The sequence below is a fragment of the Nicotiana sylvestris genome, chromosome 9, assembly GCF_000393655.2.
Source record: "Nicotiana sylvestris chromosome 9, ASM39365v2, whole genome shotgun sequence".
In the NCBI taxonomy this organism is placed as follows: Eukaryota; Viridiplantae; Streptophyta; class Magnoliopsida; order Solanales; family Solanaceae; genus Nicotiana; species Nicotiana sylvestris.
The window spans coordinates 87,398,635-87,470,723 of record NC_091065.1 but is presented as its reverse complement, the minus strand read 5'-3'; the positions used below and the strand labels follow the sequence as shown (position 1 = coordinate 87,470,723).

The 72,089-nt window shown below is 35.4% G+C and overlaps 3 protein-coding genes across 4 annotated transcripts; 2 read left to right on the top strand and 1 right to left on the bottom strand.

Annotated features, from left to right (window-relative positions):
- Nucleotides 1–19,244: 19,244 nt before the first annotated feature.
- LOC104248901 (lysine-specific demethylase JMJ31) lies at nt 19,245–46,257 on the top strand. 2 transcript variants are annotated; one of them, XM_070155803.1, is made up of 15 exons: nt 19,245–19,400; nt 19,502–19,579; nt 24,409–24,492; nt 24,600–24,767; nt 24,856–24,924; nt 25,019–25,145; nt 28,308–28,380; nt 28,503–28,619; nt 29,531–29,650; nt 29,781–29,799; nt 32,552–32,633; nt 32,779–33,092; nt 45,025–45,140; nt 45,222–45,315; nt 45,923–46,257. In XM_070155803.1, the coding sequence occupies exons 1-15, from the start codon at nt 19,254–19,256 to the stop codon at nt 45,989–45,991; spliced, it is 1,677 nt and encodes a 558-aa protein (XP_070011904.1). In that variant the 5' UTR covers nt 19,245–19,253; the 3' UTR covers nt 45,992–46,257. The 2 variants fall into 2 exon arrangements, with proteins under 2 accessions (XP_070011904.1, XP_070011905.1); XM_070155804.1 differs by lacking the exons at nt 45,025–45,140; nt 45,222–45,315; nt 45,923–46,257 and adding an exon at nt 44,906–45,012.
- Nucleotides 46,258–55,973: 9,716 nt separating this feature from the next.
- Nucleotides 55,974–57,281, top strand: LOC104234350 (uncharacterized). Its single transcript, XM_009787902.2, has one exon. It carries the CDS (start codon nt 55,974–55,976, stop codon nt 57,279–57,281), a length of 1,308 nt encoding a protein of 435 aa, XP_009786204.2.
- An 8,119-nt stretch (nt 57,282–65,400) lies between these two features.
- Nucleotides 65,401–70,348, bottom strand: LOC104234349 (protein indeterminate-domain 12-like). The gene is made up of 3 exons (XM_009787901.2): nt 69,664–70,348; nt 68,984–69,380; nt 65,401–66,582 (listed from the first exon to the last, which is right to left on the bottom strand). Exons 1-3 carry the CDS (start codon nt 69,881–69,883, stop codon nt 65,694–65,696), a joined length of 1,506 nt encoding a protein of 501 aa, XP_009786203.1. The 5' UTR covers nt 69,884–70,348; the 3' UTR covers nt 65,401–65,693.
- Nucleotides 70,349–72,089: the final 1,741 nt, after the last annotated feature.

Below are 72,089 nucleotides of genomic sequence, written 5' to 3'. Positions count from 1 at the left end.
AACAGTAGAGAGAAGGCTACTATTTATACTTAACACGATTTGCCAAAGGTTCAAGAGACGAGTGCGGTAACACAATTTCATGTGCAGTACGCACTCTGTTACCTGATGTACATTTTCCTTTTGAAGATCTGCGGTCCGCACATTTTTTAGTGCGGTCGCAAATTTTGGTGCGAACTGCACATTTCCTTGTGCGGCCCGGCCGCACTTTGGCCATTTCTCTGACAGGAAAACTTCAGAGAGTGTGCAATTCTTGACTTCCAATTGTGCGGTCCGCAAAAGAATTGTGCGGTCCGCAAAAGAATTGTGCGGCCGTAGATCCTCTTCTACTGTGGCATTCCAAATTGTGCGGTCCGCACTTTTTTCATACTTAACCAATTTTTTTTAGCACAGTCCCTACAAAGCATACACATTCCTGCAACACACTTCAAAACCAGTTAGCACAAAACAAGACCTATTTAAAGAAGAAGAAAAATACACATGGGTTGTCGTCCAAGAACCGCCTGATTTAACATTGCGGCGCGACGCATATTACCATCACTTGAAATGAAGAACCGTCACGATGTGGCCATCATTAACTTTTCCCAGATAATGCATCACCCGGTGACCATTGACTCTAAACACCTTATCATTTTTATTCTTCAATTCTAATGCACCAAATGGTATCACACTCACAACCTCAAATGGGCCATTCCATTTAGACTTCAACTTTCCCGGAAACATCCATAACCGAGAATTGAACAACAACACAAGATCACCTTCTTTAAACTCCTTGTTCTGAATGTACTTGTCATGTAGGTACTTCATCTTCTCCTTGTATAAGGACGAGCTTGTGTATGCATGGTACCGGAACTCATCTAGCTCATTCAATTGTGCCACCCTTAAGTTGGTGGCGACATCTCATTCAAGATTCAACTTCTTTAAAACCCACATATCTTTGTGCTCAAGTTCCATCAGAAGATGACAAGCTTTCCGAACACCAACCGATATGGAGACATTCCAATCGGTGTTTTGTAAGCCGTCCTATAAGCCCATAAAGCATCATCGAGTTTCTTTGACCAATCCGTCCGGTTAACATTCACTGTTTTTGACAAAATACTCTTTATCTCACAGTTAGAGATTTCCACTTGACCACTTGCTTGAGGATGATAGGGGGTCATGACTTTATGAGTGACACCATACTTGGTGAGTAAGGTATCGAAAGCTTTGTTGCAGAAATGTGATCCCCCATCACTTATGATAGCCTTTGGAGTACCAAATCTTGTAAAAATGTTCTTCTTAAAAAATGCCACCACACTTCTCGCTTCATTGTTGGGCAAAGAAACGACCTCAAACCATTTGGACACATAATCAACCGCGACCAAGATGTAGGTGTTTTCACAAGAACTTACAAACGGACCCTTGAAGTCAATACCCAACACATCGAAAATATCAATCTTCAATATGGTGGTGAGGGGCATTTCATTTTTCTTTGAGATTCCACCGGCCCTTTGACATTCATCACAATGCTTGACAAGATCACTAGCATCCTTGTAGAGAGTGGGCTAATAGAAACCACAACTTAACACTTTGGCCACCATTCTTGCTCCACCATGGTGACCATCATAAGGCAAAAAATGACAAGCCTCAAGAATTTTAACTTGTTCCTCCTCCGGTACACATCTTCTAATCACTCTACCCGTACAAATCCGAAAAAGGTACGGTTCATCCCAATAGTAGTCTTGACAATCTCGTTTGAGCTTCTTCCTTTGGTTTGAAGTGAACTCAACCGGAATGATACACTCACAAGATAATTTGCTAGATCCGCGAACCAAGGCACCTCTTTCAAAGAAATAGCCAAAATTTGCTCATAGAGGAAGGAGTCATTGTTTTCAAGGCCATCATGTGGCATCCCCTCCTCCTCCAAACGAGACAAGTGGTTCGCCACTTGGTTTTCACTCCCTTTTTGATATTGGATGTCTATATCAAACTCTTGCAACAAAAGTAACCATCTCATCAAACGGGATTTGGAATCTTTCTTGCTCATGAGATAATGGAGTGCCGCATTTTTTTATGAACAATCACTTTTGCACCTATCAAGTACGGGCGAAAATTCTCAATAGCAAACACAATGGCAAGAAGCTCTTTCTCCGTAACGGTGTAGTTGAATTGGGCACTATTCATGGTCTTTCTTGCATAATAGACCGGATGAAAGATTTTGTTGATGTGTTGCCCCAAAATAGCCCCTACCACTATATCACTTGCATCACACATGAGATCAAAAGGAACACTCCAATTTGGAGCGGTGATTGTGGGAGTAGTAGTCAACTTGAGCTTTAGCAACTCAAAGGATCTCATGCACTCATCATTGAAATGAAACTTTGCATCTTTCTCCAAAAGCTTGCACAACGGGTTCACCACTTTAGAGAAATCCTTGATGAAACGCCGGTAAAATCCCGTGTGGCCTAAGAAACGCTGCATGCCTTTTACTGAAATTGGAGGTGGAAGTTTAAAAATCACCTCAATATTTGCCTTGTCAACTTCAATGCCATTCTTTGAGATCTTGTGGCCAAGGACAATGCCCTCCTCAACCATGAAATGACACTTCTCCCAATTGAGCACCAAGTTTGTTTCCCCACATCTTGCCAACACTTTGTCCAAGTTTGCTAAACAATCATCAAAAGAATTCTCGACCGCCGAAAAGTCATCCATTAAGACTTCAAGGAAATCCTCCACCATGTCCGTGAAGATAGCCATCATACATCTTTGAAAAGTCGTCGGTGCATTGCATAACCCAAATAGCATCCGCGAGAATGCGAAAGTACCATAAGGACATGTGAAAGTAGTTTTCTCTTGATCCTCCGGAGCAATAAAATTTTTATTGTAGTCGGAATACCAATCAAGGAAACAATAGAAAGCACAACCCTCCAATCGCTTGAGGGTTGTGACTTTGTTGAGCTTGCGATAGTCCATACACACTCTCCACCCGGTCACCGTTCTTGTAGGAATCAACTCATTCTTATCATTGGTGACCACCATCGTGCCCCCTTTCTTTGGGACACATTGAACCAGAGAAGTCCACAAACTATCAGAAATGGGGTAAACAACCCCAGCATCTAACCACTTGATGATCTCCTTCTTGACAACCTCTTGCATGGCTTCATTGAGTCTCCTTTGATTTTCAATGGATGGTTTGGCACCTTCCTTCAAATAAATCTTCTGCATGAAAAATGCCGGGCTTATCCCCCGAATATCCGCCAAAGTCCATCCAATAAATTTCTTCCTCTTTTTCAGCACCACCAATGTAGAATCTACCTGCATGTTATTCAACCAAGAGGAAAGAATAACCGGTAAATTAGAAGAAGGTCCAATAAATTCATACCGAAGATGTGGAGGCAATGGCTTCAACTCCAAGACGGGAGGCTCCTCAATTGAATGCTTTGTTGGAGGACTGGTTCTATTCTCAATATCCAAGTACAATTTGTGGGGCTCATAAGTGTACGACCCCATCCCTTGCAAAGAGTTCACACATTCCATGTAACCCTCCATTTCGTCATCATCACAATTGAACAAGATGGCCTCCAATGTATCATCAACATTCATCATGGCACTTGCCTCATCCACAATCACATCGGTCACCAAATCCACGAAAGAACTCATCCATAATCACATCGGTCACCAAATCCATGAAAGAACATACCTCATTGCTATTGGGTTGCCTCATAGACTTACACACATGAAAAACCACTTTTTCATCACCAACCCGGAAGGTAAGTTCTCCGGATTCAACATCGATTAAAGTCTTCCCCGTAGTAAGGAAAGGTCTCCCAAGAATGATCGACACCTCATAATCAACCTCACAATCAAGAATAACAAAATACGCCGGGAGAATAAATTTATCAACACGAACCAACACATCATCAATTATACCCAACGGTCTCTTCATGGTACGATCCGCCATTTATAATCTCATAGATGTGGGTCTTGGTTGCCCAATTCCCAAAGTCTTGAAAACCGAATAAGGAATAAAGTTGATACTTGAAAAGAGCTTTAGCAAAGTCGTCACTTCTAATGGTATAAGGGATTGTGAAAGTGTCGGGATCTTCCAATTTAGGAGCCATTGAATGCACAATTGCACTCACTTGATGAGTCATCTTTATAGTTTCACAATTCATCGACCTCTTCTTTGTCATCAAGTCCTTCATGAACTTTGCATGACCGGGCATTTGCTTCAAAGCCTCAACCAATGGCACATTAATAGATAGACTCTTCATCATGTCAATGAACTTTTTGAATTGATTCTCGCCATTTGCTTGGCAAGTCTTTGAGGATATGGAGGAGGAGGCCTAGGCATTGGTGCCTTAGCCTTTGGTACTATCGGTTCTGATATATCAACAATGTGCTCCCTAGAAGGGTTCACTTCCTCTTGAGTCTCCTCCACATTGTCATCAATATCAATCCTTACTTCTTCATTTGATTGCACCTCATTGTTCGAGATCTCATCTTCTTGTACCACTTGCTCATCATCCATAAGTTTCCTTTGACTTGAGGTGGTTGCATCCCCACACTTTTCACTCCTTGTAGTAATGGCCATGGCATGTCCCACGTTATTCCCACCCTTTGGGTTCACCACCGTGTTACTTGGTAGTGCCCCCTTAGGATGAGTGTTTAAAGCTTGAGAGATTTGCCCCAATTGAACTTCCAAATTGCGAAATGAAGTGTTGTGAGAGGCTGGTGTGCGTCGTAGTTGGCATTATTCTCCATCATTTGTTTGAACATATTCTCAATTCGTCCCATCTCTTTGTTGGAAGAGCGTGGACCATGGGAAGGATAAGGAGGCGGGTTGCTCAGTTGTTGATACAACGGGGGCCTTTGAAAGACTGACCCCCGATTTCCTTGGTTATTATTCCATCCCCCTTGGTTGTTGCCTCCCCAATATCCTTGACTATTGCCACTCCAATTGCCTTGGTTATTTTGACCATTACAATTCCCTTGATTATTGTGATTGTTCCAATTCCCTTGGTTATTACCACCATTCCAATTACCTTGGTTGCTAGAATTCCAATTTCCTTGATTACCTTGAGGTTGTCATTGTTGTTGATTAGGGCCTTGAGAATAGTTTCTTTGCCCTTGGAAGTTGTTCACATATTGTACTTCATCCTCTTGTTCATTGTAAGATTCATCTTGATCAAACCCACTATCTTGCACATAATTTTTCACACAGTTTTGCACTTGTTGATCCTTTTGCCTTCTCTTGTTTACCATCATACTAACTCCCTCCATTGTGTTGACTTACTTATGACCTTGCACTTGTTGAAGTTGAGCCTTGGCTAATTGATTCATTATGGTGGTCAACTCGGCAATTGCTTTCCCATGATCATGCAATTCTTTATATAGGTGAATCACGTTTAAATCACCTTGAGGACCATTTGCTCTACTTTGCCATGCCGATGAGGTATCCGCCATTTCATCTAAGATCTCACAAGCTTCCGTATATGGCGTTGTCATGAAATTTCCACCAGGAAGTTGGTTGACCATGTATTGATCCCTTCTATAGAAAGTTTGTTGAATCATAGCCTCTGTCATGTTATTGTTTGGTCACTCTTTCACCATAGTTCGGTACCTCTCCCATATCTCATGCAAAGGCTCATTGGGTTCTTATTTGAATGTTAGAATCTCGTCTCTAAGAGTAGCCATATGCCCGGGAGAAAAGAACTTGGAGATAAATTTCTCCACCAATTCATCCCATGTATGGATAGAATAGTTTGGCAATCTCTCTAACCAATCCAAGGCTTTCCCTCGTATAGAGAAGGGAATAGCCTCAACCTTAAAGCATCCTCAGAGAAGTTTGTCTGTTTACTCCCCAATAAGTGTCCACAAACCCCTTCAAGTGTTTGTATGTATTTTGATTCGGAGCACCGGTGAAGAATCCTTGTTGCTCTAGCAATATGAGCATAACATTTGTGATTTGAAAGTTTCCCGCCCTAATACGGGGTGGGACTATAGTACTTGCATACCCTTTATTCGGCAACACTTGCTGTGGAGCCGCTCTTGCTGGAGGTGGGGGTGGAATGGGAATGTTGTCTTGAGGCAGTCGACCTCGTTTATTTGCTTGAGGTTCAAGAGGAACCTCTTCAACTTGGTCATCTTCCACATTCACATCCCCCATCGGCATGTTTCCACAATGTTGAGATCCATTGTTTCATCTACAACTATTTCACAAAAAAGATTAGTAACACGGAAGAAAAAGAAGACAATTCACACAAAAAACCAAATATATAGCTAAATTCATTTTAGCTCCCCGACAACGGCACCAAAAATTGATCTCGTCCAAGTCACACCTCTATTTGAGGTTATGAGACGGTCGATTGCAATAATAATACCCAACAAGGAGTCGGGATCGAACCCATAAGGAGATGAGATGGGAAGTAGTATATATTTGGATTGAGCACGTGAAGTATCTGGATTGCACTTCCACAAATATGGTTTTGTTTTTACTTCTAAAATTATGCTAAGGATAGCAATTCTAAAGATATAAAACTAGAGAATATTGTTTTTTTGATGTTTTTTAAAGATATAAAAGGCCTATAGCTATGACCTTTACCTAAGTGTTAGCCTAACGGGTTGTAAACTTTAAAAATTATTTTATTGGTCAGGGTGTATTATAGCTATCAATACTCAAGTACCCACTCAATACCTCTCGGTAAGAAAGTGATTTTGCCCAATTTAGCTTTCTAAAGTCCAAATAGGTAATGAGCAAAACAGTTGATAAAATGCTCAAGTCGAATTTTACTATCTCTAGGTTCAACCCTTTAATTGAGACTGTCAATCTCTTGATTTTATCCCAAATTCATGTTAGCCAAGTTTTCCTAAACTAAATCTCTCTTTCTCAAGTAGAGACCAAGTCAAATAAGCGTGAACTAATGTTTGCAACCATTAATTCTATAATTAAAAGCAAGAACAAGGCTAAATAATAAATACCTAACCATAAACAAGCCATAAATCAAACACCCATTACGCAACCCTAGTAAAAAAATCTAGCTACTCATAATGGGTATAGAAGAAAATAAGGAAGAAAAGGTGATAAAACTCATATTGCAAGATTAAAAGTTAAAAATCCAATGTTAAATTACCAAAGTAAGCTAAAGTTGCCTAAAGAAGCAAGGAAAAACGGCTACAAAACTTTCAATATCCAAAACTTTACCTAACTTCGTGAAACTATTCTATTTATACAAAGTTAAAAATTTCGGACAAAAATGCCCTTTCAGAGGTTCTACGACCGTACAATTCCATGTGCGGTCCGCACTTTTCTTCAGTCTTGACATGAGTTGGATCTGCGGCTGCACAAATCTGGAATGTGGCCGCATCTCTAATAATTTGTGGTCCGCACAATTCTTGGTGCGGCCGCACAGGGATCTTCTGCGGACCGCACATTTCTGAGTACGGCCGCGTAGCTGACTTCTGCGGCCGCACAATAATTGTGTGGTCCGCATTTCCTTTAAGTCTGAAAAGATGACTCTCTGAACTTTAGATCTTGCATAGCTTCTGCGGCCGCACATTTCATGTGTGGACCGCACTTTACACTTGGACTTTGATGGACTTCCTTTCATATTCTACGGCCGCAGATGGAAATCTGCGGTCTGCACTTTAAGCCTTTGTGCCTGATTTTTGTCCTTGAGTTCAGATCACTCCTTTTTGAGTTGGATTTCATCTTTGTGGCTCAGTTTCCAATACTCCTGCAATTGAGCATATTTCATCAGTTTTCGAGAATACAATTAAATATTTTCAGACTAAAATGAAAGCTAAAAAATACTAATTAGTCAAAATCCCCACTTATTAATGTATCGTCATGAACTTATTGGCCATTTCTTTGAATGTTTATATGGAACAGGGTGGTAGCTGTAAATACCATGTTCATGCCTCTCTAGTGAAGGTTTCGCCGAATTTCTTCAGCAAAATAGAGGACACATGTTCCTTGGTGAGGTCGTTGCCCTTCACTGTTGTGACGTAATGAGTCACGTGATCTTCAGGGTCGGTTGTCCCATCGTATATCCTGAGATATGATGGCATTTTGAAGGTCTTTGGTATGGCATGTGGGGCCACTTCCTCGCTATACGGCTGCTCTACGAACCTGCTGGCGTCCTTTTTCGACAGTAGCTTAGGGGCACCCGGTATCTTGTCCACTCGTTCTTGGTGTTCTTTCATTTGGTCTCTGAGCTTTTTATTCTTATTCTCCATTTCTTTCATTCTCTTCAAAACAGCGGCGAGGATGCTGTCACCTGCACTATCAGTAACATTATGAGTTATATCTGGCGTTGGAAGGTCTCGTTGATCGCCCTGTTCGTCTCCTTGTTGTACCGTGTGGGCTCTCGTGGTTTCAATTGTTGTGCATGGAGCTTGTTTGTTGAGCATGTTTACTAATGTATCGGTCAACCATGCTCTGAGCTTTTTTATGGCAGATGGCGTCCCTTCTTCGGTGCATAAAGTATCCCGCATTCACATAGTGTTCGGAAAAGTGCAACACCCTAAAATGTGTGATATAGACAACATACCGTAATACAAGCACTGGTGACTGTTTTCCCAGCTCAAAACCATGACATGCATAATTAATCTATTTTTATTATAAAAGTACGAATAACTTATGCTAAATATTGAGTGATTTTATGCTTCTTAATATTAAATATTTCTCCAAAAGAAATTATTCCATATTGGATAGTATTATAATAACTAAAATTTATATGTGATGCATACTGGAATTCATATTCTTCTATGAAGTTATATGGGATACACACTAGGATTCATCTATATTATTATAAAAGCATGAATACAATGTCGGTTTACAAAAATAACCTTATAATGTTAAGCAGAATAAAAGGACATAATCGGAATTCTAGATATTAGCCTTATAATTCAATTAGTTTTAGGACATAATACTACACGTTAAGAATCCTACATGATTACCTTTTGGAATCCTATTAGTATAATTACTTTCCATTTGTCTAATTCATATAAAATTATACAAGTAAATATCTTTAATCATGTAATAGCCTTAAAAATATTATTAATTTTTGGATAAAATTGTAATCTTTAAAGTTTTGATAATAATAGGACTTGAAATAAACTAAAATTCTCTACATTTTGTAACCGGATATGGTGCCCACGTAATATTAAGAATTAACTTCTATGAACTTTCAATCCTACCAGGACTAAATATGTTATCCGTTTATTTTATTCACCCAAAAAGAATTGGGCTAAAGAATTATATGAAACCTAATATCGTTCTTATCAAAATATTCTTATATAACCCAAGGAAAAAACTTTTCTATCTTCACAAATCAAAAAATTCAAATTTCTTACTATTTGGTTATTGTAAGTATTTCTATTTAGAGTCGACTACTTAAGATTCTTGCTTTTATGGGACGTCATGTCAAGCCCGCCTAATAATTTGGATTTTTAATCAACTAAAATTTACATAATACACGTTTGGAATCCTATATGATTACCGTTAGGAATCTTATTAGTATAATCCTAATACTTTTAGCCATGTAATCCTATTACTTTTAGAATATACTTATTAAAAAGTTCCTACTACAAATTTAATTTAAAAACATATTATATTGTCCTATTATTAATTTAATTTGACAATATATATTGTCCAAATTCATTTAGAAAAAGATATACATTTACTTTTAGTATATATTTCTTAAAAATTTCTGTTACTAATTTAATTTTAAGACGTATTATAATGTCCTATTACTAATTTAATTTGAAAATGTATTATATTGTCCAAATTCATTTAAAAAAAGAGAGCATATATTATTATAAAAATATAAACACAATATTAATATACCAAAATAGCCCTAAATATTAAACGGAAGAACTCATAGGGAAAGGGCATAACTGCAATAACTTATTTTTTGGACTATAATACTTTTTATACTAATTTTAATATTTAAGATTTTAAAATTAACAAAATTTGTCTATTAAATTCTTATTAAAAATGTGTAGGAAGGTTTAATAAAATCAATTTCATTAGAATGCTCCGCATTGGCAATACATTACCACTCCATAATGTCCAATAGCAAAAAAAAAGTAGTAATATTAAATGGATTGCATAAAGAGTTGAAATTGAGAAGAAAAAAAATACATCCCACAATAATATATTTTTATATTATATTTGAATTATTTTCCTACTCAAATAATATTTTTTATCAATTTTTCGTATAATATTAAAAACTACCCAATTATTAAACAACAACTAAAAAATATTTAAGAATATAAATGTGCGAGAAAGAAAAAAAAATGGTAGGTAAGAGTCAATACCACTAATAATTCTACAGACATAAAGATCTAAAAGTGAAATGTCATATCAATCTTTTACTTTTTGAAAATAAAATTTATGGTGGATAAATTTATAATTAAGATTAAATATTCAAAATAAGAGATGAACTAATATTAAGATCTGAATCAACATAGAATAAATCATTTTTATGTTAAAATCAAATAATTAAATCTTTTAATTAATTATTTAGCAAAAGAATCTCATTCAATTATATTTTAAATTCATCATATGAGTAAAATTCTTATTCAAGTTAAAAAAAAATCTTAGGGTACATAAATGTATTCCATAAAAAAGTGTTTGAACACAAAGTAAAAAGGTTAATATATTATTAAAATCAAAATGCTATACAAGTGTCTGAGGAAGCACAATCAAAGTTAAATCCTCAACAAGAATAAGCTTTCAAGACTATATTATAAAGAGTCAAATCTGCTATAACGGGATTATTCTTTGTAGATGCCTCTGGCGGAATCGAAATAATATTTCTATGTCACGCATTACTTGCAAATATCATATCAAGAGACATGACATTGTTAGAAATAATAGCAAGTGGTGTACCAACAACGATTTTATTGTGAGATCATCAACTTTAGATTTGATATACCTCTTCAAATAACTTAAATAGCCATCACAAATATATCAAAGTAGAGCAGTGGTGCTAAATTTATAAGAAAAGTAAAATTAATAACATGGGATGAAGCACTTATGGCTAAGTGTCAAACAGAGTTCTAGAGATATATTGGACATTAATGAATCGCTTAGTAAAAAATTAATGATTTGGGAGGTAAATTATATCGAGTACTACCAGTAATTTCAAAATCGACAAAAGCAGAGACTATAAAATCTAGCTTGCCAAAGTTATACTTCGGGCCTTAAATGAAAAAGATTCAACTGACAAGAAATATAAAGTAAGAACAAATCCAGTATTCAAGTAAGAACATATCAGTATTCAGTGTTTTCTTGCTTTGTGTCGAAAATGAATAAGAGCATCCAATAAAAGATGATTTGGTTATTCCTGAACACTTGGTTATCAATCTCAATGACAATAGTAGTGCATTTAATAAGAGAAATATTTCTATAATTAGATTAAAAAATAATTTGTGCAAACGCATGATGGAATTAAAAAGATATCTTAGCTAGAAGAAATAAATATGTTGATCAACTAAATAAAAGGTTGATTGCAAAATTTTATAGTAAAAATAAAATATTTTTCTGTTTTTGGCTTAGCAGAAAATGATACAAATAATTACTACCAAGAAGAATACTTAAATACTTTAATACCAAACAACCTTCTACCATACATGTTTGTTGTCAAGTTTATTATTTCTTACGTACGTTAATGTCACTGTATATATAATAGACTAAGTTGATCTTCCATTGTATATAGGTTGATTTCGAAGAAAAATATGCCCGTCATGCTAATGAAAAACTTAAATACGCCGAATAACTTATGTAATAGCACACAAATAGTATATAGAAGTTTTGATAATAACGTCACACATGCAAAAATTATGATACTTGTCAATGTGCTTCTAAGTATATTTTTATCCCTGAATTCAACTTTTGTCTCCTGAAACTAAGGAATATCCTTTTAAATTTGTGTGAAAATAATTTTAGTATGTTTATGTTTTGCAAATATAATAAATAAAGTACAAGGACAAACATCCTAAATATTGGACTATATTTACCGCAATATGTTTTCTTGCACGAACAACTATATGTTACACTTTTAAGAGGGATATCAAGATCGACAACAAGAGTTCTGGTTAAGGCAGAGCAACCAAAGCATTAGGAGGAAACATACACAAAAAAATATTATCCACAAAGAAGTGTTCTTTAAGATACCATCACATTAAATACTTTTAAATTATAATACACAATTATCTAACTAACACGACAAAGTTGATCATTTGTGTAAGTTTTGATGATGTCCTTTTATTTTAAATTCATGTATTATGCTAATGTAATAATATTTTTTGGCATTTAGATGATTGTTGTCTTATTATACATAAAATTTCTCTTATTAATTAAATTTTATTGTTCCTTCATATAAATAAACGTTTAAATCATCATGTGCCGTTACTAACGTGCAACACACGTTCATAGATACTAGTATTCTCCTGTGCAGTTATTTTCATATGCTTCACGCCAAGCAAACGGCCCGCTTCTAATCCTATTGATTCACGCCATTAATGGCCATATCCAGTTGGAGTTAAATTTTTTATATTTTCTTCTTGCTTTTTTAATTATTGATATTTTCTTACCACCTAAATGTTAATGCTAATTTTAATTTCTTGGTTACCCTGTTCAAGCTTACGGTGGCAACAACCAGCTTCAAGTTTGAGAGCGGCCATACAGTGTCATTTTTTCAATATTTATTTTGTTATAAATTGGATTAGACTCAACAAAATGGTAAAAGTGGATTGGAATAATTCCATGATTTCCTTATGTATAAGCCATAAAATTGCTAATATACGTATTTAATAAAATTTTAATGAGTTAAAATGTATAAAACGATCATTTTATTTGCATTAATTTATAAGATAAAGATATAATAAATCAATTTGGAAATACTTTGTTGCTTTAATTCATTTTTCCTCAATACAACATAGTGCTTGTAAAGATTAAAGTCCAAAAACACAATGAGTAGCTTAGTTTTTGCTCGATCCCTCAAGAAAGTAGAAGGATGACTCATTGGTCTTATAGATCTATATTATATGTTATGGCATAGCATAAATAAGATAAACCTTTGCATTTATTATAAAACATAAATAAAAAGACATAGGTAAGCAAATCACATTATGTAACTCTAGCGCCAATTGTTGAAGCTGTTCCCTGTGTGTGTTAGAATAAAAATATTATTTGAGTCTAATTTAAAAGGATTAGTCACTACTTTGCTAATATATTTGAAAAACGGGTGAAGTTCAAAAATAGCCAGATTTATAACTGGTCGTTCAAAAATAGTCCAGTTTCAAAAGTAATCGAAATTTAGCTATTTTCATGTAAAGATAAATCTGAGCGAAAAGTTCCAACATAAGTATGTTGAACCAGTGGCGGAGGCATGATCTCCACGAAGGAGGTTCAATTTTTTTTTTTGTAGCTAGTGGGAATTGAACCCATGACCTTATGTAGATTTTGAACCCCCTTAACTACTAAACTATACTTTTGGATTGTGTTAAGGGTGTTCAAAACTTAATATATAGAGATAAAAAACAAATTTTGCCTTATATATATAGTGTAATTTTTCGGCGAAGGGTGTTCACCTGAATACCCTTGCGCCCCCTAAATCCGCCCCTGGCTTGAACTCCAGCATAGTATACTGGGAGTTCCAGCAAGTATAATTGTCCAGTATAATATACTGGAGTTTAGAGTATCGATGCTCTAGTCTCCAGTATATTATACTGGAGTCAGCAAAGTATACCGATCCAGCATAATATGCTGGAGTTCATAAGGTGTACCGAACTCCAGTATATTATGTTGGACCGGTCTCTGTTGCAACAAAATAGTGGCTATTTTTTATTGACTTCGTAAACGCTGGCTATTTTTGAATGACCAATCCGAAAACTGGATATACCATGTTATTTTTACTTGAAAAACTGACTAAACTTTAATAGTCGGCCCAGTAAGTGCTAACCCACCTAATTTTGGGACAAGTGCAAAGATAGTCATTCGTAGGGATTCTATATTATAGATTAGTCACTGCTTATTTTGTCCTGAGATTTTATACTAAATTTCAGGGCAATTTAGGATACTTTTGTCCTGAAAAATTAAACTGAAAACTTAAAAATTAGGATGCACTGACTAATTCATAAATAGTAACCCTTTAAAGTGGTTACCTGTGTCATTTCTACCCAAATTTTTACCGAAATTTATGTGTGTTGGGCTTCATAAGAATGACACAGTTACCCACAAGAACAAAACTATTTACCGTTACCTGCCCATTTATTTTTTTACCATCACACTAATTACATTTCCTACCAATAGTAGTTTTTGTGGGGAATTTTCTCTTTTTTCTCAATTCTTTTTTATTTCTATGCTTCTTTTCTTTTTTCCTTTTTTTCTTTCTTTTCTCCTTTTCTTTTTTCTCGTTTTCTTCTTATTTTTTTCTTTTTCTATTCATTTATTTTTGCCCAAATCGTATTATTGTTATTTTTACCCTAACATATTTCACACTCAATTTTGACACCTTCTTTATTTATTTTTTCTTTGTTTCTTGTTCCTTTTATAATTCCATTTAACTCCTCTTTTCTTTTATTTTCTTTATTTCTTGTTCCTTTTCTAATTTCATTTAACTTCTTTTTTATATTCTTTTTCTCTTCATAATCTAATTTCATTTATTGCTTTCACTATTTTTTATTTTTTATACAAAAAAATTGATATAGTAAATATTTGTTCACCTTTTAAAAAAAAATATAACTAGTATAATATACCTTTTGTCTTTTTTCTCATTTTCTTAATTCAATTATTAAACTTAAATAGTATTAGTTGTCACTTGATCTAATCTATTGAATATTACACTGACTATTGTTGAATACCATAAATTACATAATTATATTCTAAGAATCAACACGTGATTGTCATGCAAGCCTTGATCTCCTTCCCTGCAAATATAAGTACACACTCTACCATTAGCAGTAACACAACCAGTTATGGAGCAAGAAAATATAATCTATGGCCACGAAATCTCCATATATATGAGTTAGAATAGAAATGATAATAAAATATTAAAAAATGCAATAAAAGTATAAGTAGCAAAAAAGAATTCTAGTACCATATGATACCAATATGGTATACATATATACGAACAGAGTATATAATTGTTCTAGAATATTGCTACAACAATGTGCAACCATACTATTCTACCAAAACATTAAATGCTGCAATAAAAGTATGAGAAAATTATATGCTCGTATTGCAAGCTAAATATTCGCAAAGCAACTTGCTCATTCCGTATACGAACAAGGTATATAGTTGTATGAGGTCGTTCCAACAATTGCCTATAACTATAAAAACTATTACATAATACACATAATCTATGTCCGTCGGCACAAAAAAAATTCCAACACTGCAAATCATGTTCATATAAATAATTTTAGAATAAAATCACTTAAAAATACAGCTAAAACAACCAAAAAAATATTCAAACTATCATATGATACCAATATGGCATATAACTATACCAACATGGTATACAGTTTTATTGGTTAATTCCCGACAACTATATCACTATACTACTATTACATAACATACATGCATAAAGAGAAAAATAAAAAAATAGTGTATCACATATTAATATAATAAAGTATGTCAAGATATTATACTGTATTACTATTATTAAAAGAAAATCAAATAGTGTACCAATTAAATGCAGCATATGGTACCAATATAGTATATAGTTATACTAATAGAGAATATAGTTGTACGAGGCCATTCCAACAACTGCATATAACTATAAAAACTATTACATAATATACAAAATTTATCTCCATAGGTACAAGAAAAATCTAACACAGCAAAACATGATCATATAAATCATTTCAGAATAGAATTTACTCAAAAATATAGCTAAAACAACCAAAAAAATATTTCAACTACCATATGATACCAATATGACATATACTTATACCAATAGGCTATACAATTCTACTAATTAATTCTAGGCAACTATTTATAACTATACTACTATTACATAATACACACGCATAAAAAGAAAAAAATAGCGTACCACGTATTAATATAATAACGTATTTCAAGATATTGTACTATAGCAATATTATATAAAACAAACGCATAAAGAAAAAATCAAAATGATTACATAATACACATGCATAAAGGAAAATTAAAAAAATTCAAGATACTGTACTATTCTGCTATTACTAAAGAAAAATCAAATAGTGTACCAATTAAATTTAGCTAATACAATCAAAAAAATGTTCCAACTAACATATGATACTAGCATAGCATATAACTATACCAACAAGGTATAAAGTAGTAAGCAAAGAGTTTAATTTTTTTTAATTCAATTATTAAACTGAATTAATATCAGTTGTCAATAAAAATTTCAAAAAATTCTATAAGGACCTAATTGTAAGAGTATATCGTTACATTATACAGTATGCTATAATAGTATATCATTGGAAAAACTGTATACCAAAATGGTATATAGTATATTATGTCAGTGACCTAGCACGACAAAGCACTCTCCGAGGGCATGGAATGTCTAATTTTTTGGTCAGAATATCCACAGTAATGTCTCTGTTAGATTCTCCGGTCGAAATAAGGGAAAGGTCAATTCTATTCTCGATGGAAACGGAATTTTGCGAATTCTCCCCCGAACTGGAAGATCATTTCGAGATCTTCGAACATATTCGAGGGTTCAATGTTACTATTGTAACTTCGGCCAACACACAAGATGAGACTTTACCACCGTGGAGCGGCTTTTTGCAAAAAGATGAGGGGGAAACTCAGTAAGATGTCGGAGAAGCGAAATATACGAGATCACAAACGTAGATTGCTCGCGGCTAAATATGAATTGAGACGAAAGCTTTATAAAGCCCTTTGTAAAGATCCCGATCTTCCTAGTGATATGCGGGACAAACATCGTTATAAGTTGTCCAAGTTTCACCCTTTCATGTATTAGCAACACTAGAATCATAGTTGATTCATTATTGAAGTTTAAGAGATTTTTTATTTTTTGATTTAAGTTATATACATTAGCAATAACATAAAAATATTTTAATCTATTAACATACTATTTGTTTGTTATATAACTTATTTTTATTGTAATTTCATTAGGTTACTAATGATATTTACCATAAAAAAATTATTTGCTTAAATAATTTATAAGTGTCGTGATTTTACATATTATAGAAAAAAACTCTTTTAATTTTAAAAGATAAAGATAAAATAAAATAGGTATACTAAACTTCCTTTTTACATGCAAATGATTGCATAACGAAAGAGTATAATTTTATACGAAGAGCATTGCAATGAGGAAAGAGGAATGGGTAGGCGCGCAATAAATTTAGAACCTATAGGTAAAAATATTAAAGGGATTTTTTATTCATATACACTATTTGAAATCTTATTACGAAAAATGTTCTTGTTTTGATATTTACCCGGCCTAAATACATTTTAGTTACAAAATATATACAATCCACCTTAAAAGGCTCACAAATCCATTATTTGTGTCTTAAATCAAGGGATTTAATTACTCGTTTTTTTCTCCTCTTCTCTTTTCTTATTTTTCTTCCGCGTTAATATACAGTAATCATGAAAGCTATTTTTCTCCACCCTATCATTTTTGTACAGTTCTCCCAAATAGCAATTCCCCACTTAAAAGATACAAAAATCACATCAGGAAGGAAGAAACCCAGTGCAATAATCACTGAGATCTGTAAACTCAACGAGAATACTTTAGGCATTGATTTGGAATGATATGAGGCTTCATAGCTGTCCGATTAACCACTTATTTGACGTTTCTATTGGCTAACACCACTACATCATTTTTACTTTTTCTTTACTTGTAAATATAGAAAGTCATTTCTACTTTTACTTACCTAGAACTTGTAGTCGGTGAATTCCGTATCACATGATTAGTAGGATAAGATTTGATTTATTCTACTAAATCTTTAGACGGTTTGACAAATGTGGTGTACATTTTACTTTGTGTAGTTTAATTTGGATAATGTCAAGGAATAATTGGGACAATTAGTTGCCTTCCTTTTCCATGTATTTTCAAAAAAATTTAACCTTATTAGAATCACCCTGTTAAGACAAGTAGAACAAAAATCAACAGAACACCTTGTCTCACCAAGCAAATATTCAAATAAATACTTTGCCAATTTTGTTTTATTGCTCATTGCAGAATCCATGATACAACATTATTTTTATAATTTATCTACAACTTTCATATATTATTTCTACCCAGTTATATACAACTACAATATCATACCACTTAAATATATGTTTATACAAATTTTATACAATATGTTTTTTGTATATTTTGTATCTGATTTATACATAGTAAAAACAAATTTCATACAACTAATTAAATATTATACAATTTATCTATAACTTTCACACATTATTTCGACTCAGTTAAATACAACTACAATAACATACAACTTAAATACAAATTTTATACAAATTTTATACAATATGTCTTTTGGGGGTAGTGGGAGTGATTGTAGGAATTGATTAATTATCCTTAAATCCTAAAAATGTACATAATTGATAATTTTGTATATAGAAGGTAATTAAAGTAAAACTTGAGTAGGGAGGGTAATACAATTTCATATAGTGTATAGGAATATAAAAATTCCAATAATAAATAGTTCAAAGATGGGCAAAAGTGGGTAAATATTTTGTTTTTTGTGGGCTAGTTTCCCATTTTTTTTTGGGAGAAATTCAAAAATAGCTAGATTTATAACTGATAGTTCAAAAATAGCCCAGTTTTAAAAGTAATCGAAATTTAGCCACTTTTTATGTAAAGATAATTTTGAGCGAAAACACTGTTCAAAACCCGAAAAATACGTCAGTATATTATACTGGAGTTACAAGATAAGTATGCTGGATACGATGGAGTTCAGCATAAGTACATTAGAACTCCAATATATTTTTCCAGCATAATATACTGGAGTTCCAGCAAGTATAATTGTCTAGTATAATATACTGGAGTTTGGAGCACGAGTGCTCTAGTCTTTAGTATATTATACTGGAGTCAGCAAAGTATACCGGTCCAGCATATTATGCTGGAGTTCGTACACAGGGGCACCGAATTTTAGTATATTATGTTTGATCGGTCTCTGTTGCAGCAAATCTGTTGCAGCAAAGTGTTTATTTTTTATTAAATTCGTAAATGCTGACTATTTTTGAATGACCAATGCGAAAACGGGCTATATGGTGCTATTTTTACCTTCCCCCAAAGTTGACGTTTATGTCTGGCCCAGTCTCAGCAAGGATCGGGTTTCGGAGCACTACCAGTGTAACAATGGTGGAGGAAAATTTGCCAATACACACGTTCACCGAAATTCCGTCGCCGGAGATATTCTCTTCTCAGATTGAACCCAAAAACATCCCAGCGGTGACTTCTCTAATTGAGAAAATATACGCGTAGTAGTATACAAACACATACTACATGTGTGCGGATGTGCTCAGCAATTTTTTCTTTTTGTTTGGGTTTAGGTCTTCAAGGGATGCATAAAGCATTGGAAAGCTTTCTCAAAATGGAACCCGTCGGACGGTGGCCTAATATACTTGCAGGTTTCCTTTTCCGTTTCGTTGCTTTAAAATTATACTATTAAGTGACGCCTGATTCTGTATCATTAAGCTAAATAAATAAAGGATAGTTAAAATAAAATTAAATTTAGGAGGACTACTGGAAACACCAACTGTTTAGTGATGCCGCCTATGCACTGTAGGGCTGCCGGGTGTTGAGGTCTAGAATTTTCATATGATTGCTAATCACCGAAACTAAATTTGTGTGCCTTTGCAATTAGGTTTTGAAGTCTTAATATGAATTGCAAAAATACTTTCCACAATTTACTAGCAAAACTTTTGCTGCAAAACTATACTGCTGCAGTGTCACGACCCAAAATCACACTTAAGTGTCGTGATGGAACCTAGAGACTAGGTAAGTCTATCACACAACACATCAGATAAAATATAACAACTAATGTTAAATAAAACTGAGAAAATACCCAAAACATAGCCACTATGGTAATACAACCTAGGTTACTCAGACTCTTCAAAAATATTGTTGGGTGCATGTCAGATCCTTCAATTTTAGTGCATTTTTGGAGGATCCGACACGGGTGCGGCATCACTTTTGGAGAGTCCGAGCAACATAGAATACAACAATTACATCCCAAGACCCGATAATACACAATCATAAGCTCTATAAGAGGTACATAATAAGTCTCAAAATACAGTACTGTTTGGGATACAATAAACAACAGTAAGGAAACAATAGAAGGTGACTTCGAGGCCTGCGAGCGGAACAACAGGTATACCTTGAAGTCTTCACAACTCAGCTCAAACTCTAGCGAGCAGCACAATCCGAGGTACCTGGATCTGCACAAAGAATGTGCAGAAGCGTAGTATGAGTATACCATAGTCGGTACCCAGTAAGTATCAAGACTAACCTCGGTGGAGTAGTGTCGAGATTCAAGTCAAGACACTCACTAGTCAAATAACCTGTGCAAAAGAAATATCAAAGACTAGCAACGAGAAGAATAACAGGAGGCAATAACTGTAATTTTATCGGAACAAGTAATAGCAATTCAATACAGATAAGACTCAGTTTCAACAACAAGTCATCCAATAGAATCATACACATACGGCACCTCGTGCCCACATTATCAATCACCCTCGCATGACAAATACCTCGTGCCACATCATAAGTCATACCGCACGGCAAAGGCCTCGTGCCACAATATGAATCCAACTCCGTATTAGTTACCTATAACACGTTCCAGAGAACCATCAAGAATCAAATAAAGTAATGCATGGTAATAACTTTCTTTTTATTTCCAATCCATTACGCTACCAATAGAATATGAGATGACTCCACGTAAGTGAATCTATCTTGATAACCAAAACATCAAGTAATAAAAGAGGCATAGATTGACATGTTAGAAATCACACAACAAATCATGTATAAATGCATGACACACACAAAGAAGTCATAAGCACAAACAAGAATGCCCCTTTTTACCACCACACAAACATCATCAATAAATGCCCTCAGGCCATCACATATCATCCTCACATAGCCACCTTTATCTCACTGTTTGCGCAATAATAAAGTAAATGCCCGCCTTGTCTCGCCACACGCATTTTAAAAATCATCCCACCTTGTCTCGCCGCATGTGCAACCCCGATATAACCGACCTTATCTCGCCACATGTGCAATATCAACAATAACAATAGCACGACAGAAACCTCGTGCGAACACCCGAACAATCCGCCCGACAAGTCCACATGTGCCACAATTATAGCAACACAACATGCCAACAATTGTCATCAAGACATAAACTCACAATTTACCAACGCAGTGCACAAGGACAAATCAATAAGCAAACGTGGATGGGTGTACAACATATAATATGAATTCAGTTAACCCAATAGCGACAATCTCACCAATGCCCAACTTGGCTAATTAAGGAGATAGAATCCTAAAACATGATCTCTAGCATGGAACATAAACTCAAATAAACAACCAAAGTGAAAACACGTAATGCAAAGATCTCCCAAGCAATGCAAGGCAATAAGAGCAACCCTGGGTCAAATCCGGTCATAAATCACACATACGACTGTGTACGCACTCGTCACCTCGTGTACACGTCGTTTTCACATAACAAAAATAAGCAATTAACCCAAATCCTAAGGGATAATTCCCCTACACAAAGTTAGGCAGGATAGTTACCTCAATTAGGCCAGATCCTAAGGGATAATTCAATACTCTAAAAATGCTTTTCCTTTAAAATTCACCTCCACTCGGCTCAAATCTAACAAAAAATGATTTAATACTATTACAATGGAAGAGAAACCAATTTCGATTAATAAAGTTAAGATCTTTACACAATTTCCCAAAAGTCAACCCCAGGCTAGCCTGGTCAAAACTCTAGTCGAAGGGTAGATCTTGACTATCCATAACCCCACAAGTCCATATATATGTTTAGTTTTCAAATCCGATTCCAATTCGATTCTCAAATCTCGAATTTTTATTTTTTCAAAACATAGACAAAATTTCCCAAAATTTATCTTCAAATCTCTTGATTTAGATGTTGAAATTCATAAATAATCATGTTATATAATTAAAATTGAGTCAAAATCACTTACCCAATAGCTTTGTATGAAAATACAACAACAACAACAACCACCTAGTATAATCCCACTTAGTGGGGTATGGGGAGGGTAGTGTGTACGCAAACCTTACCCCTACCCTGGAGTAGAGAGGTTGTTTCCAAATAGACCCCCGACATCCTTTCCTCCAATAACTTCCCACCTTGCTCTTGGGGAGACTCGAACTCACAACCTCTTGGTTGGAAGTGGATGTTGCTTACCATCAGAGCAACCCCTCTTGTCTAGCTTTGTATGAAAATCTCCATCTAAAATCGTCTCCCACTGAGTATAGGGCTCAAAATGTGATAAAATGAGACCAAGTCCCGAAATTCCTCTATTTTGTTCAGTTGCAGAAGTCGCAAATGCATTTGTGAACCTTCACAAATGCGACCAAAGGATTGCAATTGCGCTGCCTGACAAGCCAAGGGAATGTCGCAAATGCGACTCAGACATCGCATTTGCGAAGTCTGCCCAGGTCGTAAAAGCGACCAGAATGTCGCAAAAGCGACCGGCCTAGACAATGATCCACCTTTGCAATTGCGATCAAGGCATCGCATTTGCGACACCTGACACCCCCGCCCTCTTCGCAATTGTGAACTGGTGTTCGCAATTGTGATAACCGCAGCACCATCACACCAACAGTTCTCAACCATGTCCAAACCAATCCGAAACTCGCCCGAGCCCCCGGGGCTCTATACCAAACATTCGCACAAGTCTAAAAATATCATATGAACTCGCTCGCGAGTTCGAAACACCAAAATAACATCCGAAACCACGAATCAGACACCAAAACACATAGAATTCACAATGAAACTCAAGAATCGCTAAAATCACAGCCAAGCGTCTGATTCCTACCAAACCAACTCGGAATGATACCAAATTTTGCACACATGTTCCAAATGACAAAACAGACCTATTATAAGTATCGAAACCAAAATCCGAACCCGGTAGCCATAAAGTCAACTTATGGTCAAACTTGGGAAATTTCTAAACCTTCAAATTGCTAGCTTTCGGCAAAAAGAGCCAATTCAACCTAGGAACCTCCGAATCCACTTTCGGACATACGCCTAAGTCCAAAATCACCATACAAACCTATTGGAACCATCAGAACACCGTTCCGGGGACGTTCTCATAAAAGTCAAACCTCGGTCAACTCTTCCAACTTAAAGCTTCCAAATTGAGAGTTTCTCTTCCAAATAAACCTCGAACCTCACGAACACCGAAACCAACCATACACACAAGTCGTGGTACATCATATGAAGCTACTCAAGACCTCAAACCACCGAATGGAACACTAAAGCTTAGAACGACCGGTCGGTTCGTTACATACAGGAGGTGGATATCTCCTCGCTTGCCTCTTTACGCATGAAAGACAGCTAACTTATATTCACCTTCCTTTCCATCAGGTTCTTGCAATTAGGAACCTTAGATGTTTAAATTAATCCATTGTTTTTGTTATGCAAGAATTGTTGTAGCAAGCTTGAATAAGAACAATATTAAATTGAGGAAGTGATTACAAGAAGCATAGAGACAGACTTCAAAGGCATTTTTGAACAATTATTGCTGGAAGAGCGAGATAAATGAAATAGAAATAAATATTTCATTTGCATTTTAGAAGACTTTTTCTGTGCTATTTGTTATCAGATTTCTAGTCTAGGTTTTGCTTCTTTGTCTAAGAGATTCTTACTTAGGAGTCCTCACTGCTTCGTTTCTCTATCGGCTATTAGGATGATGGGGACGATAGAGAGTCCTCTAGGCAGGTCCGATCCTTGCGTCCTTGTATTTTGATTGTTCTTACCGAGCTAGTGAATCTAGGATCTTTCATTTTCTTTTGCAATATTCTTTTTTGGACATGCTAGATGCCTCGTATGTACAATAAGTCAGTAGAAAGAATGTTCTTAGTCACACTCTGTTTATCCTGAAAGGTAATCACCTGAATTTCCACATTATCAAAAAAGAGGGTAATAACTTGAAATAGTCATTCTTCCTTGTAGATTCATGAAGTAGATGCTGGTGATGCTTACAATTACTCTGACAGGGTTTAAAACTTTTACATACACATTTTATATGACTTTAACTGGATTACATGCTAACACAGTTTTGGTACAAGACAGTAAAATTATAATCATGTGAATGAAAAGTAGTACTTGACTATTTGTGAAATTCATATACTCCATATTCATTTTAAAGACAATAGTAACGATGTGTTCTCTCTGGAACTTTCATTTACTTATACTTGACTGTAGGAACGCGTAGGTTCAGTAGTCGTGGAAGCTATGCGGTCCAGATCTGCACCCGTCTTTTATGGTGATATTAGAGGCCATGAAAGGGTAACTTGTTCGTTTTTGAGATATTTGAAGAGCATGAAATGCAAACTCTGTACTCTTGAATGATTTGGTTCAGCTGACCCTTTAACTTATATCACCCTCCATTTCAGGTCCCATTGCAATTCTCTACCTTTATCGAATATTGCTTGTGCCTATTGGAAAATAGGGATGGAAGGCGAGATGCTTTTCTGGAATCTCAGAAGCATAGTCTTGCAGTATCTGACACTGATCAAGCTTTACTTTTTGGAGAAGCTCCTCAGCAATTTTATTTAGCACAGGTGGCAATTTCATTGGCGATAGGAGTGGTCTCATTGCTTTCTTTCTAGTGGAATGCGACTAATACTGGATAAATCTTTTCTTGTTCAGGTACCAATTTTGAATTTTGAGAACAAGGAACACAAGCAACTGGAGTGCCTTGGAGAAGATATTCAAACGGTGTGAGAATGACTGCATTCCCTCTGCCTGATTACCCCTTGCTTTCTGGGCGCAGAATTTCGACTTGATTGACATTTAAACCTCTGCCTTGCAGCCTGTACCTTTGGAGACCAAAAGCCTGGCTTCTGTTAATTTGTGGATGAACAACATGAAGTCTAGATCTAGCACACACTACGATCCGCACCACAACCTCTTATGCATAGTATCTGGGTGCAAGGAAGGTTAGACATATCTGTATTTTAATGGAAAAAACTTCCTTCTCATGCTATGGAACTCTCTTGTGGGTGGTTGCTGGAAGCAATTCCAACATTGTACATTTAGAGGGACCAGAACAACAGTGGACAAAGAAAATTGTATATCGTTCTGAGTATTCTGTTCCTTTTGTCTGTTTGTCTCTCTCTCTTGAACGTTGATGCTTGGGAAGGAAACAGATTAGCTACGTCAGTTTAGTTCTTGGTGGCATAATTTTGTGCCACCTTTAAAGGGCAACCCGGTACACGAAGCATCTCGTATTCACGCAGGGTCTGGGGAAGGGCTGCACTGCAAGGGGTGTGATGTAGGAAGTCTTCCCTGATGCAAGCATCAGTGGCTGATTCCATTGCTCGTACCCATGAGCTATAGGTCATACGGAGACAACTTTACCGTTGCTCCAAGGCTCCCCTTCTCATTCTGTGCCACCTTTGGTTTCTGGAAATCATAGATTGTTATTTCAAAGAAGAAAATGAAGAAAAGAGGAAGATAATGGGATTTTACTATTTATCCAAAATAAAGGATTACATCTGGCTATTTGTTCTCACCTGCTAGGTACATGTAGTAGTAAGAGCTACCACAATTGTCCGTTTTAATAGATCTGGTTTCAATTCTAAGGCCTGAGCCCTGGTGCAACCCAATTACAACAGGAAAGTGTTCTGGGTCTCCTCCCACCGTCCTAACCCATGTCTTAGCTCTATCATATATGTCCTTAATGACCTTAGCACCTCTAGCCTCCAAACATCTCCATAGAACCTCCCTGGAGACTTTTTCATATTCTTTTTCTAGGTCATTGAACACCTTATGCAAGTCCGTCTTCCTCTCCCAATATTGTTCCGCCAATTTCCTTACCAGGTGAATGGCTTCCGTAGTCGATTGCCACAACATGAATCCGAACTGGTTCTCGAAAATAGGCACCTTCCTTCTTACCCTTACCTCTACCAACTTCTACCAAATTTTCAGTGTTCTTTAGCAGCTTGTACCCCTATATGTGTTGCAATTCTGGATATCACCCTTGTTCTCGTAAAATGGAAGTATCGTGCTCCACCTTCATTCTTCGGACATCTTGTTCGTCCTAACAATTCCCTGGTTGATAACCCTATAGTTGTTGCAATTTTGGATATCACCATTGTTATTGTGCAACAGAATCATCGTACTCCATCTCCATTTCGGACATCTTCTTCGTCCTAAAAATGACATTAAACAACCCAGTAAGCCACACCAAGGCTGCCTTGCTCACGTTTTTCCAAAATTTCACCGGGATTTCGTCTGGCCTAGTAGCTCCCCCTGCTCATCTTACGCATAGCCCCCTCAACTTCCCTAACCCTATATGCCTACATTACCCAAAATTTTGACGACTCTCGAAGTGCTCCAAATCACCCAACACAATGTTCCTGTCCCCTTCCTAGTTCAAGAGTTTATGGAAGTATGTTTGCCATCTTCGTCTAATATGTGCCTCTTCTGCCAATACTTGACTTTCCTCGTCTTTGATGCACTTTACTTGATCCAGGTCATGGGTCTTCCTCTCTCTCATCTTGGCTAATCTGTACAACTTCTTGTCCCCACCTTTGTACCCAAGTTTTCCATACAAACGTTTAAACGCTGCAGTCTTAGTGCTGTAATCGCTAACTTCGCCTCCTTCTTAGCCTTTTTGTACCATTCCCTATTTGTCCCATTTTATACCGGTCTTAGCTCGTTTTTGTACCGGTCTTAGGCCACTTTATTTGCCTTGGCGATGGATGTTCTGACGCAACACATCCAAGGAGAGGTTCCACGATACTATTTGCAGATGACATAGTACAGACTAACGAGATGCGAGGCGGTGTTAAATGCGATGCTAGAGATTTGGAGACAGTCCCTGGAGTAAAAAGGTTTCCAGTTGAGCAGGACCAAAATAGAATACTCGGAGTGCAAACTCAGTGACGTAATTAATGAAACAGACGTGGCCGTGAGGCTTGATTCACAAGTCATCCCCAAAAGAGGAAGTTTCAAATACCTTGGGTTAGTAATCCAATGTAATGGGAAGATTAACAAGGATGTCACACATCGTATTGGAGGCGGGTGGATGAAGTGGAGGCTCGCATCCGATATTTTGCGTGATAAGAATTTGCCACCAAGACTTAAGGTAAGTTCTACAGAGATGGTTAGATCGACTATGCTGTATGGGGCAGACTGTTGGGTAGTTGACGAATCCCATGTCCAGAAAATGAAAGTGGCAGAAATGAGGATGTTGAGATGGATGTGTGGGCATACTGAGAGAGATAAGATTTGGAATAAAGATATCCAGGACAAGTGGGAGTGGCCCCCGGTAAAGGACAAGATGCGGGAAGTGAGGCTAAGATGGTTTGGGCATGTGAAGAGGAGAGACACAAATGCCTCAGTAAGAAGGTGCGAGAGGTTGGCCTTGGTGAATCTGGGGAGAGGTAGAGGTAGGCCAAAGAAGTATTGCGGAGAGGTGATTAGGCAGAACATGGCGCAACTCCAGCTTACCGAGGACATGACCTTTGATAGGAGGGTGTGGAGATCGAAAACTAGGGTAGAAGGTTAGTAGGTAGTCGAGAGTATTTCTTTTCCATACCAGTAGTATTAATGTTATTCTTGTATCCTTTGATTCTTAGTTTTCTATTACTATATGTTGCCACTTTCGCTCCGGCTATCTTCTTATCTTGTATTTTCTGATTCATAAATTTCTATTACTACATGTTGTCTCTTTCACTCCGGTAATCTTATTATCTTGCTGTTATTATTGCTTGCTGCTACTACTTCTTTTTCACATTTCCTTGAGCTGAGTATCTATCGGAAACATCCTCTCTACCTTCACAAAGTAGGGATAAGGTCTGCGTACACACTGCCCTTACACTGGGTCTTTTGTTGTTGTTGTTGTTGTTGGCTATTATCTCTACAAAATAAAGGATACATGTGGCCTTTTTTTCTGGCCTACTAGGTACAATTGCTAGCCGGAGCTACCACAGTTATCAGTTTTCAATTCATCCGGTTATTGTCCATTAGCAATGAATGATTTTTTATCTCTTTCTGTTTACATATCAACTGCAGTCAACTATGCTGAAATATTCTCCATCCTGAAAATTTGTTGGCCTATTCAAACTTTCTCAAAACTTTTATTTGGTTGGCAGTTACTTTATGGCCCCCTTCTGCAACTCCATACTTATATCCACTACCTCTGTATGGGGAGGCTTCAAACCACAGGTATTTCATCCTATATGTAATTTAGACGTATTTTTTCAGCTCTTTTCGTTTATGGTTAGGCAGAAATTGGATAGTTCAGGCACATAATATGTTGTCCTCTTTTATTCTTTGTTTCCTTGCAGCTCTGTTACTTTAGAAGAACCGAACCTTTCAGTCTACCCAAGGGCAGCATGCCTAAATGGCTTTTCACAGAAGGTTGTTCTTCATGCTGGTGATGCCCTGTTCATTCCCGAAGGATGGTAAGATATTACCCTGTTTTATTTCTTGCTAAAACATGCATAATATGTTTGTTTTCCTCCTTTTCCCCTTCTTTCTAAACATTGTAAACCTCATTTCTCTGGATGTGGATTATCTCATAAAAAAAGTGTTTCATGCTATATGGTCTTTACTGGTCTAGAGAAGAAAATATTCCACTACGCAAAGTCCCCCGGCATAAGTTGTGAGAGAAAATTGGAACTTTTGAATTGCTCGTACAGAAAATGTACAATTTTGACACAATTCACCAGATAATAACTTTTGTTATGTATGCGTCAATTCTAAATTACTCATTTTCGATAATCTTCTGTTTGCATCAGCTGCAAGTGTCGCGTACTGCTTCCATGAATTTCTGTTTGCATCAGCTGCACGTGTCGTGTACTGCTTCCATGAATTTCTGTTTGTCTGCATGTTCTAAGGTTCCAATTCGTTTAGTTTGTACCCATGTATTCTGTCAAAAGAATTGAGAATATCAATTCTGCTATGTGATTGAAACTTAGTACTGGAGTAGTAATTCTATTGGAGTGCCCTTTAACAAAAGCATAAGTAGCACAGAATTTTCTTCCTTGCTTATCTGCATGTTCTGTATATAAATCCAACAGTTATATCTGGATTTCTTTTTGACTACTGGTGGATGCCGTTGATTTTAATTTTAGAATGAATTTATTTTTCACAGAATATGTATATTGGGTTTTGTTTACTCTATTTGTTGGAGATGGAAGCAATATGTACTGTAGGAAACCCTCCGACTTAATCATATGTCTTTCGATGTAGGTCACTAGATCTATCAACTCATTGAATGATGTGTATCCGCAGTGGCTCTGCTGTTATTTATAATTTTCTCCTTTCTTTTTGAATTATTGGATGTACCTAGTCATTAGTGTTGATGTTCTAGGTTTCATCAAGTGGATAGTGAAGCATTAACCATCGCTGTTAATTTCTGGTGGCGGTCCATGACAATATCTGGCATGTTGGAGCATATGGATGCATATTATCTGCGTAGAATACTAAAAAGGTAGTTTTGTCTATCTCGTCTTTTAGATTGATCAGATTTATTGTTGGCTCTTCTGTGGTGTTCATGAAGAAATATTTGACTAATAATTTTGCTCATTGGTGCTCTTCCACCTCTCCACTGGCAATGCAAGATTGATTGATAAGGAAATGGTTAGTTATCCTATATCTCCATTCATCATTTTTTAATTACGTGAAAAATCTCATTTAAAAGTTTAAGCTGTTAGTGAAAGAGAACACTTATTTATATTGGTCTTCGTCATGTCATTTCATGTGGGACATGGATTATTTTGCTTTGGCCTAAGCACATGGAAATTCATTGATAATGGATACGATAAAACTCATTCATTGTTAAATTCGTTGCTGGGACCTTTGCCTGTATTTATACCATATTAAATTGTGGGAAGTACATCATCTAAAAGTTTGAGCTGTTAAACAGGAAATTTCTTATTTCCTTATAATAGCTCAACTGTTGACTTTCACTTGACTAGGCCCTCTGGTAGAAGGTGCCTACAGAAACACCTTGCTGTTTCAAAAGTAGACTATTTTTGGCCTTCACCTCTAACTCATCAAACGGAGTCCTTGTTGGTTCATCCTCCATGTAAACTGATATGTTTCATGCAACATTTCTTTGACTCGATCCTGCACCCTAGAGATTCATCTCATTTTGTACAATCTGTCTCACTTGCATTTGTTAATTGGGTCATGATGTGTCTCAGCTGGCTTCTGTGGGATGTATTTCTTTTTAATCCCTTACTTATCCACCACATTTTTTCCCTTGCACGTCATTCTTTTCTTAATTAAGTTGGGTACGGTTGCCACAAATTTACCTTTCATTAAAAAAATTAGGTAGGGTTGCGACCTCTTTACATTTGCCTTCCTTTCTTGCATTTGATCTCTCCTTCTCTGCATTTTCTTGTTTCTTTTTGTCAGCAATCGGCTTCTTTTCCTCCTCTTCTTATTCTTCATTATTCTTTTGCTTGGTTTTGTATGTTCTCAATATGGCCTCGAAGATGACATGCAATTTTTTAACTGTCCCCTTTAGTGGGTTTTGACTCGTGAAATTCCTCCTAATTTCCTCCTTTTGGCTTTTCCCATGAGAACTTGCCGATGAGGGTAAGCTTACAATCTTTTGCAATCTTGACGAAGTAGTCCTGATCTGAAAAGGAATACGGCAGGTTTACCCATATGTGTTCCCTTTTTATTTCAATTGGGCTGAGATTTGAGCTTCATGGCAGATTTGCCTTGACCATTGCAGAAAAGGGCTACGGGGCTTCACCGTTGTCTGAACAGGTCTGGTAGGTGGTCAGAGCACTGTGTTCTTGTTTTGTTGTTAGGTGACAGTCAATTTTTTTTTTGGGGGGGTGGGGGAGGTGGGTGGGATGGAGAGGCTGGGTTGCTTTGTGCTACTGAATTTTTTTGACTGAAGCTGGGTCTGTTGATTTCGAGATGCTTTTAGCTGGTATGATGGGTTGGATTGGTCGGAAATGGCTGGGTGGAGCTGGAGGGTTCGTTGAAGGCTATGTGACCCGGGTTTGCTAGGTGTCATCCATGTGTTAACTACGTGTCTGAGTACATGGAGGAGAGTTAATGTCTATAAGGATTTGGTTTGTTGAGTTGGAGGCGAAACGCAAAAATGGTCCACTTTTAGAACGGTGATGGTGTTTTTGTTGACAACTTCAAATGGAGGGCCTAGTTGAGCGACAATCTAATAGTTGATGGGTAAATTTGAACCTTTTCCCTTATAATAATCATTTTAATAGCCAGTTTCAAGATGCTTCTGTGCTTCATTTGTGGGATGGAAATCAGTGATTCTGTCCTTTCAGGATCAGATGAATCATATATGTTTAGCATTGACATCCGTTCATGTTCAGCTATTGGGTTGTCATGAAAAAGATAGAGTACATAGATTGTCAGATTAAACAGGTTCAAATTGAGAAGTACTCAATAATTTAAACCTTTCATTGGCTTTGATTCCAATGACCAGATGTTGGTCAAACAAAGGAATAAATAAAACCAGAACTCTGGTTGGTATTTTGGTGATTAAGACTTCAAAGAATTGGTCAAACATTAAAGATCCATCTGGTTATATATGAAATGTGTAATGCATGGAGTATGGGATAAACAAAAGAAAGCTTTGATGAGTTGATGGAAGACAGTAGAGGGGTGACTTGGGAGATCATGACAGACAATAGTCTGTAAAACTGTATGTTGAGTATTGACGTTGTAAGAAAATTGTCATTGATTAGCCCACGGCGATGAAAAAACCTTATCAAAAATATAAAAAAATAAGGAAAAGAAAATTGACATTGGGGTCTAAACTCAATCTAAAAAGTTATCTCATGAGGCAAGGGCAAGATCATATAAAGTCAGTATAAGCGATACCCTTAACAACGTGGGACTGTAATACCCTATCACACTTCCAGGGTTGGACATCTAGAGTGTGTGTAACATATCATGGGAACTCAACATTGGCTAACCAAACATGAGGGATGACTGTGGCTCTGATACCATGTTAGCTAGCTCATGAGATAGAAAGTGTCCAAAATCGTATGTAGAGATTAAAACCAATATCTTCAACTGCTGTGGGACTCTAATATACACCAAGAAATTTTCAAGTGAGGAAGACCTGTTTGGTAACATTTGAATGCAGTTGGTGATGATGGAGGAGGTAAGACTATGATTTAGATGGATTAAGGAAAGTAGTTCTTTCAACTTGTTTTGACTTGTGATAAAGCACTATTGTTTTATCCTGAGAAAAAGCTGTTTTTCTTAGCAAACTTGAGGTTGTACTTTTAATTGGACTGAATTGTTAAACATCAATGCAGAGATCGATTTACCATGTTGTTGGATAATAAGTATACACATGATTTTTTCATTTCTCCCTCTTTTGTGACCAGGGCAGAATAAGATGCTGCATTTTCCTTCAAGTAGTATGGATAAAACTATGACTTGTACGACTTCCCAGCCTAATGATGCATACAGAGGTAATCATTTTCTCTATTTGTTAGTTTTGAATATTAACTTTTGCACATTTTCACTTCTGGGGTCTTCTTAATACCTATATAGGAGAAAAACTGACATGTATATAGGCCAGTCGTGTGCTCTAAGTACTGTAATTCTATTCTCTAGATCATGGAGAACAGAGAATCAGCACGAATTGTGGCAACGGAAGTTCAAATGATGAGCTTAGGTCAAAAGTGATGCTGCAAGATTTGGAGCCATGTGCATCACAGTCTCTAAATGAACTTATTTCTTTGGTCCATGACTGTCTCAATCCTAGCAAGCCGACGGGATTGGAGTATACAGATAATTCATCTGCTAAGGAGAATGATGAGACGAATAAAAGAGAAGAGGACTTGTGTAGCATCAACGATGATCCAGTTACTAATCTTATTTTGACTCTTCATCCACTTACAATCCAGAGTGTCTTTCTTGCAATGGCGGTGAGTTCATTTTTAACCATTTTGATGAATCTTGGTTATCTTGGGCCCATATTATTATTCTTAACTTCTTCTCTTTCCTTTCAGCTTTACTTTTTTTTCTGTTTCCTCTGCATCTTTTAGTTCTCAAAGGAGATTGCATACACTATAGTCCAACTGGATAAAACAAAAAGGTTGAGAAACTGTCCTGCTTCTTTGGGGGTGAAAAGTGTGGTTGGGGTGGGTGGGTGGGCTTGTAAGTAGAAACATCATATTGGCAGATATATGATCATTGGTTATTTGATTTATACCATGTTTTTCCTGATAAATTGTGATTCAATATTTTTAAGGATGCAATAGCATCCAATGCTATAATTTAAGTTCTGTTGGACATTTTTTATACAAGCTTATTACTTCCGTGTTTGTAGGGTGGAAACCAGTGTGTAGGCATGTTAAAATTATTGGATTCAAATTCAATAAATAACTTGGATTATATTTTAAATATACTAATCCAAATAAATATTATGGGATATTATAATTGAACTAATTATACAAGTCCAATATATATGGATTAAATAAATAAGTCTTAATCCATTGAGCTAGCCCATTTAATTGGGCTAAAGTGATGAGCCCACTTCATTAAGCCCAAGATTTTATCTTCCTAGAGGCCCAAATTGACGCCCACGTGTCAAATGACATGGTGCCAAGTCAAATGGAAGGACCAATAGGATTGTGACACGTGTCAAAATGACAAGGCATGCCAAGTCACACTAAAAGGCTAATGAAATCGCGCCACGTGTGCAAGTGACATGTTCTGGCCAATCAAATGCGGCCATGACACACTTCAATTTGATTGGTCGGAAAGAGTTTGTTCTTATATAACTCTTCCCCCCACAATTATAAATAGGGGTCTTCATAACCCAGAAAAAGGACACCAGAAGTTATAACAAGAAGCAAGAGAAAGCTCGTGGATCAAACACCGCAAATTTCTCTACAAGTTTCAAGCTTCAAGCAATCAAGTTCAAGAAATCAAGTTCAAGCTCAAGAACGAAGAACAAATCAAGTTCAAGCTCAAGAACGAAGAACAAATCAAGTTCAAGCTCAAGAACGAAGAACAAATCAAGGTCAAGTTCAAGCGATCAAGCTAAAGCTCAAGAACAAGATCATCATTCGTGGCAACAAATACATATTCAAGATCAAACTCAAAGGCCCTTGAATTTATTTACTATTGAAAAGAAGAATCAGAGGATTCATAGAGATTGTACACTCAAATATTCGAAATCAAATACTACGATTGTTGCGATATTTTCGGTCTTGATTTTATTTTCTCAAACCAAATTTATTGTCTACAAATTCTGGCACGCCCAGTGGGACAATCTCTACCTCTCATCTCAACCTTTCAATCACCAAAGTTCAAGAACATTGAAATGGCTTCAAAGAAAATCAACTCCGGTTCAACTTCCACCAAGGCTGCTAACTCCAGGTTCTATAATGATTTCGGTAACATCCTCGATGTTACCTTTGGAAGCTTTGGACCAGTTACGAGGAGCAAAGCAAGCTCTTTAGGACAACAGGCACCCCAAGAGCCGTCCGCATCAACCCCTGTTTTCAGATCTTCATCCTCAAAAGGAGCAAAATCTTCCACAAACGCATCTGAAGGAGGAAGCGATGTTGCTGAAAAGATCAAGAAAACTCTTGCTCTGCTTGACCTCTCCGGATCCAAGCCACTCTGCTATGATGGAAGATGATGATGCTTCAAGTGGTGGATCCTACTTACACCGCATAACGTGAGCCAATCAAGGATAAATCTGTGTGAAAATCCATGCTACTCTCCATCGTCCACGACAATCATGCAAGCCATGGTGACAAACACTTCATTTATAGAGGAGCAATTGGCAAACTTGACAGAAGCAATCGCTGGCTTGACCAAATGCATGCAAAATCAAGAGGCTAGAATTGACAAGCTAACAGACAGGGTGGGAATCTTGATGGAAGAAGAATCCACCCATGCACCCGGCAAGCTTCCAGAGGTTCTAGAGAGTGACTCTCCCTCGAGACAAACAACATCCACTAAGGCTATCCCTGTCTCATCTGAAGGGATGATTCCAATCGATCAATTGAAGGAGTTCATTGAAGGAACCATTAAGAACAAATATGAAGTTGCTGTCAAATCCTCCCTTACATATGCAAAGCCGTACACTGCAAGGGTCGATATGTTGAAGATGCCTGCTGGCTATCAACCTCCGAAGTTTCAACAGTTTGATGGTAAAGGTAACCCAAAGCAACATGTTGTGCACTTCGTGGAGACGTGCAATAATGCTGGGACTTATGGAGATTACCTCATCAAGCAGTTTGTCCGCTCGCTAAAAGGAAATGCTTTTGACTGGTACACGGACCTCGAGGCTGGATCTATCGATAGCTGGGATCAACTAGAGCAAGAGTTCCTCAATTGCTTTTATAGTACGAGATGTACTGTGAGTATAATAGAACTTACAAATACTCGTCAACGAAAGGGGGAACCAGTTATCGACTTTATCAATCGGTGGAGGAATTCAAGCCTCAACTGCAAAGACATGCTTAGTAAAGCTTCGGGCATAGAAATGTGCATCCAAGACATGCATTGGGGATTGCGCTACATCTTGCAAGGTATCAAGCCTGGCACATTCGAAGAACTTGCAACTCGTGCCCATGACATGGAATTGAGCATGGCCTCCGCTGGAAATGAAAGGCTGCCCATCTATGAACCTCGCAAATGGAATGACAAGCAAGAAGTCAGGAAGTGGGGCAAGTTCGTACCCAAGTCTGAAAGCAAAGAAGCTATGAATGTCAACATGTCACCTATGAAGTTCACGACGAAGGTGAGCAAGAAGCAGAGTATGAAATCCACTTCTTTTCACGATAAGCCAAGTGGAAAGTTGACTCTAAAAGAAATGCAAGAGAAAGAATACCCACTTCTAGATTCCGATGTGCCAGCTATCTTTGAAGAACTCCTTGAGTTAAATCTCATTGAGCTTCCAGAGATGAAGCGGCCAAATGAAGTTGGGAAAACAAATGACCCAAACTACTGCAAATATCACCGACTTGTAAGCCACCCTCTGGAGAAGTGCTTTGTCTTCAAGGCTAAAGTCATGGATTTGGCTCGCGAAAAGAAGATCGTGCTTGAAGATGAGAAAGCAAGCGCAGACCAAGTTTCTATCACCTTTGGCTCATTCAATCTAGAGGAGTTATGCAGTTTAAAAGGAATCAAAAATGAAGAATTACCGTAGAACAACAAAGTTGAAGACGACCAACCTGATAATGATGAAGGTTGGACGTTGGTGATTCGTCGTAGGCGCCACAAAAGGAGCCCACGAAAAGAATCAGTCGAACAACCAACAAGGAAGATGATGGTAAAAAGACCAATGAAAAAGAATACAGTTAGGCATTTGAAGAAAGCAAAAGTGGAGACGCACCACCCTCAAAAGCCATGACATCCAGTGACCTTGGAGTTCTTACCAAGTTGGTTCCGCACGAAGATTTCCCATGAGGGCATTGATGCCTCTTGTTGCCATGCTGACAAAGGGGAAGAAAAGAGTGATGACCTACCGTTGGCGCCATCTTCGGAAAAACCCATCGAGTCCACTCCTCAAGAAGTTAATGCTTGTGAGGAAAAGGTCACGTTCACAAATGACGATCTTTTGCTAGGTGACACTCCTCATAACCGCCCATTGTACCTGGTTGGCTATATGCGCGGCGAAAGGGTAAATCGAATTTTGGTTGATGGAGGATCCTCAGTGAATATTTTGCCAATACATACTGTGAAAGAACTTGGTATTCCCATGAACGAACTCTCAGAAAGTCGTGTGATGATCCAAGAATTCAACCAAGGGGGGCAAAGAGCCATAGGCGCGATCAGGCTGGGAATCACTATTGAAGATATGCAATCAAGTGCATGGTTGCATGTGATCGACGCGAAAACTTCATACAATGTTTTGCTTGGGAGGCCTTGGATACATGAGAATAAAGTAGTTCCATCTACCTACCATCAATGTTTAAAATACTACGAGGGTGAAGTCGAGAAGACGGTAGTTGCTGATGATGAGCCATTCACCGAGGCTGAGTCACACTTCGCCGATGCAAAGTTCTACTTGAAGAACTGCGTTGTGAAGGAGTTGAAAGCTGATGATGGCATGAAAAGCAAGAATAAAGAGCCCTCAACTAAAAGAGAAATGTGACTACTGGTGAAGCCAAAGCTGTTAGTAAGGAGGTACAACCCAATGCGAGTAAATCTTATAGAGGGAATATTACGTCTTATGGCAAGAAAGTAAGTCCGGCGCTCCAATATGTCCCTAAAAGGAAGAAAAGACGAAGGTGAACCATCTAATCGCCAAGCTAACATGCTAAAGGAGTTAACTCTTTCGGTTAAACGAATTAAGGCAGTAAAGTCGTCCTCAATGCTGCTTGCAGGGTTTGTAGCCCAAAATCGTTTGCAGAATGTAGCACTCCCTACAAAGCGAACAGATGAAGGTTTTGACCCTAACGCTTACAAGCTATTTGCAAAAGCTGGATACGATCCCAATGAGCCGTCAAAGTTAGGGAAGCTCCTATCAGAAGCTGCAACGAGGCAACCACGTGAAGGTTTGGGATACAAGCAACCGTCACCAGTGCGCATCTCAATAAGAAGGGCGAGCAACAATTATATCACTGTAGAAGATGAATCAGCCGCTTCTAACAAGCCTTCTGTCTTTGATCGACTTGGAAAATCACCTGTGAGGACCTCCGTGTTTGAAAGATTGGGTCCACTAAAGAAGGGGAACAAGTTCCGGAGAAATTCTCAAAGCATAAGGACACCCGCTTCACCCAAAATCCATGAGATCTCTAAGGGTTTCCAAAGTTTGGTTCCTTCTAGAATGAGGCGACAAACAAAACTTGTTGTTTCATGTAAAGAAGTACCAAAGGTAAAGCCATATACTGTGGTCTATACTAAGGAACGTGATGAAGACGAAGAAAGTGTGGGTTCTTCGTATCATGTTACTGTACAAGTCGAGAATGGCATTCCATCTTCAATGGAAGATAATGCGGAATTGGAGGATGTTTCACCGTGTTATCACATATCCTTCAATGATGGAGACCCTCAAGAAGATGAAGATGTGAAAGATGCTCCACCTGAACTTGAAGAAGGAGTGAAGACGACAGTTGATGCCTTAAAAGAAGTTAACCTTGGCACCGATGAAGGACCAAGACCCACCTACCTAAGTGCTTTACTAGAAGCTGATAAAGAGAGCACTTATATTGAGTTACTCAAAGAGTTCAGGGATGTCTTTGCTTGGAGTTACAAAGAGATGCCTGGCTTGGACTTGAAAGTAGCAGTCCATCACCTTGCAGTAAAAAATGGTGCTCTTCCTGTTAAACAAGCTCAAAGGCGTTTTAGGCCAGACTTGGTTCCCTTGATTGAAACCGAAGTTAACAAACTCATCGAAGCTGGCTTTATTCGCGAAGTTAAATACCCAACATGAGTTTCAAGTATAGTCCCTGTATGGAAGAAGAATGGCCAGATTCGAGTGTGCATTGACTTTAGAGATCTCAACAATGCATGTCCGAAAGATGAATTTCCGCTTCCTATTCCAGAGCTGATGATCGATGCTACTACTGGTTACGAGGTGATGTCTTTCATGGACGGTTCGTCGGGCTATAACCAAATACGCATGACACCAAAAGATGAAGAGCTTACTGCATTCCGTACCCCAAAGGGTATTTATTGCTACAAGGTAATGCCTTTTGGCTTGAAGAACGCGGGTGCTACTTACCAAAGGACTATGCAGAATATTTTCGACGATCTTCTCCACAAGAATGTCGAATGCTATGTTGACGACTTGGTGGTGAAATCAAGAGAGAAGGGCGACCACATGAAAGATTTGAGGATGGTATTTGAATTGCTCCGGAGATACCAACTTAGGATGAACCCATTGAAATGTGCCTTTCGAGTTACTTCTGGAAAGTTCCTTGGTTTCATTGTCAGATATCGAGGGATCGAAATTGATCAAGCCAAAGTGGATGCCATTTTGAAAATGCCTGAGCCTCGAGATATCCATGAATTGAAAAGTCTGCAAGGAAAGCTAGCATACCTTAGAAGATTCATATCAAACCTGGCTGGGAGGTGCCAACCATTTAGTCGCCTCATGAAGAAAGGCGTTCCTTTCAAGTGGGACCAGGCTTGTAGCAATGCCTTCGAAAGTATCAAAACCTGCTTGATGAAGCCTCTAGTTTTAACAGCTCCTATACCTGGAAAGCCATTGATACTATACATTGCGGCGCAGGAAAGGTCTATTGGAGCACTGTTGGCCCAAGAAAATAGTAAGGGGAAAGAAAACTCTCTTTACTACTTGAGCAGGATGATGATACCTAACAAGTTGAATTATTCGCCAATTGAAAAGTTGTGTTTGGCGCTAGTCTTCTCAATTCAAAAGTTGAAGCACTACTTTCAAGCTCATGTTGTCCGTCTTGTTTCTAAAGCAAATCCCATCAAGTTCGTGATGTCAAAAACCTGTTCTTAGTGATCGACTAGCGAGATGGTACCTCCAATTTCAACAATTCGAGATTTTGTACATCCCTCAAAAGGCTGTAAAAGGGCAAACATTGGCAGACTTCTTGGCAGATCATCCGATACCTGAGGATTGGGAGCTAACTGATGAGTTACCTGATGAGGACGCAATGGTCGTTGAAGTTCAACCTCCATGGAAGATGTACTTTGATGGTGCTGCGCATCGTGGGGGAGCCGGGGCTGGCGTAGTATTTGTCACTCCCCAAGGTGAAGTCTTACCCTACTCCTTCACCTTGACACAACTCTGTTCCAACAATGTTGCTGAGTATCAAGCATTAATACTTGGGCTTGAAATGGCCGTTGATATGAAGCAATTGCAACTACAAGTCTTTGGTGACTCCCAGTTAGTGGTCAATCAACTTTTGGGTAACGAGGTCAAAAAGCCTGAACTACGCCCATATCATGATTACGCTAAAAAGTTGATGGGGTGGCTCGGGGATGTGACTATTCAACATGTGCCAAGGAAAAAAAATAAGAAGGCTGATGCTTTAGCTGCTCTAGCTTCATCATTGCCCTGCCTGACCAAGCGCAAGTTACCGTCTGCTAAAAATGGGTAGTACCGCCGCTAAATGAGGCTGAAGGTGAAGAAAACGAACTCAAGCATCTTGTTGCTGTTTCTGAAGTTGAGAAAGAAGAATGGCGACAACCCATTATCGACTACTTATGCTATGGGATACTTCCAGAAAATCTGAGGAGAAGGACTGAAATCCGTCGTCGCGCACCTCACTTCCTTTACTACAAGGATACTCTATACAGAAGGTCGTTCGAGGGAGTACTCTTGCGATGCCTAGGAGAAGAAGAAGCGCTCCAAGCTTTGCAAGAGGCACATTCTGGGGTATATGGGTCACACCAGTCTGGACCAAAACTCCACTTCCATATAAAAAAGGATGGGATATTATTGACCAACGATGGTAAAAGATTGCTTGGACTACGCCCGAAGATGCAAGGCTTGTCAATTCCATGCGAATTTTATTCATCAACCTCCTGAAGTGTTGCACCCAACTGTTGCATCCTGGCCATTTGACGCTTGGGGATTGGATGTTGTTGGACCACTGCCAAAGTCCTTTGGTGGCCACCTATACATCTTGGCTGCAACTGACTACTTCTCAAAATAGGTTGAAGCGGTTGCTCTTAAGGAGGTAAAGAAGGAAAATGTTGCAAGTTTCATCCGAGTAAACATCATCTATCGCTTTGGCATTCCCCGTTACATAATAACGGATAATGGCAAGCCGTTCGACAATAGGTTGATGAACAAGATTTGTGAGCTCTTTGGTTTCAAGTAACGTAACTCTTCGATGTACAATGCTGCCGCCAATGGTCTAGCCGAGGCATTCAACAAGACTCTATGCAACTTGTTAAAGAAAGTCGTCTCCAAATCCAAACGAGATTGGAATGACCGTATGGAAGAAGCTCTATGGGCATATAGGACGACTCACCGCACGCCAACACAGGCGGCTCCTTATTCACTCGTTTATGGAGTCGAAGCCGTCTTGCCACTTGAGCGTCAAATACCTTCGTTACGACTGGCTATTCAAGAAGGGATCACCGATGAAGAAAATGCTCGACTTCGATTAGCAGAGTTGGAAGCTCTTGATGAAAAGAGATTGGAAGCTCAACAGAGTCTTGAATGTTATCAAGCTCGATTATCTCGCGCCTTCAATAAAAGAGTTCGCCCGAGATCCTTTCAAGTAGGAGATCAAATCCTTGCCGTGCGAAGACCCATAATTACTTCCCATAAACCTGTAGGGAAGTTCACTTCAAAATAGGATGGGCCATATGTCGTACAAGAAGCTTACTCAAGTGGGGCTTACGAGTTGGTTGATGAAGATGGCATGAGAATCGGCCCTATCAATGACAAGTTTTAAAGAAGTATTATCCTTGAAGCTGCAACGCTCTTTGACACACAAGCCTAAACTGCATGTTGCTACACTTCTGGCCCGCATGAGTCTAAACTATGTACGACCCCTACAAAAAAAAAATGAGTCCGCTAGGTTGAAAACTTCGAAAGAGGCGGCCTAGGCAAAAGTTAGGACATAAAAAAAATCACCTGTTTTGAACTACGGTAATACTTGATCCTCTTCACCGAGGTACGTAGACAGCTTAGAGTTTCATTCTGAGTTCAGTCGCATGATTTCAAAAGATATGTAGTGCCCGAATTGTTGTCCGAGTGAAGTATGAAAGGAATGTAAAATCAAGCTGAAACGCCATCCTCCTGTTGAACTTTGGATCCCATTTGATTTGATGGGGGCAAGTTGCTATGGTAAAATGGTGTCTTCACTGAAATGAAGACAATATTTGCATCAAAGTCCGGGGATACGCTATATCTTCATGTTCGCATAACCTTCAAGTTTCTTAGTCTTCATATCCGCTCACTGCCCTAAAAAAAGGGAAGAGTAACAATCGCAGTCTTGAAAGAGAGCATAGATAAGTAAAAAAGAATCGCCTCAGATATAAAAAAAAATGGGGGGGGGGGATGTCTGTGTCGGACTTCTTTTAACTGTTTTCGTTACGAACTTTTAAAAGTGTTCGTCTTGAACTTTTAAAGACATCCGAATTTTAACGGTTTTCGTTGCGAACTTTTAAAGGTGTTCGCCTCAAACTTTTAAAGGCATCCGAATTTTTAAAGGTTTCCATGGCGAACTTTTAAAGGTGTTCGTCTCGAACTTTTTATGGTGTTCATCTCGAACTTTTAAAGGCATCCGAATTTTTAAGGTTTTCGTTTCGAACTTTTAAAAGGCGTATATTTCAAACTTTTAAAGGTGCTTGTGAAGGTGCTCGTGACGAACTTTAAAGAGTCCCCATTGCCGACTTTTAAAGATTTCTACCATGAATTATTAAGAGTCTTCATTACAAACTTTTAAAGGTCTTCGCCACAAATTTTAAAGGTCTTCATCGCAGAATTTTATGGGATTCGCCGCAAATTTTAAAGGTCTTCATCGCGTGCTTTTAAAGGTCTTCACCAGAACTTCTAAAGGTCTTCAGTGTGAAATTTTAAAAATCTCGGCCACGAGCTATTAAGGATCTTTTACGCGAGCTTTTAACGGTCTTCGCCACAAATTTTAAAGGTCTTAATCGCAGTCTTTTATGGGCTTCACCGCAAATTTTAAAGGTCTTCATCGCGTGCTTTTAAAGGTTTTCACCAGAACTTTTAAAGGTCTTCACTATGAACTTTTAAAGATCTTGACCACGAGCTTTTAAGGATCTTTGCACGAACTTTTAGGGGTCTTTGCCGCAAAATTTAAAGGTATTCATCGCGAACTTTTAAAGGTCTTCGTTGTGAACTTTTAGAGATCTCGACCACGAGTCGCCCCAAATTTTAAAGGTCTTCACCATGAACTTTTAAAGGGCTCCACCGTGAACTTTTAAAGGTCTTCACCGCGAACTTTTAAAGTTCTTGACCACGAGCTTTTAAGGATCATTGCGCGAACTTTTAAAGGTCTTCACCGCAAATTTTAAAAATCTTCATCACGAACTTTTAAAGGCCTTCGTCTCGAACTTATAAAGGACTTCGTAGTTTGAAGAAGTTACGTCTAAAAAGAAAAAAAAAGACAACAGGTAACACAGGGAAGAAAAGCACAAGAAAAGAAGAAGAATTACCTTCGCGTCAATGCTTCCAATTCGTCAAAAGTAAACTCAAGTGGCTTGCGAAGACTGCGAATTGATGCTCAACAATTATGAGCACATGGGTTTATAAAAGATGGCAGGGAAGATTTATTCTCGATGTGGGATCAACTGTTAAGGCGACTGGAATTCGTTCCAAACACAAAAACGGAGTGAGTAATTGGAAACAAAAAAGGATATCTTTGCCTCCTAAGAGTCGAATAGTCACGACAGTGTTCTTATTAGAGACAAAAAGGGAGTGCTTTGCCAGGAGAAGATGGCAAACCAAGTTCCATAAGGATTACAAAGCCATGTGAGGGAGTGCAATGTGATCTTGGAATTTAAATTTTATACTAGCTTTTACATTCCTTGTGTTTGAGGCATATAACAATGATATTTGAAATATAAAGTTCAAATACTTTAATATTTCATATGATTAATTCAAGCCAGTTCAAGTATACTAATATGGATACTTCAAGCCTGGTCTTCAAAAGTTTAGACACCCCGACGAGTCTTGAAGTAGGGGGCATTTGTAGGCATGTAAAAATTATTGGATTCAAATTCAATTAATAACTTGGATTATATTTTAAATATACTAATCCAAATAAATATTATGGGATATTATAATTGAACTAATTATATAAGTCCAATATATATGGATTAAATAAATAAGTCTTAATCCATTGAGCTAGCCCATTTAATTGGGCTAAAATGATGTGCCCACTTCATTAAACCCAAGATTTTATCTTTCTAGAGGCCCAAATTGACGCCCACGTGTCAAATGACATGGTGCCAAGTCAAATGGAAAGGCCAATAGGATTGTGACACGTGTCAAAAATGACAAGGCATGCCAAGTCACACTAAAAGACTAATGAAATCGCGCCACAGGTGCAATTGACATGTTTTGGCCAATCAAATGCGGTCATGGCACACTTCAATTTGATTGGTCGGAAAGAGTTTGTTCTTATCATAACTCTTTCCCCCACAATTATAAATAGGGGTCTTCATAACCCAGAAAAAGGACACCAGAAGTTATAACAAGAAGCAAGAGAGAGCTCGTGGATCAAACACCGCAAATTTCTCTACAAGTTTCAAGCTTCAAGCAATCAAGTTCAAGAAATCAAGTTCAAGCTCAAGAACGAAGAACAAATCAAGTTCAAGCTCAAGAACGAAGAACAAATCAAGTTCAGCTCAAGAACGAAGAACAAATCAAGGTCAAGTTCAAGCGATCAAGCTAAAGCTCAAGAACAAGATCATCGTTCGTGGCAACAAATACATATTCAAGTTCAAGCTCAAAGGCCCTTGAATTTATTTACTATTGAAAAGAAGAATCAGAGGATTCATAGAGATTGTACACTCAAATATTCGAAATCAAATACTACGATTGTTGCGATATTTTCGGTCTTGATTTTATTTTCTCGAACCAAATTTATTGTCTACAGAGTGTATTAGCATTCTTAAAATCAAAATAGGTAGAATCCGTATTTAGCTATACTGGACAAGTATTTCCTGCTAATATTTAAGTGAGTGAGCCTTATCCTTCAAATGCTTTAGCATCTTGGAGGCTGGACAAACTTTTGGAGTATGTGATTTGTTTTCTCATGGTTTGTTTTTATCTTCCTCCTTTTTTTCCCTGAGACCACCTTGTTTTTTGTAGAGTCAGCTGCTGTTTTATTAAGGCTTTCTCCATGCATTATTCATCCCAATCCTTTCAGCTCTCCGTGGTATTTTCCTTCCCCTTTCATTGCTTTAATGAAGCTAAATTCTCATTTTCAGAACAATTTTCCAAGAACACTGGAGGCCTTAGTACTGCATGTACTTACTCCTGTTGGATCAGAGATCCTCACTCGAAAATTTGAAGAGATGGATCAGCTAATTTCAGGAGAAGACCAGTATGTTTTGTCTGCATGCATTTCTGTGGACTAGAAAATTTCTATTGCTCCTAACGTCCCAGTTTCCTGTGATGTGTACAGGAACGAATTCTACCGGATCTTTTATGGCGTGTTTGATGACCAGTCTGCCGCAATGGATGCACTTTTGAATGGCAAAGAGTTAGTTGCTCGTCAGGTGCGTCTTTTAGATCCTTAAGGTTAAATGCAACTTATCTGCTATTCAACTATTACATGCACAGTGTCACTTTTTATTATGCTGGTATCTGTATTTCCTGGTGAAAGGGAATGAAATTTATATTTATTGTTATTTTTGTTGCTCTTTCTCGATGATATGAATAAAATATCGTCGTTGTAACTGGTGGTAAAATCATTTGACGGATGACCAATCTACTTAATATCTGGACCAAAATGAGCGTGGCGCATCTGTCCAACCTTTTTGTTGCTTTGAGCAAGTTCTCAAGGGGTTGTACTAGGGTCCTCTGAGCTATTTAGTCTTTCAACATATAGCGTTCTCTGATGTTGATCAGTTAAAGTACAGGCTCTAAAATTGTTTGATCTGATTTGACCCTTTTCGTGTTTGTGATATTTATTTATGCACTCGTACATACTACATGAAGCAAAATGTCTTCTCTCTAGTGTCAACTTCATTTTTCTCTTAGTTGTATTAGTACGAGATGTCAATGGTTAATAATGGATTTACTTCAATTGAGTTCTCGTCATTAGTCCGTACTGGAGAATGAGAAAAACCAATATGACTTACCCTTGCTTATTATGACATTCAGGCATTTGAAAATGTGCTCGATCAGTACATGGGAATTAATCTTGATGGGCCAAAACCAGCAGCCAAATAGGTTACCAAGCACTTCAATGAGAATATCGGTCCCTCTCAAATTGGATTCACGCCAGAGTCCTTTCCTCATCCACCCTTTTCCTCTTCATTTGGTATCATGCTGCTGTAACCCTATATTACTGAGGTCCTTACAAAATTTAGCTGCCATTTATTGCGTGCTTTTGTAGATTCTGTGCAACAGAATTTCATATTGAAGTTCAGATTTTTCCTGTTTATATTGTATAATACCTAAAATATTTTGGATTAGAGAGTTGCGTTAATTTAGAAGTGATTCTTTTATTAATAGAAATTCTTGATATGACATTTTCTGCCTTTTCTTTCCACTCTGGTTGATTGTAAGATAATTTTATTTTTTTAGCGTGGGGGTTGGGTAGGAGAAGTTTTACAAAAGTTCAAGTTGCTTGAATGTAGCTAATTACCAATTCACTTGCGTCAGTGAGTTAACAAGCTTCAAAATATTGATTTTTGTGTCAGGTTAAAGCGAGTTTAAAGATAATAATGACCATGGATATTCTTTTTCAAATGATAGGTAAGGGCAATACTTTATTAGTAATCATTCTTGACATTTCTGTCCAGTTCATGTGAGAGTTGAGATGGGGCTCACTATGATTATCTAGAACTTTTTGTTTGGGTAATATTGGAGGAGCTAGTATAGCACACTACCTCCCTAGACCACGATTACACTGGGTTTGTTGTTATTGTATTGAAGAAGCTAGTATCTTTTCGACCCCAAAGCCAGGCAGTTAATGATATATACTACGTAGTTCTTTGCTCCCATGTTATTTTGGTTTCTTTAAATCTTTAGCAGTAATGCAAAAGAAAGTTATGGATCATGCAGATTCAGCGCTACTAAAGATCAAGTTGGAATTAGCCAAGAATATGTGAATTCTTTGGAAACATGCATGTCATAGGCCTTTACCTTTTGCATGGTACTTGAGGGTTCTCAAGGAAAAGAAGCACTTGCATGGGGATTCCAAGCTGAATGGAAAAGAAACTAAGGCATGGTAAAGAAAGTTTGGTAATTATTAGGTTTTGTAAGGGAGGACGAAAGGAATAAAAGGGCAAACATTTAAAGATGGGATGAGTGGGGATAGAATAGAAGCTTTTATATCTGCCTATGACCCAGTGGAAAAGATGAAAAAGAGAGTATCTTTTTTAGTAGGCATATGGTATATAATGTACCTTAGACCTGCAACTAATTATATAACTTTCTGAAAGCTTGGATATACCATAATACACTGTCACAACTTTTATTAATTCCTTAAGGCCCACTGATGTGCCTTTGGATGCTGCATATACTTTTGTTGAGACTAATGGAATGTGATTCTTTCCTCTTTTCTTTTGTGACGTTCATGTCTCCTCTTTCCTGGGTATGTCTTATTATTTCAGTGTTGAGATTCGAAATATTATGTTAACTATTGTAGCCTTATAATTAAAGCATCAAGTTCAAGCCATGTTTCTGTGGAATATAATGTTAACATTTCCAGTTTTTAAACAAATATGATGATGCACTTAGCCAAAATAGAGAATAGTCTGGAGTAGAGTATAGGAAGAGATAAAATTCTTCGACGCACTTGCTGAAAAATTAGATTCCATTGAGATTTGGGATAAAGATCTGACCAAAAACGACTAATTTTGCTTCGGCTTGCGTTGCACCGCCTCTCGCCTCCTCTATCAGTAGAGCAGAATCTTCTCATATGGGATTCAGGATTTAAATTTTAGGGTTCGGGATATCATAGGACACAGAACATTTGAGTTATTTGGTTCGAAACTTAATATTTGTAAGTATGTAGTTGATCTCTTAACACATATATAGGGTATGAGCTAAAGCTACTAGTTCAGTTGAACTCGTAGCTCTAATTAAACATCCGTCCTTCTAGTCGTATGGTCTCAACTCTCAACCAATGTTGCGGGGACTTTCCAAACATACTACCGCATTCGTGACAGATTCTCAAAAAAACATTGTACTTTTTAAGGATCCGATACATAACTGGCCACATTTTCGGAAAGTTCGAGGCCTCAACCATCACTCTAGGAAAATAACTTAAAACTGGAAAACAAACATAATGCATCGTCTAATATTAAACATCAGATCAGTTCTTTGTATCAGTTTAAGAGTAAACTACAATACATAGTAGTTATTGTCTTGATATTGCTACGAGAAAAAGCTACAAGAGAAAAAGAAAAAAGGGAAAAGACAAAAAGAGGCCACAGTTTTGGATCTTCTCCTCGCATGATTTTGAAGTTATTTGTTTAGTGGTCATACAAAACGTAATAATTTTCTTGTCAGGACTGAGGAGCCAAGTACGTAGAAAGGTTGTATGTGGTGCACAAAAATAAAGAAAAAGAGTCTGTGAATGGCAAAAGGAAGAATTAATGCGCCCACAAAGAGATGAAAACCGTTGACATTGTTCTCTTCTTTTTTAATGTAACAATGCTCTCTCTTACCATCTCTATCTCTATTTTTATTTTCTTTATCTTTTGCTGTTTGTTTGTACCACTAATTTCCGGACCACCACTGTTACACATACAGAATCAACTTAGTGGCCTTTTTATACTCACGCTTATACGCAGGTTTTTACAGCTCTCGCTCTCTCTACAGGCCTACGCCTTGCTTCGATTTCATAACTTTTTATTTTGTGTAATTGCTGAATACTCGTACCTCATAACAGATGCATGGGACTTATACTTTAAACAAAAAGATTCATGCCTGGGAAATAGCAATTTTACAAATAATTCCCTCAACCCAAAAGAGGTGGTCCGATCCGCCATTTCTCACTATTTGCCTTTACTTTTACCATTTTCAGTTCTCCTCTCTTATATATATATATATTTACACCTAAGGAATATAAATGCTTGATATGTGTTATATATATATATATATATATATATATATATATATATATATATATATATATATATATATATATATATGGGTGTTTACACCTAAGGAATATAAATGCTTGATATGTGTTTGTATTTTTATTAGTAAATCTTGGTTATTCATGCATATTTTTTACTATATTAAATCATTTAACCGTGGTTAGTTGAGTTGGTTTGGTATAACATTCGGTATATATATATATATATATATATATATATACCGTTATGCTATTATGTATCTTTAAAGGTTTTTACATATCCTTTAAGAAAAATCGTTCAACACCTGATTGGAACAATAAATTAAAGGTATGCCAGAAAATAATACAGTAATTTGACTTCTTATTTTTTGTAACAAATTCAATTTGCCATAACGGCTAATAAGGCAATAGCTTGGCCATAGATTTTTGCCTTTGGTTTTGGGGTTGTGAATGAACCTTTCCCATTCAAGAATTGTTGTAGCAACTCGATTAAGGATATCCTATTCCAATTTTATCAATCTCTTAGATGTGCAATGATTGCTGCTCCTAAGTCGAATCGGTAAATGATAGAATCAATAAAGATAATTCATCAAATAATCTTCTCAATATGGCAGGACAAATAAACATTCCTTCTAAAAATAAGAACTCGAACTTTTAAAATTTTTGAGTTGGTAAATCTTACTTCAAAAGTAAAAAGTGAAAAGTTTTAGATAAATAAAAGTATACAGCATGCGGAGTACAAATGCTTTTCCACAACGAGTCATCACTTACCAAAACTCTACCCTACTACTGTCCGACTATTTTTCCAGTTAAGATTAATATCTCCGACCGTGATTAATCAACAACAACGTAACGACTATCTCTCGGTCCCAAAAAAGTTAACATCGACTATATTATTATCATATCAAATAAAATAAAAGTAAAAAATAAGTCTTACATATGTATGTATATATAATTGGGAGTTCTGTAACAAATCTAAAATATATTTCCAACTAGTAAACATATATCACATATATAAATCCTTATCTTTCATTGTGTCATATCTTTAATTAAGTCTGCGTTGTTAAAGCATAATTCATCACTAGAAGCATATTCTTGTATTCTTCCTCTTCTTTTTATTGGGCCAGCAGTGGGAGGGAAATATCCCTCTCACAAGATTGGAAGAATGAGAATCTTATCCAATTTTCGGTCAAACTATAGAAAAATATTTTCAACACTTGTAATCGATGGTTGGCAAGTTTAATGGTCAAGCAATCTAAAGTGATTGTTTGTTGAGACGAAGTATGATAAATAAGTGAAGGAAAGTGGAAATTTTCATAATAGTAATTGATACAATTAAAACAAAAATATACTCCTATTATTAATTGGCACAAACTTGTATAGTTTTGCACAGGGGTGTACATGGACCGGATTGGTTCGGTTTTTATCAAAACCAAACCAAACCAATTATATCGGTTCGGATTGGTTCGATTTTGTCGGGTTTTTCGGGTTTTCAGGTTTTTTTGTTACATGAATATTATTTCAATCTTACTTTATTAAAATTATAGATAAAGCTTTGATAAGTGAATATATGTTTAGTAAATATGGAAAAAATTGACAAACATATGATCTATTAAAATATTCTAATGGGAGAATTTTTTTAGTAACACATGGTAGTTATTTTCTTAGTCGTCTAACAATAATTTTTCGTTAAGTTACGCTTTCAAGGTTAATACATAAGAGGATCCCAAATATTTCTACATTTTCTAAAGAAAAATCACTATAAAGTCTTAAAAATATAAATAAAATTTATATATTTATATGACGGTTTGGTTCGAATTTTTTTACTCAATACCAAATCAAACCAAACCTAATTGGGTTTTTTAATCAGTTTGGTTTGGTTTTTCGGTTTGATGCGGTTTTCCGGTTCGAACACCCCTAGTTTTGCACACCGTAGTTGGACACAAACCCATATTCCGAGGAGAATCTAACTAATTTTTGTCTCACTTCTACTTCTTGAATTTATGATTTGGAGCGGTGACAAGAAGAGCTATAAGAAGTGCATAACGTGATTTTCTTTTCATTTCATTTCTTTTTCCCACTATTATTTCAATTTGTTTTAATTAATACACTACGACTACGGTTATGTTTATTTATATTATTATTATTATTATTATTATTATTATCATCATCATCTATATTATTATAAAAGCATGAATACAATGTCGGTTTACAGAACTAACCTTATAATATTAAACATAATAAGATAATAAAAGGACATAACAGGAATTCAAAATATTAGTCTTATAACCCTATTAGTTTTAGGATATAATTGGATAAAATTATTAGATTTCAGATAATAATACCCCTTAAGTTCGAACTTCTTAGCTATTTGCGATATTCTTTTCTACTTGTATTGAACTTTTAAAGCCAATCCAATCTCACAAGGACAAGAATTTTTACTTATGTTAAAATTCTAGAACCATTCCAATCCGACTAGGAGAAGAATAATTCGAAGCTTCTGTTGTTTGTATATATAAAGAGTTTTCTTTATTTTGAACAAGCAAAAGTATTGTTGAAGAATCTTTAAATCAGTTCCTACCATGATTAAATTCCAAAGTTATACAAGCTATGAACAAGCAGTACCTGTGAATATTGGAATGTTAGTCTTTCTATAGACTATAGGCAATTTACTTTCCCTCAACACGTGAATTTTCTTTCAAAGATTAGTCTTGTACGGTATTTTCTTTGATGTTGTAACAACTATAGTGAATTTTGATTTATTCTCTATCCTCTATTATGAAGTTATTCAATATTTTTGTTCCTAATTTGAATAAAGGATTCACTGTAATTACATATACTTTTAAGAGTTAATTGAGTCACTCCGCCGATATTTTATTGGATATCTGGAATCCAATCTTCAAAGCATATGTTAGGTAAGTTTCTACGTCTTTATATTCTTTTAACCTTATATTTAGTATTTAAATTAATAACTATTTTGTGTGTAGTATTGCAAATGATTTTATATTTGCATTGTACATGTTTCTACATTTAAAATCCAAACATAACCCGAACATATAGTTTTGTTGCATTGATTCAAAGTCATCCTGCTTGGTGCCTTTTATTTTTATTTTATTTTTTAATTCTTAATCTCTTATTAAGTTTTAATTTGGTACTCGTCTGACCTTCTATGCTAATTTTTAATATGTAAGGTTTTAAATTAATAAAATTTTATCTATTAAATTCTCATTAAAAATATGTAGGAAGGTTTAATAAAATTAATTTCATAAGAATCCTTCGTATTGGCAATACATTACCACTAAATAATGTCCAGTACGAAGAAAAAAATAAAAGTAATATTAAATGATCTGCATGAAGAGTTAAAATTGAGAAAAAAATACCCCCACGATAACATATTTTTATTTTATATTTGAACTATTTTTTTACTCAAATAATATTTTTTTAATCAATTTTGCGTGTAATATTAAATAAAATCCAATTATTAAATAATAACTAAGAAAATATTTAAGAATATAAATGTATGAGAAAGAGAAAAAAAAAATAGTCATTAAGAGTCAATACCACTAGTGATTCTACAAATATAAAGATCTAAAAGTAAAATGTCATATCAATCTTTTACTCTTTAAAAATTTATGGTGAATAAAATTATAATTAAGATTAAATATTAAAAATAAGAGATGTACTAATAGTAGATCTGAATCAACATAGAATAAATTATTTTTTATGTTAAAAATAAATAATTAAATCTTTTAATTAATTATTTAGCACAAGAATCCAATTCAATTTTTTTTTAATTCATCATATGAGTAAATTCTTATTCAAGTTAAATTTTTTTTAGGGTATATAAATTTATTCCATAAAAAGAGCGTTAGAACACAAAGTAAAAAGGTTAGTATATTATTAAGAATCAAAATGATATGCAAGTGTCTGAGGAAGCACAATTAGCTAAATCCTAAACAAGAACAAGCTTTCAAGACTATATTATAAAGAGTCGACTCTGGTATAACGGGATTATTCTTTGTAGATACCTCCGGCGGAATCAAAATAATATTTCAATGTCATGAATTACTTGCAAATATCATATCAAGAGGCATGACACTATTAGCAATAATAGAAAGTGGTGTATCAACAACGATTTTATTGTGAGGTCACCCACTTTAGATTTGATATACCTCTTCAAACAACTTAAATAACTATAACAAATATATCAAAGCAGAGCAATGATGCTAAATTTATAAGGAAAACAAAATCGATAATATGGGATGAAGCACTTATGACTAAGTGTCAAATAATTGCCCGGAGTTCTAGAGATATATTGAATATTAATGAACCGTTTGATGAAAAATTAATGGTTTGAGAGGTGATTTATGTCAAGTAGTACCATTAGTTCCAAAATCGACAAAAACTGAGACTGTAAAAGCTAGCTTGCCAAAGTTATACTTCTGGCCTCAAACGAAAAGATTCAACTGACAAGAAATATCAAGTAAGAATAAATCCAGTATTCAGTGTCTTCTTGCTTCGTGTCGGAAACGAAGAAGAGCATCCAATAAAATATGATTTGGTTATTCCTTAATACTTGGTTATCAATCCCAATGGTAATAGTAGTGCATTTAATAAGAGAAATATTTCTATCATTAGATTTTGTGCAAATCACATGATAGAATCAAAAAGATATCTTAGCTAGCAGAAATGAGTATGTTGATCAACTAAATAAAAGATTGATTGCAAAATTTTATAGTAAAAACAAAATATTTTTCAGTATTTGATTCAACAAAAAATGATACCAATAATTACTACCAAGAAGAATACTTAAATGCTTTAATACCAAATGGTCTTCTACCATACATGTTGTCAAGATTCTTATTTCTTACGTATGTAGTGTCACCGTATATATAATAGACTAAGTTAAAATTGATCTTCCATTGTATATAGGTTAATTTTGAAGAAACAATATGCCCGTCATGCTACTGAAAAACTTAGATACGCCAAATAGCTTATGTCATATCACACACATGGCATATAGAAGTTTTGACAATAATGTCATAGATGCAAAAATTATGATACTAGTTAATGTGCTTCTAAGTATATTCTAATATATACGACAATATGTTAGTAATTCCAATATTAACATAGTTGGAACGCGCCTCACGCGCCCCCAAAATTCTTTCTAAATATCGTTTCTTCGAGATGAATGCGCTACCAATTGGAGGCCAGCTACGGTCTTCCGGTGAACACGTAAGTGATCTACCTAGTAATTCCAATATCAACCATGGCCAGAAGATCTCGTATGCTGCTACAGTGGCTGTTCTGACATTGAAGACAAAGCTCAAATTCAGACCACCAGAGCTACATAAAGGAAAACAAGCTGTTTTCTTTTCACCACAAGAGGAGGAAGAATTGGCTAAAGCTTGCAGGTTTACTATTGTTGGGAAATTCTCGCATGGAAAACCGTCCTTAGACGATATCAGAAGGGATTTTGCCGCTAGGTTCCCACTTATAGGTACCGTGAAAGTTGGCCATTATAACTCTAAACATATTTTTATGGATTTCTCGGTTGAAGAAGATTATCTTAATATCTATTCTAGAAGGAATCTTTGGGTTTTGGGATGTTTCATGAGAATGGTCACTTGGACTATAGATTTTAATCCAGAAGAAGAGACCTCTTTGGCTCCCATTTGGATATCACTACCTGGCCTTAAATGGCATTACTAGAATTGGGATGCTCTATTCCGGATCACGTCCCCAATTGGAACTCTTCTAAAAATTGATAAAGCTACGGATGTTAAATCGAGGCCAAATTTCGCAAAAGTTATGGTTGAGATTGACTTGGCCATTCAGAGGAGAGATTCAATTTGGGTGGGTATTAAGGAGGAAGGAGGAGAGGAGAAGGGTGGATTCTGGGAAATATTGAATATGACTTTGTTCCGGATTACTGTTATGCTTGTAGATATCAAGGTCATGTGGAGAAGGTATGCTTAGCACCCAACAAAAAAGATAACAAGAAGCTAGTTGGAGACAATGTTTTGGCTAACAAAGCAACAACAAGTGCTAATCCTAAAGCTGTAGCTAATACTGATGTGATCTCTGCCAAGCAGAATGTTATACCTAATAATAGGGGCAATCACAAAGTGGTGATTGCATCCACTAGTGATATACCTAAGCTCTCTCAACTGGAACAAGAAATTATCTCAAGTTCATCAACTACTTGTTGGTAATAAAGGGGAGACTATACAAAAGAAGAAACCGATGAACAAACAGAGAATCTAACAAGGGATTAGAACCAAGCTGCGGAGGAAAGACAAGGCGAAGTGGGTAGCAAGACCATCTGCTAGTAATTGTCAACAACAGAAAATTGAACAAGCTAAGGAAGTTGTTGAAAAGTTTCTGCAAAAGAATAATGTTGTAGTGGTAGAGGCTAGTGCAGATGAAGGCAACATAGTTCAGAATGTGCATTCTAATATCTCCAACTTCACATACAGTCCTGTTCCTATTGCAAACTCTTTTCAGTAACTAGAAGTGGAAGAAGAAACATGTGAACATCAAGACAATGAGGAATCAAGGCAAGTGGTGAGCAAGTCTGATGCTTCAGCTAAGCAGAGGATACCAGCTAGTTCTAATAAGAAGAATTCTGAAATATTAAAGCCTAGATCTTCTAAGACAACTGAAGTACATGCTATTAACTTGGAGGTCCAACTCTGGAATCCTATCCCTCCTGTTAATGTTCCACTCAGGTGGTTATTCCGGAACCAGATGTTGCTACAGATATGATGATTAATTCAAAGGATGACAAGGTGGGAGATTCGAGTGATTATGATTCTGATTATGGAGAAGAACAAGAGAGTAAAAGTGAAGATGTTCCAGAGGTCGAATATGAAGAATGTAATTCTTCAGATGAAGAGGCTCTTATTGAAGCTTTTGCACTTATAACTTCATAAAAAGGTGAAGTGATAGAGGATGCTGTTTCACAACAGAGGAAGGAGCTCGTCGATACAAGAAACTTATCTCCAAGGAATATTTGCAAAAGTAAACATGAAGGTCACAAAGGCATGCCAAAGCCTCGCCCGATCACAAAGGTTATAGGGAAAACAGCTCAAAGTGTTGAAGTTTCTTCTGATGTTCTTAATGATTAGTACAATCATTTGGAATATTAGAGGAGTAAAGTCCAGAGGGGCTTTTGAAAGGTTGAAATTTTTAACAGGTCTTCATAAAACTCAAATTATAGCTATACAAGAACCCTTTGTTAAAGCAAATCAAATAGACAAATATAGAAGAGGTTTGGGTTTCGAAGGTTGTTATGCAAATTGTAATGGAAAAATCTGGGTCTTATGGTCAGCTGAATTTGATGCAGCAGTGGCAGAGAATAATGAGCAACAAATTACATTCAAGATTACCAGGAAGAATGACGGTGAAGTTGTCTGGTTCACAGCAGTATATGCTAAATCTAAACAATATCTAAGAGTTCCTTTGTGGGATAATTTGATACACTGCAACAACTATATTGATGATCCCTGGTGCATATATGGGGATTTCAATGCAATTATGGGTCCAAAAGAAAAGAAAGGAGGCAATCCTCACAGAATGGAGAAGAGTTGGGAATTTATATCGTGTATGGAGGATTGTGGTATGGTGGATGCAAGTTACAAAGGACTGAGGTTCACTTGGTGTAATGCAAGGGGAAGACATCAGAGAATATGGAAAAGGCTAGATAGGGTGTTTATTAATCATCACTGGACTGACAAATTTTCTTTTATAGATATAGAACACTTAGCAAGCACAGGGTCAGACCATACACCTATGCTAGTAAAGTGTTCTACTTCAGAACAACCTGTTATCAAATATTTCAAATTCTTGAACTTCTGGATTGACCGACCAAATTTTAAAACTATTGTGCAAGAGGCATGGAATATAGACGTTGAGGGAAACTACATGAGAAGGCTACAACTCAAGCTGAAACAAGTTAGTTCCAAGCTTAGTCAGTGGTCTAGAGAGAAAATTGGGAGTGTCTTTGATCAAGTCAAAGAATGGGAGCATAAAATGCAAGATCTTGAAACAGAATACATTGATAATGATGTTGAGGACCTTAGACCTCAAGTGCACAAAGCTCAAGCAGAACACACTAAGTGGTTAAAATGTGAGGAATCTATCCTCAAGCAGAGGGCAAATATCAAATGGATTGAGGAGGGAGATTCCAATACTAAATATTTTCATGCAATAATTAATGAAAGAAGAAGAAGGACATCTATACATAGAATCCAAAGATCTGATGGGCAATGGATCAATGGGGAGGAAGATATTGCTAGGGAGGCTGTGAAATATTTTTCAGCTATGTTTAAAGATGAAGGAGAACTAGATCTACAACACTTGGATTGTATTGACCAGAAGGTTACTCATGAGGATAATATTAGGCTTTGTGTCATCCCTGATAAATAGGAGATTAGGAAGGCAGTTTTTGATCTAAATTCGAATAGTTCTCCAGGACCAGATGGATTTGGAGGGTCTTTCTACCAAAGTTGTTGGGATATCATCAAGCTAGAGTTGATAGAGTTTATCCAGCAATTTTTTGGTGGAGCAGAACTTAGCAGATTCTTTACCATCTCATGCCTTATTTTACTACCTAAGGTTGAGAATCCTTCTTCATTCAATAATATGAGACCGATTAGTCTCAGTAACTGCTCTAACAAGATAATTTCCAAAATCATGAGTTCTAGATTGAACTCCATATTGCCAAAGATAATTTTTAACAATCAGACTGGGTTTCTAAAAGGAATATCCATTACAGAAAATGTTTTATTAGCTCAGGAGATTATCCATGGTATTGGCAAGAAGAATTTTAGAGGGAACACCGTCATTAAACTGGATATGGCTAAGGCCTATGATAGGGTCAACTGAAAGTTCTTGTCGAATGCATTGAGGAAGTTTGGATTTTCAGAGAATTGGATTGATTTAGTTTGGATATCTATTTCAAATGTCTGGTACTCTGTGCTTATTAATGGGGGTAGGAAAGGATTCTTTCATTCTACTAGAGGTTTGAAACAAGGAGACCCCTTGTCTCCATCTCTCTTTATTCTAGGGGCAGAGGTTTTGTCTATTATGCTTAATCAGTTACCTCATATTCATTAGTTTAGAGGCTTTAGAATGGTGCAAAGTGGTCCACAGGTTACTCATCTTGCATATGCAGATGATGTAGTAATATTCTCTTCTGGTGGCAAAAGAGCATTGAAACTAGTCATGCACCAATTACAGAATTACGAGAAGTGCTCCGGACAATTGATCAATACATGAAAGAGTTGCTTTCTAGTGGATCCTAAAGCATCCAACATTACCATTCAAAGGATTAAAGAGGTGACTGGATACAGACATGCTAACTTCCCTATAACATATCTTGGATGCCCATTATATGTAGAAAGAAAGAGAATTTCGCACTTCAGTGAGATAGTTTCTAAACTTGTGAAAAGGACCACTTGTTGGCAGGGAAAACTTTTGTCTGTTGGTGGCAGAGCAACACTCATCAAACATGTTTTGCAATCACATCCCATTTACTTGCTATCAACATTATAACCTCCAAAGGCAGTGTTTAAACAACTTGAGACTTATATGGCTAGGTTTTTCTAGGGATCAGATGAAGGTAAGCAAAAATATCACTGGAGTTCATGGTCCAATCTATGTTATCCTAAGGAGGAGGGAGGGTTAGGGTTTAGAAGTATTTGGATGTTAGTGAAAGTCTGACTATGAAGATGTGGTGGAGGTTCAGAACCTGCAAATCCTTATGGTCGATTTTCTTAATGGCTAAATATTGTTCTAATTATCCTGTATCTGTTCCTGCTCAATACTTCTCAATCTCATTCTTGGAAAAACTTGCTCAAAATAAGAGATAATGTGGAGGAAGAACTACTCTGGAAAATTAATGCTGGAAATAGTAGAATTTGGGCAGGACAATTGGTCTGAAATGGGTGCTGTGGCTCAAATAATTCATAGACAAGACATCAGTGGGGTCCAGGTGGTTAGAGATGTTATTACTGATGATAAATGGGATGTGGATACCAATGTTCCTTATAGAACAAATTCGAGCTATTGGCATAAGGAACCAAAGTTGTTGCGATATACCAGTTTGGATGCCTGATAGTACTGGTAACTTTACTACATCTTCAGCCTGGGATAGAGTTAGACAAAGAAAAGACTCTTGTATCTTCTTGAAGAAAATTTGGCATAAGAAATTACTTTTCAAATGTCTTTTATGCTATGGAGAATATTGAAAAGGAAATTACCTTTTGATGACATCATTATTAAGTTTGGACTGAGTATGGTATCCAAATGCTTCTGCTGTGTTAACCCACAAAGAGAAACTCTTCACCATACTTTTATTAGTGGTACCGTAGCTGAACAGACTTGGAAGTTCTTTGGGAGCCCACTAGGTATTACATGGGATGACATACCTATCAGAGCTATAGTACAAAGATGGTGGGACATCAAACCAAAGAACTGTATTCATCAAACTATTCTTCAGATAATACCTGTGGTAATTTTTTAGGAGATATGAAAGGCCAGGTGTTCAGTAAGATATGGCAATACTAGAGTTTACTTGAAAAGAATACATTACCAGATTTTGTCTATCAAAGGCTAAGTGTAATAGGCAATGGGCAGGGAGTTGGGTAGATATCTGTAAACAAGTGTTATTACTCATTCCCAAAATTGATTTCGTAGTTGTTAAATGACATAAATCTCTTGAATATTGGCTTAAGATTAATACCGATGGAAGCAAAGATGCAGAAGGAAATTCGGGTATTGGTGGCATATGCAGAGATCATAGGGGTAAGCTAACTATGACATTTGCCTTTTCAATTGACAGAACAAGTAGCAACATGGCTGAAGCTAGTGCAGCCTTAGCGGGGGTGGAATGGTGTAGTCGCAATGGTTGCACCAACATTATACTAGAGTGTGATTCTCAGCTTGTGGTTGATTTGATCAATGGTAAATCAAAACCTCCTTGGCAAATGCAGGGCATTATCAGACGGATTCAAGACATTGCCGGTCAACTCAATTGTGCTATTCGCCATTGTTATAGAGAAGCTAATCAAGTTGCGGATGCATTAGCAAAATGGAGCATTGACAATGAAGAACTTCTTATTTTCTCCATCATGATCTTTCTATTTCTGCAGTTGGACCTTACAGATTGGATTACATCCAGATGGTGTCACTAAGGCATAAACATAGGAAGGATACTTTTTTGTGAAGAGTTTTTGTTGATTGGTAGATTATTGTATATGCAATGGTATATATGCCAAACTGCACAACGCAATTTTATGCAATGCATAAGGGCAGTAAACAGGGGTAGCCGTTGCCTCCTTTGTGCGAGGTAACAATATAGGTCCCCTTCATATTTTTGTACTCTTTGTTGGTTGAATGATAGGGCCATGCCACCATAGGGACAAACTGCAAAACGCAATTTTATGTAATGCATAAGGGCAGTAAATAGGGGTAGCCGTTGCCTCATTTGTACGAGGTAACAATATAGGTCCCCTTCATATTTTTGTACTCTTTGTTGGTTGAATGATAGGGCCATGCCAGCATACAACGTAAATGATTAAAAAAGAAAAGTATATTCTAATCCCTGAATTCAACTTTCACCTTTCGAAACTAAGTAATACCCTTTTACATTTGTGTGAAAATAATTTTTAGTATGGTTATGTTTTGCACTAATAAATAAAGCATAAGGACAAACATCCTTACTATTGGACTACATTTACCGCAATATATTTTCTTGTACGAACAAATGTATGTTATACTTTCAAGGAGATATCAAGATCGACAACAAGAGTTCTGGTTAAGGCAGAGCAACCAACACATTAGGAGGAAACACACATAAAAAATATTGTCCACAAAGAAGTGTTCGTTAAGATACCATCACATTAAATGCGTTTAAACTATAATATATAATTATCTAATTGACATAACAAAATTGATCGTTTGTATAAGTCTTGATGATGTCCTTGTATTTTAAATTCTTGTATTATGCTAATGTAATAATATTTTTCAGCATTTAGATGATTGCTGTATTATTATACATAAAAAATTTCTCTCATTAATTAAACTAGTAGTCGTACCTGCGCGATGCGCGGTCAATAACTAATTATTAATTAAAAATAACTACCAATTTGAATGGGTAGTTATTTTCTTATATATTTATATTTTCGTTTTTTTATTATAGTTAATTATAAGATATCTTTTTTTATTTTAATTATTTTAAAACTCCAACTTGAAACTATTCCCCGATTTGAATGAGTAGTTTTTCTTCTGTTTTTTTTTTCCGTTTTTTTATAGCTTTATTTTTTTTTGGCTTTTTGATTTTAAAATAATTTAAAAATTCCAACTTGAAACTACTCCCACCCAATTTGAATGGGTAGTTATTTTTTTATATATATATTTTTTATTTTTTATTATTATAGTTAATTATTAATATAGATATAGATAAGAAATCTATATTTATTAATTAAATTAAAGTAACCAATTAATATATATATATATAACCAATTATATATATATATACATATATATGGTAGTTTTTTAATTATTTTCATTTTTAGATATATTTAAATTAAAAAGAATAACCAATAACTAATTTAATAACTAATTATGCCATGTGTCATTCTATTGTTCTGCCATTTGGCTTCATGAGGTGCTTTTGTCTTCTGCTTTTAATTATAGATATATAATTCAATTATATATATATATATATATATATATATATATATATATATATATATATATATATATATATATATATATATATATATATATATATATATATATATATATATATATATATATATATATATATATATATATATATATATATATATATATATATATATATATATATATATATATATATATATATATATATATATATATATATATATATATATATATATATATATATATATATATATATATATATATATATATATATATATATATATATATATATATATATATATATATATATATATATATATATATATATATATATATATATATATATATATATATATATATATATATATATATATATATATATATATATATATATATATATATATATATATATATTCGTTTTTTTTATATATTTTAATTCAAAAACAATAACCAATAACTAATTATTAATAACTAATTATGCCATGTGTCATTCTATTGTTCTGCCATTTGGCTTCATGAGGTGTTTTTGTCTTCTGCTTTTAATTATAGATAGATAATTCAATTAAAGTATATATAACCAATATATATATATATGTGGTAGTTTTGTATTTTTTAATTTTCGTTTTTTATATATATTTAAATTCAAAAATAATAATCAATAACTAATTATTAATTAAAAATAACTACCAATTTGAATGGGTAGTTATTTTCTTATATATTTATATTTTTGTTTTTTTATTATAGTTAATTATAAGATATCTTTTTTTATTTTAATTATTTTAAAACTCCAACTTGAAACTATTCTCCGATTTGAATGGGTAGTTTTTCTTCTGTTTTTTTCCGTTTTTTATAGCTTTATTTTTTTTGCTTTTCCAATTTGAATGGGTAGTTATATATATATATATATATATTTTATTATAGTTAATTATTAATATAGATATAGATAAGAAATCTATATTTATTAATTAAATTAAAGTAACCAATTAATATATATATAAAACCAATTATATATATATATATATATATATATATACATATATATGGTAGTTTTTTAATTATTTTTATTTTTTAGATATATTTAAATTAAAAAGAAAAACCAATAACTAATTTAATAACTAATTATGCCATGTGTCATTCTATTGTTCTGCCATTTTGCTTCATGAGGTGCTTTTGTCTTCTGCTTTTAATTATAGATAGATTTTAATTAGTTAGTTATATATATATATATATATATATATATATATATATATATATATATATATATATATGGTAGTTTTATATTTTTTAATTTTCGTTTTATATATATATATTTAAATTCAAAAATAATAACCAATAACTAATTATTAATAACTAATTATGTCATGTGTCATTCTACTGTTCTGCCATTTGGTTTCATGAGGTGCTTTTGTCTTCTGCTTTTAATTATAGATAGATTTTATTATTTCTTCATATAAATATTTAAATCATCATGTGCCATTATTAACGTGCAACGCACGTTCGTAGATACTAATTATTATAAAAGCACGAATAATTTAGACTAAATGTTGAACGATTGAAATATTCATGAAATATTTCTACTTTAATAACCTTAAATATTTGTATAATTTAAGAATATAATTATAAAATACCTAAAGCTGAAATTCTTTTCCAATTTAAATTGCATAGCAAGAAGGAAAATGTGTGAAGATGGCCGAACCCTCCTCTCCGATATTTTACAGCAATACAATATATAAACCAAAAGAAAATACCAAGAAATAAAGAAAACCCAAAATAATTTTTCACTCTATGCAGGGTTTTTACCTACTTCTTCTTGGATATATAACAGATGCTTCATTCAGTTATCCTTCCAAGTTTGTGTCGAATTTAGATTTGTTAATTATAAAAAAGGTTAGAGATTCTTGGAACGTTGAAGTCGCAAAGTTATAGTTTACTTCAAATCCAAATTATCAATTAATCATCATTTCATCCAAATTAAATATTTTTTTGGGTTAAAGAGTTGATCAATATCCCAATACAATTACACTTGATTTTTAATTATGTGAATCACTCAGATAAACGAAACAAAATTTAAAAAATAATCCTTAGATGCTACCATTATAATAAGATAGAGATACACACATACAAAATTAAAATATAAAGTTGTGTTCTTAGTACCTAACTAAGAGATGAGAGAAATAGTATGAACAACTAAATCGTTGTTATATAATCATTTATAATGAGATCGAAAAATTATGAGACCTCACCTTTGATGAGTATAATTTCTTTTCCTTTATAATTTATGTAGAATTTTGATGGACCAATAAGCTACTACATGTGCCTTTCTCATCAAGACTTGACTTCTCAAGCCAAAAAATGATTGGTATTTTTAAAATTATATTTAGTAAATATTTTCAATATGTATATTTATAATGACAATAAATAAATTATATGATCGATCAATCCCTAATGTTAGATTATTCGTCATGACATATTTTTCTAAATGGGTAAGAAGAGTAAAGGAATATATACCAAGACATCACGTTTAAAGAGGTATTAATTGAATACAATCTAACAATATTTTTGGTACCTCATAAAATAAATTTAACACACTAAAAGTAATATTACATATCGTTGTTTGTGATGATTGTCTAAGGATAACGTGCAAAGTATGTTCATAGAGATTAATTTTTTTTTTAAAAAAAAAATTAGTAAATTCATATTCTAAAGAGAGATACACTATCTTTTGGCTATGATTTGGAGTGGTGAAAAGTACTAGATATTTATGGTTAATGCAAAAGTGATACTACTGTTTTGTGTCGTAAATATGCATTAAGCTTATGTTTATGTTAGTCTGTGAATACTAATTTGATGAAGACTTCAAAAGATGGAGTTATTATTATAACTGTTCTTTTATCCCAACTATGTTTGAATGTTGTACCTTGTCTTATATTTAAGATTAGAAATTTCATATTTGTAGATACCTGTTATTTATTTGTAGCAGGTAATATGTCTTATTTTATAGATTATAAATTAAATATTTATAAATATTTTAGGTGACTTGATAACATAAATGTTTTTATAATATACAAACGATGTACGTATATCTTAATTAAATACACCCCAAAAATAGGGGATAGGCAACAGGAATAATAGTTGAACTATGAATTGACCCCACGCTTACAGCTTCCTCAATTGCAAATCAGCCCTTTCCTTTAGAGGAAAAATACATTACACTGCGCTTTAAATGGTTACTCTGCAAAAAAGTGGACGTATCTAGTCAAAGCAAGGAAATACTCCTCTTAAGACAATTTTCAAATAATATATAATTATTTCTCTTTCGCATCTGAAGCCCAAAATTATTCATCCAAGACTACTTGACAACCATTTGTTCAGTAAAAGGAGTATATAGTTGTCTCAATTTCGTTGAGTTGCATCCCTTTAATAATTGGATTAATGTAATCGTAAAGTTTTTATATACTATCAGTATATCTGAATTTATTCTAGCATATTGTAATATGCTTTACCAGTATATTTATGGATAATCAACTGTAGTTATTTATAAGTGACACAATTATTTTACACTGTCGTTGTATATAAGTTCAGAGGCGGATGTAGTGTAATAACTACGGGTTCAACTGAACCCATAATTTTTGATACGAAATAAAAATTTGTATGTAAAAATTCATTAAAATTGTAAAAATAATAGATATGAACCCATAACTTTAAAAATATAATAGATTTAATGTTAAAAAAATTAAAATTGAACCCACAGGATTTAAATTCTCGATCCGCCTCTGTATAAGTTAAACTACGAATTGTTACGTTCGAAGAAATAAGTAGACCATAAAATAATCTAGGTGTCCGAATACCACCACAATTAAAAAAAAACACTATAACTAACAAAAACTTGAGATTTAAAATCCATAAAAACAGAATATGCATTGGCAACATGAAAAAGAGGGTAAAACAAAAAAAGATAAAAATGGTTCTTGCAAATAGGAGAAATGTGAAAAGTCTATTTTCGTTGTCCTTTTCTTTTCTTCTGTCCTCTTTCTACTTTTTAGTTGCTTCTTGCATTGCGAGTCTCTTTCTTCTTTCTGTTGATGGTAGAGATATCTCCCTAAATTCCAATAGTGAATCTCTGAAATTCACCCTCTGACGTAAACATCATCAGCAATTCCCCCATGTTTCCGATGCAGTCTCAGCAGCAGCAAAACCAAAACCCAATTGATGATGTTTCAACACTGATGAGTGGTCACGCTCATATAGTGTTTGTTGAAAGTCCATCCCATTTCCATCTCTTCCTCCCCCATATGACACAAATAGTCCTCCGTTGCGCCCATTCCCATTAGCAGAAGACTCGTGGTCATGATCATGATCTCCTGTTAACCCCAGAAAATCCCTCGTGAGATTCTCGCTTTCCTGCTGCCAAGTATTCGACATATTGTCCGATCCAAACCCTAGAAAATCCTCCGGAGAAATCCTGGGAGTCACGTGACCAAGAGAGGTTCTGTTTAAGTGGGCCATTGTTGAGTTCACGTGACTCACAGCGGAATGTGTAGTGCCTATAGTAGCTGCTTTCTGGAGCAATGCTGTAGCTGAGAGTTGAGGTGATGGGATGGAAAAAGAACCTTTGTGAAAAAAGTGATCTTGGTAAAATGGAGGCACAGAAGATGAAACGGGGATGTGAATTGATTCAGTCTTGATAGGAACAGGATGATGAGTCATTTGGTTGTGATTTTCTTCATGATGAGTAGGATTAGGGTTTAAGGGAATTTGTGGGTCCCATGGGTTGTTCAGGGAGATATGGGTTGTCACCACCGTGGCTGGTGGCGGAGGAGGATTTGCAAAGTGGCGTTGGTTGGTGGTGGGGAAAGGGAAGAGTATTGGTGATGATTGGTTGAGATGGAAATTGGATTCGGTTGTAGCGGCAGCTGAGTTTGGGATTGTGGTGGAGGCAACGACCGTTCTATGCATTAAAGCTGAGTTAGCTGAGAGTCGGGCACTTTCTTCGGCCAATGCATCGCAGAATGCTCTGTGTGTAACGAAGCTATCCTTCCTGCCAAATGCATTGTGGTTCATAATAATACGATAATCAGTGGCGGATCCAAAACTAGATGAGCAAGTATAGTAGAACTCATCACGAAATTTATCTGTCTGGTGTGAATAAATTCTCACATACATAAGGAGTTGAACTAACGGACTCTAAATTTTGAATTCGCAGCTAACAACAAAAATGACAAGAGATGAACTATTAGTATGAGGTAGAAATAAAGATTTGATTCATTAGCGTTCTTCAATCTTCATGCCAAGCGTCAAATTAGCGATAATCTATATTCTCAATATGGGTGTAAATTCATCAAATAATTATTACGTCATGAAATTAGGAAGATATGTATCCAATAACTGTTGTTATAGCCATTCTTCACATAGATAAAATTAAGATCCGCATTTGTTAAAGGATTTACTACAATTACTAAAAGACTAGTATATTTTTCACCTAAAAGCAGCAATTATTTCTATGGATAAGTTAAAAACATAAACTATTTAAGCCTATAACTATTTCTTTAAAATAAACCATAATATGGCCAACACAATTCTGAAAAATCTTAGGAACACTATAACTCTTAGAGAGGGATATAAATACAGTCATTTTTCGTTAGGGGCGGATTATACCATCTTGAGAAATCAACAACAGCCAAAAGAATGAGCATATATAACTGAGCTACAAAATTTTCTTAATAATTTCCCCGTGAAATAACATTCTCCTGATTTACTAGGAAAAGAAAAACTTCGGGACAACTAGCTAAAGTATCGTGCATGCGTTATGGGAGAAGTCACGAGAGTTTCGTAAAAGGTAAAGAATTCACATAAACATGGAATCAAGGAGGGTCAAAATTAAAAGTATGTAATGATAAAATATGGGTTATGATTGTAGTGAGTGAGAGAGAGAACCGAGATAGAGACAAGACAGTTGACTGATGTTTTAACAATTGCATGCAAAAGCAAAGGGAAAAAAATTTGGCAGGGACAACATACTGCCTCACCTAAAAGCCTTGCTTGAAATCTGAGCTCTCATGCACGAACCCAACTCTAAGCCACACATGCACTAATCTACCCAACAATACTCGTATAAGCTAAATTTTTTATTTCAAACGTTTTCTGTTTCAATTTAAATGACATATTTTATTTATTAAGAGAGTCAAGCTATATAAATTTTAACTAAAATTTAAAAATATATGATCTTTTAATTATATTGACATGAGGAAAATTATAATTTATTAGTACTTTTTATATAGGTTTTGACTATCTAAATTTTAATTTAAAATATTAAGTTGAACTAATCTAATTTAGCTTCAAAGTTTAGTCAAATTGACTATCAATAAATGAAATATGTCATCTAATTGAAATAGATTGAGTATATCATTAGTAATAAGTGAAATTAGTAACATAGAAATTAAAATAAGATTGTTAACTTGTTATAATAAGTTAAAATATACTAACAACATAAAATATGTAAATTGTCATTGCATATAAATTAAATTTTAAAATAATGTAAGTTAACACATATACACTTGTACATATGTCTGACAGTTCCAGCAATGAGCTATCTTATCAGATGCAAAGAATTCAGCTCATGATCTACTCTCCTTTTTTTCTTTCTTATACTATTTTTTTTTGCAGAATTTTCAGTAGCTATGATGACTTCAGAAGTACACAGGGTATCTGCAAGTGAATAATGATACCCTCCATTGAAAGTTTTGAAAAACCATGGAGTTTAATTTCAAGATTCTCAACCATGAGTCACAAGAAAGCACTCAACCTTTTTCCTTTTAACTGTTTTTTAGGATTTGGCTCCATTAATAATTATTTAATAAAATTAAATAAGACAAGCTTTAGTAACAAATTAATCTAACCTAGGCATTTCGGAGTGAAACAGACTTTGGCTCTAGCTTTTCTCCTATCGGCGTTTCTTATATTTTATATATAGCCAAGAAATAGGAAATTAAAGGCACTGATAGGGTAAAATAATTTATATTGCTAACTATAAATAAAATACACGCAGAAATAACATATAATCCAGATTTCTTGGCATATAAATCTAAGCCCCTGGCATGTTCAGGGTTGAGTAATGCATTCAATTTTCCTTGATAGATATCCTCTGTCAATTGTCAACAGGGACTACTTGTATTTAATAGCGTCCGTTTCTACACTAGCTTACAACAATTTTTATTTTTTATTTTTAAAAAGAACACTCCCTGCAGTGCTCACACTACTCTTGTGTAAGTAAGAACAGCCACAAAACAAAAACTAAGTACTGCTAATAAAACAAAACACAGAACCCTCTCAAACTGAGTATATACATGACATCACGAATTTTGTAAAAGAAAAAAAATTAGCTCTAAAGAAAAATCAACATATAAAAAAATATAGTGATAGTATAAAAAAAAACTACGCACCTGGAGAAGACTGTTCCACAATCACATCTATACTCTCTTGTACCACAGGTTTTAGAGTGAGCCTTCCAATCAGATTGAACAGCATAAATCTTAGAACACTTGTCACATTTCCATTTCTTCTCACCATGTTTTCTACAGTAATGTTTTTTAATACCAGTGAGATCACCAAGAGCTCTAGAAGGATGGTGATGAACACATGTTGGCTCAGGGCAAACATATGCTTTTTTTCTATTTTCTTTGTTGTTTCTTTGCTTCAATTTCCATGGTAGGTTATGACCTCTTCTATGAAGCTGAAGATTTTGATCCCTTTGAAATCCCTTGCTACAGATCTCACACACAAATCGATTTGTAGCTAAAAGTGTCTTTGGAGATAAGGCAATCACTTCAGCATCTGGATCTGTCGTACACATAACAAAAACAATCAACATTGAAATTTGTAAACAAAAAAATAAAATAAAAATCAATCTAGGTTGTCTATGTAAACTTTTCTTTTTTGCCTAGCGGAGAAAATCATGGGATATATATCAGGATTCAAATCCGAATTGAAATTAAAAAAAAAACGCTAAATGATTTCTTCCCATTTGCTGAGTTTTGGCGAGCAGAATCCAATGAAATAATTGAGGTGTGCCAGACCAGCTTGGACACCACTGTTGTAAAAAAAAAATGTTACGCTAACGTACCAGGATTTCCAGGGAGGCTTCTCTTCTTCTTGATCTTTTGAGGCTGCTGATGATTTGAGATGATTTGAGGCATAGGACTTAAATTTGGAACCCTAGTGGTGGAAGAAACACTAGCTTCATCAGAAAACATGGCAGCTTGATGAGAGAGTACTGAAGAAGACTCCAATAAAGAAAAGCAACCGCTGTTGCTCTGATGATAAATTTGCTTTTCTTGATTCATAGCTAATAAATACAAAGCTAACACCTACTTCTTGTAACAAACTTGGTTTAAGAACAACAGGTGGAAGAAAAGGTAAAGACAATTTTATATATATATATATATAGGAGTATTCAGATAGAGAGAATCCAACTTTGGATTACAAAAACAACTAAGCAAATAGCAGGGATATATTTTGTTTTGGAGTAAATTGAAAGAGCTAGCTAGCAAAAACAGGTGGCAATGACAATTAGCCACATACCATTCACACTGGGTGCTACCTAGTAATTTGTAGAGTAAAAATAACGCCAAAGGGAGAAAAAACAAAAGAATTATCTTGTGAAGTTGAAGATGATGTATGATTCTCAAAGTCACTATCTAACCATGGATATATAGCTTGCCTCTGAGCAATTTTGCAGTAGCTAGAGAAAATGGTACACAACTCAAAAAAGATGTAAAGAAAGAGAGGAGAATGGACAATAGGTTGGGTTTATATAAAACAAAATAGTTTAGCTTTGTAAGAGAATTTTATATTAGTAAATTCGTTTAAAAGGATATTACTGCGCCGAGTCGGAATCAGGAACTTCAAACTTATGCCTTTGAGATTCCAACTTTATAAGTTTTAAATTAATAATTTATTTATGTTTACTAATTTTTTTAAAATAAATATATATTTTTGAACTAAAGTTAATAAGTTTGACTAAACTCACGGACTGTAGCTCCGTCCCTTATAATATTATATGTCCTTCAAAATGCAATTAATAACTTAAGAATAAGACAGATTACCTCTCCAAAAGATTGAAAATATAATATTTGTATATATAAATTAAATCCGTAACAAAAATAAAAGAAAAATCCATAATAAATACCATGCACCCCACTTTGGTCATTTCCCCTACTACCCCACTGGTTACGCAATACTCCTCTTTTTGTAGCTATCAATCTATCTATATATGCAAATAAAGGGAACCATCATATATCAGTATAGAAGGAAATTATCAGTAGGTAGAAACTGTGTACAGTTTACAGAACGTGATGATTGCTATGGCAGACTAAGTTTGATGGGGTTGGCAAATTTGAATGTCAGAAACGATTAAATATTTTTTGTACATTGGCAATATAATATTTTAATAAACATACTAACTTATCTTAGTAGATAACAGGTACTATTATTTTTTTCAAATATTAATGTCATTCTTTATGAACGATTGCTTACCGTTGTCTTTTAATGTAATTTTTTAGTACAATGTCAATTAAGTTCATATTCATAATTTAAAAAAAAATTAAGTTCATATTGACAAAATCAATGAGCGAACGAGGCAAGGAAGCTAGAAAAAGAAAAAGGATTCTGAATAGAGAGAGAGAGGATGAGGCCAGAAGGAATCCCAAACCCATTAATCCATTTGTCAAGTAAATGCATGTCTTGTTTCTAATTATCCAACTATTTTTTTTCCTTTTAACTTTGAGTCTGACAATTTCACTTTCTGCCTTTTCTTTTATGCCTGCTATAAAACACCCAAATCCTAGAAAGACTCTTGGTTTTGAACAGAATTATAATAATACTAGTACTAGTACTAGTACTAGTATTAAAAGGAGGAATTCCTAACTAAATGAGAAGCTTAAAAAGCTTGAGAATATGGGATATGCATGGAGGTGGTAGTAAAAGCCTAAAGGCAAATTAAAGGTGATGGTAGCTAATAAAGTAAGCCTCGAGATTATCTCACAACACACATTCTTCGAGGGTGTCAACTGGATAAAAACTTACTCGCACATATGTTTACGCTTAATCATATTAATTTTTCATGATTAATTGTTAAATCAAAGTGAAAAAGTATATTAATAAACTACTACAATGATTTAGTGATAATCATATTTATAAAGAAATGTGTCATATATTTATTGGGTTGATGAAAATATCCGGTGAGAATGAGTCTTTAATGTGTCAATTGATACATATTCACCAAAAAATTACACAGTGTAAATAGATAGTTTTATTTTCTTTATGTATATATAATATATATTAAATTCTCTTTAACTTTTTTCGTGTATTTTTTTTTATATTTTAATTTCCCTTGGCAAATATTGTAACTAATTCTCATTTCTCCATATATATTTCTATAGCCCCACGGGTCACTAGGCCTAAGTATTACCAAAGACAAAAAGAAATTAAAAATTTACCAAAGACAAAAAGCTTAAGTAAAGTTTGCTCAAGGTGTAATCAGTAGTAATC

Excerpts from the sequence above, each read along its gene's own strand:
- LOC104248901 (XM_070155803.1), top strand. The coding sequence starts at position 19,254 with ATGTCTGGCCCAGTCTCAGCAAGGATCGGGTTTCGGAGCACTACCAGT. Across the intron at positions 28,381-28,502 it reads GGGGAGGCTTCAAACCACAG|CTCTGTTACTTTAGAAGAAC; the intron begins GTATTTCATCCT and ends GTTTCCTTGCAG. Across the intron at positions 45,141-45,221 it reads CTAATTTCAGGAGAAGACCA|GAACGAATTCTACCGGATCT; the intron begins GTATGTTTTGTC and ends TGATGTGTACAG.
- LOC104234350 (XM_009787902.2), top strand. The coding sequence starts at position 55,974 with ATGATTAGTACAATCATTTGGAATATTAGAGGAGTAAAGTCCAGAGGG.
- LOC104234349 (XM_009787901.2), bottom strand. The coding sequence starts at position 69,883 with ATGAATCAAGAAAAGCAAATTTATCATCAGAGCAACAGCGGTTGCTTT. Across the intron at positions 69,381-69,663 it reads AAGCCTCCCTGGAAATCCTG|ATCCAGATGCTGAAGTGATT; the intron begins GTACGTTAGCGT and ends TGTGTACGACAG. Across the intron at positions 66,583-68,983 it reads TGTGGAACAGTCTTCTCCAG|GAAGGATAGCTTCGTTACAC; the intron begins GTGCGTAGTTTT and ends TGCATTTGGCAG.